General features: G+C 42.5%; 1 protein-coding gene across 1 annotated transcript; it reads right to left on the bottom strand.

Annotated features, from left to right (window-relative positions):
- Window positions 1-50417: 50417 nt before the first annotated feature.
- LOC147427402 (uncharacterized) lies at window positions 50418-55411 on the bottom strand. Its single transcript, XM_086496502.1, has 6 exons — window positions 54923-55411; window positions 54099-54250; window positions 53704-54015; window positions 53067-53288; window positions 52876-52989; window positions 50418-52795 (listed from the first exon to the last, which is right to left on the bottom strand). Exons 2-6 carry the CDS (start codon window positions 54216-54218, stop codon window positions 50900-50902), a joined length of 2664 nt encoding a protein of 887 aa, XP_086352628.1. The 5' UTR covers window positions 54219-54250; window positions 54923-55411; the 3' UTR covers window positions 50418-50899.
- Window positions 55412-72089: the final 16678 nt, after the last annotated feature.

Below are 72089 nucleotides of genomic sequence, written 5' to 3'. Positions count from 1 at the left end.
TCGAAGGGTAGTGCAGAAAGCAGGAGGAGGTGTGGTGATACACGACCCACATGGCAAAACAATATTTTCAAAGGCGTATGATTTAGAGGATGTCCACACCAATAATGAGGCGGAGTATCTCACTCTGCATTTGGGTTTAAAGCAGTGCATAGAGTTCGGCATTTCAAGGTTGGTGGTGAAGGGAGATGCATTGCTAGTAATCAAGCAACTACTAGGCCAATGGCAGGTAAAGCGCGATTCTTTGAAGCATTGGTTTTTTTCCATCAAGAAGATGTTGAAGTGTTTTGAAGAAGTCCAATTCAAACATGTGAGGAGAGAGCAGAATCAAGAGGCGGATCAGCTAGCAAGTAGCAAAGTGCAGGTGCATGTTGCAGGTCTATACGTGGCCCCAGCCACTTGTACAGGTAGAGAGACTCTTAAGGAGATTGAAGGCTTTTTGAGTACAGGGCAATGTTCAGAGGGTTTGTCCAAGCTGCAAAAGAGAAGAGTGGTGCAAAAGGCTCGCAAATTCACATTGGTAGGTGAGGATCTCATGAACTACAGGCGTGATGGATTGCTTCTAAGGGTGCTATACAAAGAAGAGATAGGAATAGTGCTGGAGCAATGCCATGAAGAGAGCGGGCTTTTGGTGGCCTTCCATTGTGAAGGACGTGCATTATTGGTGCAAGACGTGCCACGAGTGTCAGACTATAGGTGAAAGATTGTTGGGTTAAAGGCCTAAATAACCTCTTTTTGTACATTTTTATACTTTGTCCAGGTTCACACATTTTTTAAAGGTCACTTATAATAAAAGTGGGAAAACCCAAAACTCACTTATTGAGTTTTCCCCAAAAACGTGAGCTCTCTCTCTCTCCCTCTTCGTTCTGCTAGCGCTTCCTCTCCTGTTGGCTTTCGCCACCCCTCTTTGCACACACACTGCACATCTTCGTGTGCTCTATCACTTGCACACACTGCCGCGCGCTCAACAACTGGTATCAGAGCCAGATTAGGGTTTTGAGAAGCTTTGCGCAGGAGGCTGGACAGCAGGCGAAAGGCTTCTCTCGCGTCAAATTTTCGCTTTCATCGCGAAGCCCCTTGCTTCCGGTGTCACCTAATCACCCAAAACAGCCTAAAACAGGCTGAATTAGGTCAAAACAGGTAAAAACCAGAAAATTACAGGTCAAAACAGCAAAACGCAGGTGTTCTAAATCGATTCCCGTGAATACCCCTTGCTTTTCCCACTCAAAACAGGTCCATTTGATGCAAATTGATATGCCAAAACAGTAAATTTGCAGAAAATTCAGAATTGGACTGTTTTTATGTACACAAATTGAGGTTTATGTACGCCTTTTGTGGGTTTATGCAAGTACGCATTGGGGATACTTGTTAATTGCTGAAATTTTAAGCACATTGTATGCAACGTGTGGTACATTGTGATCACTGAAAATTTTCAGATTTTATGTAGACACTTTCTGCTGCATTTTTATCCGTGCAAATGGCCTCTACTTCCTCGTCGTCTGATGCCAAGAGCTTGATGGAAATCAAGCGATTTGACGGTACAGGTTTCGACCTATGGCAGGACAGGATACAGGGGATTTTGTTCCTCAAGGATTGTGAGGACGCCCTTTTGGCTGTAAAGCCTGAGGATATGCCGGATTAGGATTGGGCCAAGCTCAACAAGAGGGCAAAGGCCTATATCAAAATGGCTGTGACCGATGACATTCTGGTGGACATAAAGGGCTTGGACACTGCACATGCAATTTGGCATAAGTTGAAGGCCACTTATGAGAATGCCACCCCTGTGAATCAGGTGCATTTGATGCGCAAACTGGTGAACATGATGCTTGACGAAGCCAAGTCGGCTTTTGAGCACTTAAGTGCTTTCACCAGTGTTATGAGTCCGCTACAGGATACTGGGCTTCAACCTTTTGATGACAAGTTGAAAGCCATATTTTTGTTGATGACTTTGCTAGACTTTTGGGAAACGCTTGTGGTTTCTTTGAGTAATAGCCCCAACCTCACATATGATGGAGTACGAGACTCCATCTTAAATGAGGAAATTAGACGCAAGTCTAGTGGTGGGGAAGGTGGCAGTTCTACTTACAATGCGAGAGGCAGAAGTCAGAAGCAAAATACAAGTACCAAGACTGAAAACAGGAGCAAAAGCAAGTCTAGGGATAAGGATGTGACTTGTTATCAGTGTGGCAGAAAAGGCCATAAGAAGCCAGATTGCAGGTATTTCAAGAAAGAGCAGGAAAGAAAGAAGGAATCACTGGAGAAGAAGAAGACAGAGGATAAGAAAGGGGAAAAATCAGCAGGTACCTCCTCCAAGGCGTCATTTATTCCTTTAAGTGGGAGGTTGTTGGGTGAAAGGCCTAAATAACCCCTTTTTGTATATTTTTATACTTTGTCCAGGTTAATATGAACCTGGACACATTTTTTAAAGGTCACTTATAATAAAAGTGAGAAAACCCAAAACTCACTTATTGAGTTTTCCCCAAAAATGTGAGCTCTCTCTCTCTCCCTCTTCGTTCTGCTAGCGCTTCCTCTCCTGCTGGCTTTCGCCACCCCTCTCTGCACACACACTGCACATCTTCGCGTGCTCTATTACTTGCACACACCGCCGCGCGCTCAACAAAGACGACTGGTAGCGGAGTCACAGGGCGCCATCATTGCACAAAGCGCCTTCGAGAAGTGGGTCTTGATGCCATAGGCCTGCTCCCAAAGTCTACTAGTGGTAAGAAGTACGTGGTGGTAGCCATTGACTACCTTACCAGGTGGATCGAGGCCAAAGCAGTGAAGGAAGTAAATGCTAATGTGGTGGCTCAGTTTGTATTTGATAACATCTGTTGCTGTTTTGGTGTTCCATGGGTGTTAGTTTCTGATAGGGGTCAGGGGTTTAGAAGTAAGCTCATGAGCGTATTAGTGGAAAAGTTAAAGATTCAGCACAGGTTTTCCTCACCCTATCACCCCCAATGCAATGGTCTAGTCGAGAGTGCTAATGGTCAAATTGTCAAGATGTTAAGGAAGTATGTGTACAAGCAAGAAGCTGAGTGGGAAGCAAATCTAGAGAAGTGTGTGTGGGCATATAGAACGTCCTATAAAGTGGCTACAAATTTCACTCCATTCGAGCTTGTCTATGGTAAGGAGGCGGTGTTGCCAGTGCATGCACAACTAGGTGCTTTAAAGGATATGTGGCGTGTCAATGTCACTCAACAAGGAGTTCTACAGGATCGGATAGCCAGCTTGGAGGCTTTGCAGATGGACAGAGAGGCTGCGGCAGACTACTATGTGAAGTAGAGAGAGAAGCGGGTTGCCAAGCTCAATCAGAACTTACCAGACAAGAAGATAGAGGAAGGAGACCTGGTCATGAAGTATGAAAGCTACCTGGATTTCACATTCCAGAAGAAGTGGACGGGTCCATATAAAGTGAAGAAGGCCTTTCCGAATGGGACATATCAACTGGTAAGAGCAAATGGCAAGCTTCTCAGGAATACGGTAACTGGTGTGCGGCTCAAATTGTATTTCGAAAGGAGTCTAGTGTCTAAAGTGCAGCAAATTATAGTCAAGGGGGGTGGGCAACCCACCTAAAGCATGCAGTGTGTGAAAGAAAAAAGATGAAGCTTTGTACATAGCCTGTACATACAGTTATGGTTTTGCAAGTTCTTTTATCGTCAGTTTGGTGTGCTAGTTTTAAAGTTATGTACATATGCTTTTGGTCGAACATAAATGTTCGACGAGGGAGCTGGGCAATGATGGTGCAGCTAAAGTTGGTCGAGGCTAGCAGGTGGTCTATGCCAGGCAAAGAGTGCGGTCGAGTGCAGTGCAGAAGGCTAGGGCAGGTGCCAAGGCCCTTGGCAGCCAAAGGATAGCGGAAAAGTATGCCTGATGCGGTTTTTTAGGCCAAAAGTGCAGCGGAATGGTCCAAAGGGGATGACAGATGAAGATGTCCGGAATGCCAAGTCAAAGCTCTAGAATGTAGAGTTCAGCGTGCTCTAGAAGCCGGTCCAGACGGCTCGTCAAACGGAGCCCCGGTACTCCAGATATTGCAGTTTAAAGAAAAAGTGTGTTGCAGATCTCCGACGGGGAGGGCAGCTGGGGATAGGTGGCCCGGGCTGATGTCAGTACATACGTGTGTAGAGCTCGAGTTGTGGAGCATGCTTGTCTTCTCGGAATGCGAATCGGAGCTCTGGATAGCAAGATATGGTCACTTGAAGATTTCTCGGAGGCCAGGTCTGAGCTCACTTGACCGCATTGGGAAATGCGCCATCTGGTGTTTTCATGAGCTCGCCAAGTGTTTAGTATGCAGTATGTATCATATGGTGCTAGCAGGAAGTGACTGCACGTCGGATGGAGTCCGGAGTGGTGAGATACTGAAGTCGGAAGATGAGGTGCATTTTCTCGGATTGGGTTGCAGGTGATTTGGTCAGTTTTTATAACCGCGGTTCGAGGTCTTCCTAGCCTAGGTATGAGATGAGGACTATGCGGCTTGTAGCCGGAGATATGAAATCTCAGTGAGCCTTGATTGCTTGGGAGTTGGACCACTAGGTGGTGTTTGGCAGGTTCTGCAAGCTGGGGGAAGTAGGCTTTTGTTTAAAAGATTTTTTTGCTTTTGCAAAGGCCTTAAAAGGCTGGAATGTTCTGGTGCTGCCACGTGTCACGGCTATAACCCCACATGCGAGGCCCGGCTGGAGAGCCATGCGATATATAGCCTAGTCGGCAGTCCAATTGGAGGCATGGCAAAGGGAAAGAGCTCCGTGAGCTCATAGCGATGGTGCTGGGCGCTGCGTAGGCGGCCCAGTGGGGCTTACGGCGGTGGGTTTTGGCGAGGTGAGGCGGCGCGCCCGCGCGGGAAGGTCTGGCGCCGACAGTGATGGCGTGGCGTGTTCTCCCGGCACGCGGCAGTTCACACGGCCCTAGGGGCCCCGATATTTTGAGGAGGAGGGAGAGAGCAATAGCGATATCGCTATTGCCTCCTCCCGTCAGGTAAGAGAACAGTCCCGTGAGGCGAGCTGAGGGACAAGCCCTCATGTGTACTAAGGGGAGGCCGGCCAAATCAAGACCGAGCAAGGCAAAGAGGAAGGAAAGGGGTGAGCTAGGAAGCCGCTAGGTGGGCAAAGCTGAGCAAGGTCAAAGGGGCCCAAACCAAGGGAGGTCCGGGCAAAAGCAAGGCCAAGTAGGCCAAGACCAAAAGGAGCTAGGGAGGAGTCGGATAGAGAAAGATGGGAGTCAAAGTCAAGCATGTGGAGTAGTGCAAGGTTGAGGCCACAAAGGGTAAAAATAAAAGGTAAAAAAATAAAAAATAAAAAAGCTAGGAGGCAATAGCGACATCGCTAATGCCCCCCCCCCCCCCCCCCCCCCCCCCCCCCCAAGTGCAAAGAGTGAAGAAGAGAGAGATAGAGCAAAGCGGTGTGCTCTCTTTCCCAAAAGATGCCAATTCAAGATGCCAGGTGGACCTATTAAATTGTAAATTCCCAAATTAAAGTACCCCCTATAAAAGTAAAAACTGAATCAAATTTGGGGCTTTTTTCTTGGCCTTTTGAGATACCGTTTGAAGCCTGCAAAGTGGAGTTCTCTAGCAAGCTAGCCCCTTTGTAACTTTTGCTTGAAAATGGCCATGGTGATCGCATTGCAAGCCGATGTATGTGTTTTCTGAAGTGCAATCAAGCCACAGTTGCCTCCCGTGTCGTTGTTTCCCCTTCCCCCCTTCTCTTTCTTTTGCTTTCATGGTTCTCCTCGGTGCCGGTTGTGTGGAAGTGTGTGCCCCCCCCCCCCCCCCCGATCAATGGTGTTTTGAGTGAGAGTGAGATTGAGTGGCTGTGCGTGTGTAAGGGTGGAGACAGGCAGTGGTAGTAGGTGTATCTTGTGTGGTGGTTTGTGGAGTGTGTGAGCAGTGACAATTGAGCAGGCGGTGGTCTGCTAGTGATGAGTGTTTCTTTGAAGGTGTTTTTTGAGAGGATAGGGGTGCTGTGGATACCCTTGTGTTTGTGCCGGGTGTGTTCCCCCATTCCCCCTCTCCAACGACACGCGACACAGAGTGGCGGAATTCCACCCCAGAGAGTATTGGCCCCAAACCTTGGCGCCCCTTTCGGTATTTCTTTATATTGCATCAACTCAGTACAAGCCGGTACTCCAGACTTTGCACCTTCGCTAGGAAGCATGCCAGAGAATGAGCCCTAGCGTCATATTTAAAGGCCCTTGACCTAAAAAGCAATTACAGTAAAAAGCCTTTAAAACTCAAAAGCTTCTGGTCCAAAAGCAAAACAAAAAAGCTGCCAGCGTAAATCATGGAAATCCGTACAGCCTGCCACGTCATCAGCCAACGCAATTTTCGGAAATCTCCCTACTGTCCTTAGGGCTAGGGTTAGGGTTTCTGCAGTTTTAGGGTTTCTGGCAGCAGAATTAGGGTTTGCAGGTTTTAGGGTTAGGATTTCCAGAATTAGGGTTTCAGCAATTAGGGTTTCTGGCAGAAATTAGGGTTGGGGTTTTTGCTCTCAGGCAGCCATGTCAGCACTTTGTGACAGTTTAGGCCCCTCGGCCACATCTGTAAGTTGGCTCCATTCTTTAGGCTTTGACACGTCAGCAGTTTGTTACAACTCGTCGCCCCGAATAGGGAGCGTTAAGCCACGTAAACCAACCTGCTCTGAAACCAAAAATCTGCTCATCGCCTCACCATAGAACAGAAAGAGAAAGGGGGCAAGAGGGCAGCCTTGTCTGACCAAATGTGTGAGCATGAAGCGATCTCCTCTGCCACCTACCAACAATACCTGACTGTGTGCCCGTCTGTAGAGAGCTGACACACCTTTGATCCAAGCATCTGAGAAGCCCATCCTGCGTAGAGTGCCCTCCAAGAAGTCCCAGTCAACTCTATCATAGGCCCTCTCAAAGTCGAGAAGTATCACCGGATCCTCACCACGGAGGCGAGCGAGGACAGAAGCCTCCCAAAACGTAAAGATGTTGTCAAGGATACTACGCTCCTTGACCAAACCTGTTTGTGTCCCATGTATAATGCTCTCTAGAAGTGGCTGAATCCTCAAACTCAAAGCCTTGGCAAGAATTTTGTAGGTTGAGTTGAGGATGGTGATAGGCCGCCATTGTCGAATCTCATCCAAGGAGCCACCCTCCTTGGGAATGAGGTAAATGAGACCCTCACTCATGCTTTTAGGCATCTCTCCTGTGTGTAGGATGTACTGAAAAGCGTTGCAGAGATCTGAGCCAAGCAAGTCCCAGTACTCTTAAGAAAAAAGTGGGAGTCAATCCATCCTCACCTGGGCAGCTACCACGGGGAAGTGATCTGAGGGCCACATGGAGCTCCTCTAGCTGAAGAGGCTGCTCAAGCCCTTGGCGCATCTCCTCAGTCACAAGACATGGCATCTGTGTCCAAACATGCTCTTTGCAAGCATCTTGGCGCTCTGATTGAGGCTCTGCTGAAAGCAGGTCATGATAAAAGTCGGTAGCAATTGCTCGTGTGTCCTCAGGCTCTGAAGCAATTGACCCGTCAGGCCTCCTCAACTACTTGACCCTCGCATGCGTATGCCGGGGTTCATAGCCTCAAAGAAAGCCCCTGTCACTCTGTCACCCACCTAGGTCCACTGAGATGCTTGTCGATGGAAAGCAAACTCATGGCGCCTCTCCTCTGTGCTGGCAAGCTCCTGACGAGCTTGCTGCAACCGCTCCTCCAACCAAGGACTGTCTGGATGCTGCTCCTGCATCCTTTGCAAGGAAGCAACACCTCCTCTCTTGCTGCAGCCAGGCGGGCCATGGACTCTTGAAGAAAAGCCGATTGAGCTGAGCAAGTCCAAAGGCCACCCTGTGAGCAGGAGAGTCCTGCACGGCTAAGCCCTCTCTTCAAAGAGCCACCACTCTCTCTCTCAGCGTAGAGTCCAACAAAACCCTCTCAAGAATACGAAGCATTGTGCTCTCCCTCCTCTGTCTATCTCTCACTATGAGGATCATTGGTGCATGGTCTGAAAAGAAGTACCAGCCAGAATGCAGACTGTCCCACCTTAGTCACAGAAGTGGTCACTAGTGTAGAAGCGATCTATCCGAGATAGATTCACTCCTCCCACTCTGCGGTCCGAACGAGAGAAGGCCAAACTGTCAGGGGGTCTCACAAAGCTAGAATGCTGTCACACGTCTGAAACTTGCAGTCATACAAAACCTCTCCCAAGCTGCCAACTCAACTCCATGCACAGTAGTATGGCTACCTCCAATCCTGTGAGAGGGGTCCTCCAACATGTTGAAGTCACCCCCAATGCACCATTGCTTTGCCTGCGGCAGAGACTCAACAATGAGACCAAAACTCTGCACGTGCACTCGCCACATTGGGCGCATAGATGTTCAGGAAGCCCATGAGGCAACCTTGAACCTGCATAGTGATCCACTGAGCCCTGCCTGGCACAATAATCCCTCTGCCCACTATGGCCTGCTGCAAAGAGATCTCAATAGTCATACATACCTTTCCCTGGATGCCTCCAGGTCCAAATGCAGCTGACCAAAACAGCTCATAGCGACCACGCAAAATCTGACCACATCGTCGAATGCGGCTCTTACAAAGATGATACTCCTGTAGCATAAGAATGTCAATCTCACCACCCACAAGGCATCTCTGATGCTCCTGACACAGCCGACCCCTCTGACGCTAAAACTGGGGTCCTCCTAATCCCTCCACATTCCATGAGATGGTCCTCATGGAGTCAGTGAGAGAAAACAGCTGCTGCCACAACAGCCAACCTCGCTATCTTTGAGGCCGGTTTGGATGGGGAGTAATCCGCATCCGAACGACCTTTAGACAAGCAAGATAGGAGTGACTGTCCAACCCAGGTCCAAGCTGAGCGTGTAGCCCGAAGGGCTGGTTTCATTATTGGTGATTTACTCTTGGGAGTAGTGAGAAATGTTGTTTTGGTATTGTTTGAACCTCGGTACTACGCAACGAGATGTCTGGGGAGCGTTTTGTTGTATGGTGGAAAACCTTCGAATGACGCAGATGAGAGAGTGTTTGGTTGTATGCTTTAACCTCCAAGCGACCTAGGCTGCGATCTGGGGAGCGTTTGGTTGTACCAGTCCTGTGAACTCATGGTCTGGACCTTTTTAGGTTATTTGCGAGGGGAGTGCCGAGGTAGTCATTGAGTAGCTTCATACCACAGACTGTCTGTCTCGATGGAGTGCTCAACGGCGTTGTTCATTGTATCTTGTAACATACATATGTGAGCATTTGTGCTGCATTGTGATGTGCCAACCATTGAATATTCCTTATTGGATGAGGTACTTCTGGGAAGTCAACAACCCAAAATATCAAGAGTTCCGATCTGGAATGAGACTCCTTATTGGATGAGATTCTTTTGGGAAGCCAACGACCCAAGAAATCAAGAGCTTCGATTTGGAATGAGAAAACCAGTTGTCCCTCAGAATGTCCCTCGGAAATTTTTGAGCTAACTTGAGTTGTTTTGTAGGTATGCTGTAATCGCGAACGATTACAGCATGTCCCTCGGAATGTCCCTCGGAAATTTTTGAGCTAACTTGAGTTGTTTTGTAGGTATGCTGTAATCGCGAACGATTACTTTCTTTCAAGAAGGGGGGATGTCACAAACTGCTGATGTGTCAAGCCACTGAAGAACAGAGCCAACCTACAGATCCCGACCGAGAGGCCTAAACCCTAAATGAAGAAGCAGAAGCAGCAAAAGAAGTTTTACCAACTTACAAAGTCTTGCCAAGTGGCCTATTTTTAAAGAGGAGTTCCCGCCAACTTAGGGGATCCCATTGGACCCAAGTGACCTAAAGGGATTAAATAAAGCAAGACCACACACACACTCGCACTCTATTTGCGTAGCAAGTGATGACATGGCAAACCTGTACGGATTTTCGGATTTTGCACTGATGACGTGGCAGCCTGTATGGATTTCCACGTTTTACGCTGATTGGTGACGTGGCAGAGCTGTACGGATTTTCGCAAAGCGTGGTGACAGCTTTTGGCGCTAGTGCTTTTGGGACCAATTGCTTTCGAATTTGATTGCTTTTCAAGGCCAAGGGCCTTTAAATATGTGCAGAGGGCTCATTCTCTGGCATGCTTAAGTGTGAAGGTGCAGGGATTGGAGTACCGACATTGTACTCAGTTGAAGCAATATAAAGAAATACTGGAAGGGGCGTCAAGGTTTGGGGCCAATACTCTCTAGGGTGGAATTCCGCCACTCCGTGTCGCGTGTGCCCTCTCTCTCTCTTTTTCAGTTCAGTTGTTATTGACGTTCTGAAAGTCTGTTCAGTCTGTTCTCTTCTATTGGCACGTGGTGCCCGTCTTGTGACAACTTATCCACTCTTCACTTGCACATCATTATTTTTTGCCCTTTGAGTAGCATGATTGATCACCAAATCAATGTGCGCGGTGTCGCACGCCCTTACTGCATGTTATATTTTGATATTATGTAATATGAGTACAAAACCCACTTTTTCTTTGCAATCTTGTGCTCTTAGTGTTGTCTAGTATATGTCAAGTATTTAATGCGGAAAGAACAAGTGTTTTTAAATGCGCGTCCCCTGGTGCGTCCCTCGTCCCCTGTTTTGCCACGTCCACGTCCCCGGGACTCATCACGTCCCGAGACCCGTCTCCATGTGACTATGCATTAAAGCCTTCTTTACCTCGAACGACTTGTGCACAAAAGACTTTCTTTTCTTTTTCTTAGCGTGTCCTTCAAACGTCTCGGGCAACGTCTCCCTTCAACAAGGCAAGACCATTGTTGGCAACTTCCATAAGCTGAGTGAGGGTAGCCACTTTGTTCTTTGTACAGTAATCTCGAAGACCTTTAGGCAGCCCACAACAATACTTCTCAATCTGCTTGTCAGTGGCACAAACCTGTGGGAGGTTACTAAGAGCAACGCTTTACAGAACCTGCGATTGTCCTCCTGTAGGCACTTGCAAGTAGCTACAGTGAATGGTGCCAATCCGTCATGACATCGGCTCCAAATTTATTTGACAATCATGCAGATGCTAACATTTTCTTGAAGTATACCCATGTGGCGGGTGCTTGTCCTCACATAAATAGTATCGTCCACCATGTAAGCGCATTGCCTTTAAAGAAAGTGGCAACTTTCTTGACCTTAGAGGCCTCTGTAAAATTCCCCCTTGCATAAGCTGTATCAAACTGTTGGAGGAAAGTAAGAGCCTTTGCTTATCCTCAAAGCCGCGGAAAGTATCAAACTTCACAGTTGCACCACCTTTTTTGTATGCTTTTGGCTTTTGCAGTGCTCCCAAATTGTCGTAGGGAATTGTTGGCAACATGGGAATTGTAATAGGGATCATCGGTGCCCCTTGGCCATTGACTTTCTGAATAATTGGTGCCGTATGTGCATGCTGGTCGGAAAAACCAGCCATGCCAAAATTGCCATGTGGCACCCCAAGCTGGCCCTGGTTGCACTGAAACCCTTGTTGCATGCCATTATTACCAAAGACTATTCCTGGCATATATTATTGGTTTCCAGTCGCATAACCAGCCATGCTCTGAAACACAGATCCACCCCCGAAATACTTAGAATGTACCATGGATGGTGAAAAGACCTGTTGCATAGCCTGGAAACTGGTTCCCTGTTCATTTAATGAAACATTTGGACTCTGAAAGGTGGTTGGCAGAAGTGGTAAAACCACCTGTTCATGGACAAATGGAATTTGTCTTGGAGCCCCAACTGACTCCGCAACATGTGAGCGCTCCTTGCCCTTCCTGGACGCAACAGGCTCTACTGCAAGAGAGAATTGCCTTGTCTGCTGTGACACTCGTGGCACTTGCAGAAATTCCATAAACCTAGGATTCAGCACCAACAGAGAAAACACATTCACAGTGGCAACTAAGTGTGTCTCGAATGTATCCTCGTCGAGTTGCCTCGTCATATACCCTTGATCTTGTGGAGCATTCAAATCAACAAAAGGTACAAATAGGGGTGGCCGTGAACTCTCGCCACGCTCGAACACTAGAGCGTGGAATAGCCTATTTGTCCTGTGAAGAGGAACCCTTTTCCTGGCGTTGTTTGTCCTGTCAGCCATAGTGTAATTCTATGTTCCTCTGCTCTATGTCTTCGCCACAAACCAACCAAGGCTCACTCTTTAAGGAAAAAGTGATTCTGTTGCGGCGACGGAACCATGAAATTGGCCCGTGGGACGGTGTATATAGCTTTCACTCGAATTTCTACTTGATAAACTTTACTTGAACTTTACGACGTAGAGGAACTTCACGATTAAACCTGTGATAGGAATTAACACTTCAATCAAACCATGGCCTAGCAGCTAGAGTGCTACCAAGCAGACAGTGACACCTTGTAGGCCCCAAAGACCGGTGCCCCTTTCTATATTTCTTTATTCTTATAAAACTTGGGAGAAAACCTATGAGTTCCTACAAGCTGTCCCACTTTTACCGGGCTTGAAAATGGCATACTCTAGCCTGATTTCGGCAGCATAACCGCGGTAGGAAGCTTCACAAATAAAGTTCCCATGCAAAAGGTGACTCCCTCGGCGCATACGAGCACTTTCCCAAACCTGGTGAGAATCTGCAGCACGCTGAATTCTGTGTTTTTCGCCCCGAAAATGCACCAAATCACATCGTACAACGATCCCATCTCCGCCTGGGGGTATTAGGGATCAATTAGGTTCAAAACCCTAAACCTTAAAAAATACACAACAGATTGTATTTTACTGTTTGGGCTCCGTTTCATGTGTTGTTGGCATTCGTAGCAAGCCCTTGTTCTCCGTACCTTTAGGACTTCTTGCCCTTCGAATCGGATGAGATTTCTCGCGTGAAATCTCTCCAAATTCACCCGTACCTATGGGAGATTAGCATTTAGCTAGTCTAGTACCTGGACAAGAGGCTCTTGCCTTGGCATACGCCCATGAACCCACACAACTATACATATAGATGGAAAGCCCTTGAGTTGGGCATTACGATTGTGTATTCAGAGGGGGAGAGAGGTGCACAGGAGCAGCTACATAAGAGAAGTGATCACCTGCACCCGCTACTCACACACTTGTGTTCACTTATAGAGCAAAAATCAGCCCCCATGCTCAAATTGGGCGCCCCTCTTCATGCAAACTTGGAAAAACAGCTTGAAATGCCAAGTGTCCACTTTGCCTCTTTTGAGTAAATTCCTAGTACCCACTGACTTATACAATGTAGCAAGGGGCCTAAGTGACTTTGAACTGAGCCTAGACACCCTTTTACTCCTCGGATTTCAGTGTCGACTGGCCCGACCATCTCGTGGCAAACTCTCGGCCATCGGCCGTTTCACACTTGCCACACAATGCCCAGCCATTTGTGACTTCAAAAAAATATTAAACGAAAGAAACCAACAACTAAGGTTAGTGGTTGCCATAGCCTTGTGACATTGAGAGAGATAGATAGATTGTATTATCTTCCACGGAGGTCAAATATGACCCATGGGACCGGATACAAAACTTTACAGCAGCATGCTTATTTGTAAAGACATGAGATACAATCAGTTAAGGACTGAGGGTCCATTGGGAGGATAAAAGAAAGGAACAAAAACCTAAGGGGGAGCAGTTGGGGGAAGAGCCTCTTTTGAAGTTCGAAACTCCTGGATGATAGTTTTACCGCCTTGATACACTGCCCATTTACCTTGTTTGCGGGCTTCAGACATCTTCTTGAGCTCGTCCTTTTTAATTTTAAGTTGATTCATGGTCAGCTCCTCAGTAATCCAAAGCTTGGTTCCTTTGAGGAGGTGGGATTGAGATAAAAGCTTCACCCGCTCCTCTTTGTTCTTGAAAGTACGGACACAATGCTCGGACGCACATGTCGATGTGTATCATTGATCCAAGCGACGGTCTTTGGCTTGATGTTGACTGGCTCAACAATGTTGTTGAGTTTGGTGATTGCCTCTTCAAGGTGTCCTCAACAGTGCACCATTGCGAGGGGAGCCCACCGATGTGGACTTTGAGGGCATTATCTTCTTGAAATTTGTGTTCGCAGAGCTCCTTTGTTACACAAGTCTTCACTTGGGTGATGGTTGTTGAATGAGAGAGAGAGAGAGAGAGAGAGAGAGAGAGAGAGAGAGAGAGAGAGAAAACCATCTTGATGTGTGTTCAGGTTTGGGAAAAGTACTCACATAAAAGAACTCTAGACTTAGTGGATGAGAAGTTGGGTATTGTCTTCTTTCCTGAACAAGTTGTTCGCTTGGTGCATATCGCATTGCTATGCATGCAGGAGAATCCCAAGCAAAGACCAGCAATGTCCATGGTGACTTTATGGCTTTCTGGAATGTCCGACATACTTGAAATGCCAGTTAAGCCAACATTTCTTGATTACAATGATTCAGGTTCAACCGAGGGTGAATCTAACCATGAGTTTACTTCTACAGCATCTATTTCTTCTCACTCCATCCACGTTTCTAGGGTGCAGCTTGCTCATCTATCGGGTGGAGTGCAATCAAATGAGAGCGTGACCCCAAGGTGAGGGGGGCATTTGTGTATAACCAAGGTGATCAAATGGTGAGCCTTGGCCCCTGTGCATCTATCTTTGATTTTAGAGCTAGTTTACTTGGTGCATTTACCTTAAATGCAGTACTATATGTTCTTTAAGCTTACCAACAATGAACTCTAGTGATGCTATTTCACACAACAGAAATTTCAAGAAATTAGCTATGTAAGAGCATGACATTCCACACTCTTCTTCATTCTTTTAAGACCATGCGCTTCAGAAACAATGAACTGGCCACCACTTGCAATGGAGATAATCAAGGAGCCTGCTGTGCAAAAGGATGATGCTTTGCAAATCCTTCACTTCTTTCCACTCCTTTTGAAGTACAGATGTGTGGTGTTTAAACGTTCCATCATTGCGCACTCATCTTTTTCATGTAGCCATTAAATCAAAGAAACAATTTCAATTGCATCAACAACATAAATGGTTCACAAAGCCCTAAGGAGATATATGGAGTAAAGCTCTCATGGCGGCTGGAGGCTCTTTTCTCCTTCTCTGCTTGCCTTGGCTCTAGCCTGAAAAAGTAAGAAGTAAAAGTAAAGGTCTCAGTGTGAAGGCTTTTGATTGTTGAGGCTTAGGTCAGAGAGAGAGAGAGAGAAGAAGGAGAAGAAGAAGTCTTTGAGGTCTCTTCGGAAAAATTCTACGTCAAAATTCTCTTCTTCTCCCTCTCTGTCTCTCTCTCTCTCTCTCTCTCTCTCTCTCTCTAAGGATCTCCCCTGTAAGATAATTGCGCACCTAGAGCAAAATGGGCCAATAAGCTCTTTTCTGTTGGGCACTATGCAAGGATACCAATACCTTCTCTTTTGGCTGAAATAAAGTGTTCTGTTAAAAGTAAAAAAAAATGAAAGGCTATGCATTTTAAATCTGGATTTATCGATCAGTGTAGTGGAGTGAGTAAATGATTACATATGGTAATGAAAGCACTCAAATTGAGTGATCGGGAAAGTGTTTGGAGAGGTTATCCTTACCATTGTAAATTGTCCCTCCACCATTATCAGCGTCAAAGTTGTTCTTGCTTGCGCCCCCCTCCCCGTCCCCCCCCCCCCCCCCCCCCCCCCCCCCCTCTTCTGCTTTTCCTTCGGCTGCTTGGTGCCCTACCCTGAATTTTAGGGATCTGTCCCAAAATAGTTGTTGATCTCATGGCACTAACCTTTTACTACTTAAACTTTTTATCACTCTATTAACAAATTGTGGCAAAAGACCACACATACAATGTCAATACTCACGGAGTCAACCCAAATGGGGCACATAGATGCTTTGGAGTGTCGATCACAATGGAGTGAACTTACAAAGGAAGATACACCAGAGCAATCATGAATCACCAATTAACGAGTCATTAGGCATACAATCATTCCTAACACCATTTAATCACTTGATATTTTCTCAATCATATGAGCTTGGAATGCTTCAAAACTCAAGGAGATGTGTTGTCAAATCGAACTTGATCCATTTGAGGGTAACACAAATTGCAATCCTTCATTCTATAGTCCATCAAAAGATGCACAAAAATAGTTGAACAGTTGCTTCTTATGCTTTAGATAAGCCTCCTATCAAAAGATTAACATTAACCTTGACTATATCACACACAACATAAACAGGATCCTTCACCAAAGTGATAGTGAGTCTTCTAGCAAGAGAAGAGAAACACAATGCATTTGACAAAACTTCATTTGGATTACTAGATTATAAGATATGATGATTACAAAATGGCATTGCCCACTTTACTACTTCGCCATACAAAAGGTTATCTCACTTTTGATAATAATTGTATTTATACCTAGGGATACTAGAAAAGATATCTAGGCTCAGTTCCCATGGGTAATATATAATTAAGCGGGTGAGCTCCATCTATCTTTACAATCATGCTATACAAATAAGATTACAAATGAGGAATTCATCGTAAATTTGGCTAGAAGGGGTATCAATGGTTGACGTCTGCAAACATTTCTTCTTCCTAGACGATGCATGTCCTCGTCATCGCCTTAGTCACGGAAAAAATCCCTCATCGAGGTCTCAAGAGTTGTGTTGAACTTTGATGCCCTAGCCTCTATCTCTGCCTTGTAGGCTATTTGCCATAGCGGATTTTCTCTCAAAGTGTTATGGTAGGCAATACACCTAGCTGGCAATTCCCATGTGAGTGGGTTCGAAATTGATGAATTAATCTTGATAAATTGTGCCACAAAGCATTCTTCAAAGGTTTGGAGGTAATATGATGGGGCACAGAGATGCATGGGAATGTGCATCACAATGGAGTGAACTTACTGAGGAAGATACACCAGAGCAATCATGAATCATCAATTAATAATGAGTCATGAGGCATACAATCATTCCTCACACCAATTAATCACTCGATGTTTTCTCAACCATATGAGCTCAAAATGCTTCAAAACTCAAGGAGATGCTAAGTTTGGGATGTAAGATCAAACCTTCACAATTGCACCATTAAAACCTAACTAGTATGTGACCCGCGCATTGCCGCGGCTACATGTGGGTCAATTGAAGCAACCATTGTTCTCCTTCCCTTCACAGGGAGGGCAAATGTGGGCAAATGCCTATGATTCTCATGTGAGCTTTTATAGCTCTTTAATAAACTTGTGCATCAACCACCACTATAACTACTTTCTAGATGACAATGTATGACAACACACAAGGTCTAAGTGCCCTCCACATTCACATCAACCAAACACAAATCTATCTTTTGGATAAACACTATCTCTACCTTTTCGAGTGTAAGATTGAACAACTAATGAAGTGTAGTTACTCTCCACATTCTTGTGGATTGACCAAGGAAAAATCTCCTTCTAGTTGGTCACGCCAAGCTCCAATATACTCCTCCTAATCATTACAAGTTTGTCCCCCCCCCCCCCCCTCCTCACTATCTATGTGTGTGCGCGCGCGCATGTGTGTGTGTGTGTATTAAGTTCAAGAATTATTAGGTCAATTTGAGGTCTCTTGGGAATGAAGTAAGTAATGGGCTCCCTTCGCATGATGTCTTGTCTTAACATCCTATGTTTCTCTCTAAGGAGGCAACGCATTTGCGATTAGGCTAGAAACGTAGGCTAGAGACGTCCCCCTCATACAATTGATATGGGACCCTGATGAGTGGTAGTAGCCCTCTAAATAGACTAATAGAGAGTTGATATCCTTCTTTGGATATAGTGTTTGCATTGAATGACAAATTCTTTATATGCATTAGCATCCCCTCTCACCATTCTTACTAATCAAGACATTGTTCATGATAGCAACTCTCCCATGCTTCTCTCGTGTGGTTTTGGTCTTGCATTTGGGGCATCACAATCAACTAAGTCATCAACTGCTATTTGTTGGAACTTAGGATGCATGTACCAGCCACCATGACCCAACATGACAACATTACACCACATAGTAGTAGAAGAAACTTTGCCATTGGTATGCACAATTGATTTGGTGAGCAGTGTGTCGTTTGCTTCTCAAAGGCAATATTCATGATGGGTGTGTGAGCTGGGGGTGATTGCATGGCTAAAGCAGCTTTGTCTCTATATGTGGATAACTTTCAAAATTTACAGGTTGGATTGCACTCAATCTAGCTAGCATGTACACTTCCATCTACCAAGACTCGTCGCATGGATGTTGAGGTCTTTTGCAATTGACCATAAGCAAGTTAGTAATATAAGGCACATATTGTCTTTTTGTGTACATTTGGGCACCATTGGCACCTTAAAGTGTGAGGGCAATTAAAGCAAAAAAGTTCACTCAATCATTTCTCTTTGCAAGAGTTTTGGGCCTCATGCTAAAAGAAAGGGCATGCTGCAAAATACACACACACACACAACACACACATGCATGCATGTTCTTTTTGAGAGAGCAGAATGTATTCAATCCTTCACATGCTTGCCCTTACCCATATTTTATACGATAGCAGCCATTTGGCTTAGCTCCCACTCCCTTAAATGTGAGACAGAGCATTGAGGCACTACATGGAGGAGAGACCCTTTGTACGTGAATTATGTCCCTAGTGCGATCATTATACCTTCCATGAGTGCTCAGCTTTTGATCACATCAAACTTGCTTTACCCACATTTTAACCCATACCATGGCCTACATACCTTTCTCTCCTAGCCACCTCATGGATTCAACTTGTTAGTGCCCACCCTTATATCCATAGTCTTTAAGCATGTTACATGATGTACTCGGTCACATAGGTCAATCTGACCTTTAAGGATGATCCCTCTCTCTCTCTCTCTCTCTCTCTCTCTCTCTCTCTCTCTTTCTCAAGTCCAAGAAAAGGCACATGCATGTGGAAGATTTTGGAGAAACTTGAGAGGCAAGCGGGTTGAGAATTTTGGTAACTTGAGTCTAGTGGATATGTACATACATTGTAGGCAATTATATGAGCAAGCAAATACTGAAAAAATGCCATTTTATGGTTCACTCCCATGTATGCTGTCTTTTTTTACTATTGAGGATGTATGCGGTGGGCTTGAAAAGTTGGCCACTCGCAAAGCGGGAGATCTTCAAGATATCTGGCCGGAGATGATCAAATGGACGGGAGATTTTACCCATGAGTGGATGTGTGATATGTTCAACCTTGCACTTCAACATGGTATGCCTTATGATTGGAGTACTAATTGGGTTAAACCTTTGCATAAAGGAGGGGATGTAAAGAATGTAAGCAACTACCGGACTATAATGATTGGGTCTCTTATGGCAAAGTTGTTTGGGTGCATAATGGAGATGAAATTGAGTGGTTGGACTGAAGAGAATGACAAGCGTGCAAAGGGACAAGCGGGTTTTCGTCGATGCCATAGCACCATTGATCATCTTGTCACTCTTCGTGTTTTCATGGAGGAAAGTCGGTTGAAAGGCAAGCGATTGTATTGTTGTTTTGTGGACTTTAAGAAAGCCTTTGATATGATTCCACGTAACAATTTGTGGAGAAGGATGGAAGAACTCCAAGTGCCAAGTGAGTTTATGCTTGCGGTTTCTCGAATCTATGAGAAGGTGATTTGTCAATTGCGCATGGGAAGAGAAATTTCAGAAATTTTTGTAAGCACTATTGGGGTTAAACAAGGATGTCCATTGTCACCAACTCTCTTTGGTCTATGCATCGATCAATTGGAACAAATGGTACTTGACTTTATGCAAGAAGAAGGCATTGAAGAGGTCACTATTTGCAATGCGGTAATCATGCTTTTGTTGTATGCGGATGATGTAGTGCTTCTAGCACACACTTTAGAAGATGCACAAAAGCTTATGGTTGTCCTTGAGAACTTTTGCTTGCATAGTGGGCTGATTGTAAATGAATCCAAAACAAAGGTTATGCTTGTGAAAACCAACCATAAGGAGAAGCCATGCATTGTGTACAACAACGAGACACTTGAAGTTGTTGAGAGCTTTAAGTACCTTGGCCTTGAGGTTCCATCCAATCACAAGTGGCATAAATGTGCTATGCGTCGTTTGGAAGCGGGAAAGAGAGCATATTATGCATTTGAGAACATGTGTAATGCGGGAAACATCAAGTGTTGGGTTCTCAAGAAGTATCTTTTTGATGCATTATGCTTGTGAAAACCAACCATAAGGAGAAGCCATGCATTGTGTACAACAACGAGACACTTGAAGTTGTTGAGAGCTTTAAGTACCTTGGCCTTGAGGTTCCATCCAATCACAAGTGGCATAAATGTGCTATGCGTCGTTTGGAAGCGGGAAAGAGAGCATATTATGCATTTGAGAACATGTGTAATGCGGGAAACATCAAGTGTTGGGTTCTCAAGAAGTATCTTTTTGATGCATTGGTGACACCGGTTCTTCTTTATGGAGTTGAAGTGTGGGGCGGGAGCATCTCAAAGTCTACTTGGAAAGAGTTTGAGAATGTCCAAAAGCGTTTTCTTACAAACTTTCTCCAAGTCAAGACACAAACACCATATATGCTCCTACTTCTTGAGTCGGGATCTCTTCCAATTGAGGTTATGGGCATGGAAAGGGTTGTGGAGTACATGATAAAGATGCGTCAAAACCCCTCACATCGACTTCCTACAATTGCATGGGAAGCAAGCAAAAAAGTTCAAAAGACGTATAAAAGCAAGATCTTGAGCACGGGATGGATGCAAGACATAAAGAAGTGGTTTGGGAGATGGGATGCATTACACTTGCTACATGATGCTTCAATTGACTCTCAAGTGAATGAAGCTTTTCTACAACGCCAATGTATTACGGCTTGGGAGAAATCCGGTGGGTCACGCTTCATACATTACACCACCTATATTGCCCCCAACTACAAAACCATGTTCTTCGCTGAGAGAGGAAACCGTACTCGTACTTACATGCTTGAGCCTATTCCCTTGTCCGCGATACGCACTATCGCAGCAATTCGGCTTAGCTCCCATTTCCTTCGATGCGAGATAGGGCGTTGGGGCGATGGAGAAGAGTCAAATCGATTGTGCACATTATGCTCACTGCAAGTTCGAGAGTCTGAGTACCACACACTACTAGAGTGCTCAGCTTTTGATCACATCCGAACTTGCTTCTCTCACATTTTCAGCCATAATTTAGACCTACACACTTTCCTCTCCCAGCCAAAGTGTGGGCTCTCCATTGCGACTCTCATCACTACAATTTTGGAGCATCGAGAGTCACTCATCAGCCATACACATACTACATCACATGTAACTTTGGTCCCATAGGTCATAATTGACCTCCGAGGACGATAATAAAATCTATCTATCTATCTCTCTCTCTCTCTCTCTCTGTCTCTCTCTCTCTCTCTAACCTTTGAGGTCACTGTGATTGTTTCTATGATATTAAAAGTTATGTCCCCCTCTCCTTGTATAAGTATGTGAGCATGCAAGCCCTTGAATTCAAGAATCAACATTCATCCGCTAAAAATTTTAGGTCTCTTGTGATCTTCTTCTTCTTCTTCTTCTTCTTCTCTCTCTCTCTCTCTCTCTCTCTCTCTCTCTCTCTCTTCTAACTTGCTATGCAACATGACAACTCGTTGCAAACAATGTTTAGATTGGATAAGGTTTGTGTAAACTTAATAGCTAAGAGTTGAGATTAGTCGGTCTCAAGATTAACGTGTCTCAAACCACGTCAGAAGGATGAAAAACATCTGTCTCTCTCTCTCTCTCTCTCTCTCTCTCTCTCTCTCACTCACACACACACACACACACACACACACACACACACACAGGCTGCACATCTAGTTTGTAGCATTAAAATGAATCATGTGAGATGCTAAGAGCCTGGTCGTGTGTACCAACGAGCCTGCTTTTTGCCCAGTCACGAGCCGGCTCTTCTATCTCTACCTATCTAATCGTGGTAGTTAAGAGCCTCAAAACGGGCATAGCCTTTCACATGGTTGACTTTTGAGACCCTCTCAGTTAGCAGGAACCTGCTCAAGATTTGTCTCATTACTTAGTCAAATCAAGAATTTATCTTCAAAGACACCGATTTTCTTGACTTGCAAACAAAGTTGGAAGGCTATCTAGCCATTCCAAAGTGACCAGACTCTAAATGTAAGCAAAATTACATGAAGGCATTCCTACAATGGGAGGCACATGCATGGAGGCAGCCCTACAATAAGAGACCGTAGTCATCATTTCTAGGGTGAGGCAAAGGACCCACATTAATTAGGTATGCGACACCAAGCAGGATCCAAATGAGCAAAGGATTGCCCACTCCAAGACCAAGGCCAATACCCTCGACTGGCAATGATCATCCTCCAATGCAATCACATCAATGTTCTGGAAAAATCATTTTTTCAAACATACAAAATTGCTTTCCTTTAATTTTCCAAGAGGAAATTTAGAAAATTAAGTTTATTTTGCAGGTTTTTACACTATTATTCTCTATTTTGGGGTGGAATTTTTTCTTTTCCCCTTCCCTCAACCCAAATTTTTGAAATTGAAAACGGCATGATATTAAGCTGAGACACATTTTTTCCCGAACACTAAATCGAAGACCTGCCTTGCACGGTCGCTACCGTGAGCACTACAGCAGCTGCAGACAATCGAGTTTTTTTTTTCTTTGGGGGGAGGGGAGGGTATTCTCTGTCAAGCGCCAAGGCCAATCAATGGCACTCTCTCTCTTTCGAACAAAAATAGACACACACTCCTTAGCAAGACTAAATGGGATTGTCTCTCTCTCTCTCTCTCTCTCTCTGACCTGCGACACACACGATGGTGCCATAGAAAATGAAACCTAACCTCTCTCTCTCTCTCTCATACCTGCAATGTGTTGTATCTCTCTCTCTCTCTCTCTCTCTCTCTCTCTCTCAATCTCACACACATATTCGAGGTGGACCAACTTATCGACACATGACACAACTCATTGCTCGTTATTTTCTCAAGCTACTAAGTAGAGCCACCCTTTACAAAAACAAAAGTGAAGGCTGGAGTGAAACTCCATGGATTTGTTAAAGAGTTGAAATAATATAGATATATCTATATAGTACTAAGTATTGTTACTTTTTGATAGAGATGAGAAGTCAAAACTAATTCTTTTCATTTTCTACCATGGTGGTAGTTACTACTTTCTCTTCATGTTTACATTTCAAACCAAATGACTTTTGACTTACCTTTTATTTTTACATTTCAAACAAAATGTTTCTTAAGGTTCTTGAAACGAAGGAGAGAGCGACACATGGATGCTCTCTCCTTCTTTGAAAATTTTAAGTTCAATTATATATAGTATAGATTTTGAGGGTAACACAAATCAGAATCCTTCAGTTTATAGGTCATCAAAAGATACACAAAAACAGTTTAATAGCTTCTTCTTAAACTAGGATCACTCTCCTATCAAAAGATTAGCATCTGACCTTGAATAAATCACCAAAGCAGCAAATTAAGGTTTGCACAACATAAACATGATCCTTCACCAAAGTGAGAGTGAGTCTCCTAGCAAGAGAAGAGAAACACAATGGGTAATATATAATTACATCAAAATTAAGCGGATGAGTTCCATCCATATTTACAGCCCATGTAATCAAAATAAGATAGCTAGAAGGGGTATCGATGACCGGCATCTGTAAACATTTTCCCCTCCTAGACGATACATGTTCTCGTCATTGCCTTAGTCGTGGAAAAAAAGCTTATCGAGGATCTCAAGAGCTCTGTTGAACTTTGATGCCTTGGCCTGTATCTCTACATTGTAGATTATCTGCCATAGTGGATTTTCTCTTAAAGTGTTCTGGTAGGCAATATGTTCTGGTGGGGCATAGAGACACATCGTAGTGTTAATCACAATGGAGTGTACTTACGGAAGAAGATACACTAGAGGAATCATGAATCTTAAACTACCAATGATCGGTTAGGCTACAATGATTTCTCACAGGAATTAATCACTTGATGTTTTCTCAGTCATACGAGCTCGGAATGCTTTAAAACTCAAGGAGATGCTAAGTTCGGGATGTTATGTCAAACTTGAACCATTGAAACCTAATTTTGAGGATAACACAAATTGCAATCCTTCATTCTATGGGTTATCAAAAGATGCACAAAAACAGTTCAACAGCTCCTTCTTAGGCTTAGGATAAACCTCCTATAAAACGATTAACATTTAACCTTGAATGTATCACCAAAACATCAGATTAAAGTTTACAAAGCATAAATATGAAACTTCAGCAAAGTGACAGTGAATGTCCTAGCAAGAGAAGAGAAACACAATGCACTTGATAGAGCTTGATTTGGATTACCAGATTACAAGATATGGTGATTATAAAATAGCTATGCTCACTTTATCGATTCACCGCACAAAGAGCACCCTACAAAAGGTTATCCCACTTCTGCTAATAATTGGATTTTATACCTAGGGATACTAAAAGAAGGTATCTATGTTTTTTTTCCATGGGTAATATATAATTAGCTATGGGAATTAAGCGGGTGAGCTTCATCTATATTTACAATGCATCTAGGCTTGGTTCCCATGGGTAATATAGAGTTACATCAAATTGAGTAGGCGAGATCCATATACATTTACAATGCATCTATGCTTAGTTCCCATGGGGTAATATAGATTTATATCATCAAAATTGTGTGGGTGAGCTTCATTTATATTTACAATGTATGTAATTAAAATCCATCAGAATTAATTACAATAGTTCCCATGGGTAATATATAATTACATAAAAATTAAGCGGGGTAGCTCCATCTATATTTACAATCTATGTAATCAAAACAAAATGAGGACTTCAACTAAACTTTGGTTAGAAGGGTATCAATCACGAGCATCTACAAACATTTCCCCCTCCTATATGATGCACATCCTTGTGATCGCTTTAGTCACAAAAAAAATGTTCATCAGGGGTCTCAAGAGCTCTTTTGAACTTTGATTCCCCCGCCTTTATCTCTACCTTGTAGGTTATCTACCGTATTGGATTTTCTCTTGAAGTGTTATGGTAGGAAATACGTGTAGCTTGTAATTCTCATGTGAGTGGGTTGAAAATCAATGATGACTCGATCTCAATATATCCCATCACAAAGCATTCTTCGGATTACCAAATTACAAGATATGATGATTACAAAATAGATTTGTTGAGTTCACTACACCATATGCAAAGAGTTTACCATAAAAAAGGTTATCCCACTTCTGCTAATAATTGAATTTTACACCTAGGGATACTAAATAAAGATATCTAAGCTTTGTTCCCATGGGTAATAGTTACATCAAAATTACATCTAGGTTCTTTCCATGGGTAAAATATAATTACATCAAAATTAAGTGGGTGAGCTCCATCTATATTTACAATCCGTGTAATCAAAATAAGACTAAAAACGAAGATTTCAATGAAAAAGTGGCTAGAATGGGTATCTATTTTCTCCTCCTAGATGATGCACATCCTTGTCATCGCCTTAGTTGCAGAGAAAATGCTTATTGAGGGTCTTAAGAGCTCTATTTAACTTTGATGCCATGGCCTCTATCTCTGCCTTGTTGGTTATCTTCTGTAGTGGACTTCTCTGAAAGTGTTTTGGTAGGGCATTGTGCCTAGCTTGCACTTCCCAAGATTGACGAGTCAATCTCAATATATCCCATCACAAAGCATGCTTCAAAGATTTGGAGGTAATGTGATGGGGCACGGAGACACTTTGGAGTGTCAATCACAATGTGAACTTGTGAAGGACCATACAATAGAGCAATCATGAATCATCAATTTACAATCAATCGTCACGCATACAATCATTCCTCACACCAATTAATCACTCGATGTTTTATCAATCATATGAGATTGAAATTATTTAAAACTCAAGGAGATGCTAAGTTTGGACTGTCAGATCAAAGCTAGACCATCAAAACCTAATTTTGAGGGTAATAAAGATCACAATCCTTCATTCTATAGGTCATCAAAAGATGCACAAAAATAGTTTAACGACTTCTTCTTAAGCTTAAGATTAGCCTCCTATAGAAACTAAATATGATACTTTACCAAAGTGATAGTGAATCTACTAGTAAGAGAAGAAAATACAATGCACTTGATGGAACCTGATTTGAATTACGAGATTACAAGATATGATAATTATAACATAGCTCTTCTCACTACACTACTTCACCATACAAAGAGTTCACCGTACAAAAGGTTATCCCACTTCTATTATTAAATGAATTTTAAACCTAGGAATACTAAAAAAAGATATCTAGGCTTAGTTCCCATGGACACCTAAGAGTTCACCATACAAAAGGTTATCCCACTTACTCATTTGAGGTCGTTTAACATTTTGTACTTGTTTGTAGGCTTGGTTCATCTTTTGGACTACCTCTTTAGCTAGTTGTTTAACATTAGCTATTGATTGGGCTGAGTTAGTCTTTCTAGTGGTAGTTTCACTAGTGTGGAACCTTCATCATTTGTTGAGGCATCTGTATTCTTTGAAATCTTGTCGTAGACTTTGCAATTTTCCACAAGGTACAAAGATTCCTTTGTGACTCCTTCTAAGGATGAAAAACCCTTCAATTGGAGATCCTGTTTTAGCATGTCATTCTTTAAATCTTTAATGAAAAGCACTACCAATCGGTCCTGTTGTGGTACCTCCCACGATGTGCATCTCTCAAGGTATTCTTTAAATCTTAGTGAAGCTTCATTGTTTGGCCAATTCAGCATACGGGCATCCACCTATCCAAACACCACATTTCTAATATATTTGTACTCTATTATTTTTCCAAGCTAGTGTAGCTATACTGTGTGTAAATCCAAATTCCAGAGTGACAAATCTATCTTGTAAGTTGTAATTCTATCATGATATTTGTAAAGGCCCATGTGAGCCGACCATTGGCCATTTAGAAAGACCAATATGACGTATGGGACAAATAAAACTTGTACAAATAGAGGCTCCTCTGTCTAAGAGGGTACAATGTTTGCAATGCAACATATAAGTGTGTGTGTGTTGGGGGGGGGGGGGGGGGGGGGGAGGGCTGATACAACAAAATTGCAACAAATTTGTTTATGGGATAAGGGTGACTAAGGGAGGAGCCGGGTGGTTTTTTGTGTTCAAAACTCCTCAATCATGGATTTACCACCACAATAGACGACGTACTTACCTGCGGCCTGTGCATCTCTTACTTCTTTATCTTGGGTTGGACAGAACCCATTTTTTCCACACTTTTGAGAGCCACCATTTATTCCTCAGATACCTGATCTCCAAGCCACAAGGCGCTCAAACAATAGATCCGGTTCTTGACTTTGATCCCCTTAGTCTGCACCACATGTCGACCTCGTTGAGGCCTCAAATTGAGAGCCCAAAATCTAGAAAAAACCATATGCACCCACCCTTCCGACATCGGATCCCAGCTTCAGCTTGACATAACCTGGCCACCGTCACTCTGTTTGATGAGCCATTTCAACCGGCTTCTACAGCATCTCAAAGACCACATTCTAGGGCACCAACTTAGCACTTTGAGCACCTTTACATGTCATCCTGTTTGGTCCCCCCTTTGAAGCCTTCTTCACCTAAAAAGCCACATCACGCATACACCTCCATCATGGCTTGCTTTCCCAGGGCCTTCGTACCTGCTTCAACACTTTCCATGCACCTATTCGCACCCATAGCCGTGCAAAATAGGCATTTATTGAAGAGTGCAGTATGATTGTTCTATCCATGATCCATATATATCAATTGCTACAGATTCAGGTGTTTAGCGGTGCTACAAAGTACATTACTTCATTATTGTGACTTATTTAGCTCTCTTGAGGCTGCCTCTCATGGGAATTTGGTCACTTGTGTCAACAATCATGCCTCTTATCCAATCATGAGAGTTGGAAAGATTGTGCTAGTTGCTGCAAATGGTAGTTCTCTCACACTTGTTGATGTACTTTATTTACAAGGGATAAAAAAGAATCTTTTGTTTATATTTTTACTTACAAGACTTGGTCTTGTTATCAACTTTGTGAATGACAGATGTACAGTTCATGATCTCAATTTCAATGAAAAACTTATCGTATCTGACATTTTGTTTTGTGGGTTATATAAGCTCACTCTGTAGTATGACAAGTGTGGAAAATTTTTGCAAATGAACTTCTCAATTCAAATGTTGTTTTAGATGCAAAACTTTGACATGCACATTTTAAGCATCTGGATTTTTCAATTTGATGCGTTTACAAAAATCTAATATGGTTACTTCTTTGACACCTCTTGAAGCACCTTCTAAGCATGTTTGTGAAGGCTATATTTTTGGGTAAGATGTAGTGTTCAAAGTTTCCAAATGATGGTTTAATAAGGGCTACATGTAGGTTATAGCTTGTGCATAGTGATGATGTTTTTGGACCTATGCAAACTCCATCCTTAGGTAATTACATGTACCTCATGAATTTCATTGATGATTACTCTCGAATGCATTGGTGTATCCACTTAAAGATAAGTCCAAAGTGTTTATGTGCTTTAAGAAAATTTTGGTTATGGCTAAAAATGTCTCTAAATGTACTATGGACACTCTCTCTTCAGATAAAGGGGGGAGAAGGGGGGGGGGGGGGATTATATGTTTCATGAGTTTAATGCATTTCTAGCTAGTCATGGGATAAAACACCAATGGAAAATGCCTTATATGCCTCAACAAAATGATGTTGCTAGAAGGAAGAATAGATTTCTTATTGAGATGGCACGATGCATGGTCAAGAGTCAAGCTTTACCACATTTGCTTTGGCTTGAGGATGTCATGCGTGCTACTTATGTACTTAGCAAGTGTCTTGAAATTCTTGCAAGAATCCATCTATTGATCACATGCTCATCTTTATTTTCTTAGCTTATGCTTTGGTACCACAAAAGCAACGCAAAAACTTGGGTGCCATCCTTTGGAAACTTAGAATGCTGCATTTTACCCAAAATACAGCCTTCACATACATGTTTGATAGGTGCTTCAAGAGGCGAAAAAGAAGCATCCATATCATATTTCTGCAAACGCAACAAACTGGCAAAATTTAGATGACCAAAACGTGCATGCCAAAGTTTTGCATCTGAAATAGCCCTTGAATCTGCAACTGCATTTGCAAAATTTTGTCCACACTTGTCATACAAAGTGATCTTATACAGCCCACGGCACAAAAGCCCAGATGTAACAATTTCATCACCAAAACTGAGATCATGAAATGTACATCTATCATCCACAAATTTGACTACAAGTCCAGGTCTAGCAAGTGCAGATACATACAAAAGATTCTTCTTGATCCCAGGTACATAAAGTGCATTGACAAGTGTGAAAGAATTTCCATATGCAACAGTAAGCACAATCTTTCCAACTCCTTGAATCGGATAAGAGGCATTGTTGGCACACGTGTCTGAATTCCCATGAGGGACAGACTCGAGAGAGGTGAACAATTCATGATGTGAGGTAATGTGCTTTGTAGCACCACTGTCAAAATATCACACATGTGAATCTGCAGCAACTGACAAGCATGCATCATGGACAACAGGATTGTAAGTGCACTTTGCACTAAAAGCCCATTCTGTATCAACATTAGCATCACAGTCTCCTTTTAGAGAAGACTCAACAATGGCTGCATTTGTAGTGAACTAGCATTTGCAATGGAACCAACCTCTTTATTCTTAGCCTCCTTGGCCTTCAACTTAGGACACTGCTTGATCGAATGATCATTAGCTCTACAACAATGGCAACGGATCTTCTTTTTGCCCTTATCAACAAAATTTCCAGACAGATTGCTGCCAGTAGAAGCATTAGGAACAAAAGTTTTGCCACTCGCAGCAGAACCATAAGAAGTGGCTGCATTGTTGTTACCACCTTTCTTTAAGAAGCAATAAAATCCTGTTCAACTGCACGCTGCCTAGTCCTATTTTTTCTGGAAAGTGACTCTTGCAACAGCAATGTGCAAATGCATCAAACTTGACAACTTCAGGATTTTTTTGGGTCATTAGTCTCCAAGTACTAGCAAAAGTCTAGTATGAATCTGGTAAGGCATCAAGAACAGTCTGCACAAGGGAACTGTCTGAAATGACTTCACCTGCAGAAATAAGTTTCTCATTGATATCCTTGACACCAGCAAAGAAAGTGTCCATATCATCTTCGTCATGCATAATCTTTGATTCTAGCTCTTTACGGAGCAGAGCAATTTTAGCCTCATTCCGGCTTGCATAAAGACCTGCTGAATATTCCAAGCCTGTTTTGCAAATTTTTTTGAACGAATGTGAGGAACAATGGTACGCTTCACAAACAACACAATCAATGCATGAGCCTGCACATCCTTTACATCCCAAAGAGATTGTTTTGTCGTAGGAAAAACAACTTTAATAGGAGCAATTCTTGCAGCAAGACCTGCAACATCCTCAACATCACGTGTCCTCAGAACCAGGACATACATCAATGCCCTACACAATATTCCATATGCCCTTTCACACAAGAACATGTTGCATCATGTAAGCCCACATAGGGTAATTGTCCCCATCCAATCTGTCCTCAACAACAAACATCTTGAACACATCTGTGTTGTTGTCAGCCATAGTAAATGTTGCACCTGATGTCAAAACTGCCCGTAAAGAGGAGAAACGAAGCACAAGAACATGTTGCATCATGTAAGCCCACATAGGGTAATTGTCCCCATCCAATTTGTCCTCAACAACAAACATCTTGAACACATCTGTGTTGTTGTCAGCCATAGTAAATGCTGCACCTGATGTGAAAACTGCCCGTAAAGAGGAGAAACGAAGCAAAACAACACGCGCTATATAGCACAAACCGTAGAAGACTGTAAGGCACCTATTACAAAAAAATGACACTGACAAAAATTCTGCACAAAATGACGAGATTGCCTGTGCAGGCCTGCCTGTAGTGGAAACAGAGGTTGAAATGAGCCCGAATAAAAAATCTGAGTAGACTGAGCTCTACGAGATCTTCCAAAATACTAGTCAACCTGCGAAAGCTCGCCAAACCTCACTGAAATCAGAGAAAGTGAGCAGGCATGTGCTGGAGTTTGTTGGCGACTAAGCCCGAGAGGACGCAACCTGCTCTGATACCAATTGTTGGAATTAGGATTGCAGAGAAACGCGCACAGCTTGGAGAAGATGAAGGAAGCTTAAGGCACATGATAGAGAGTGTGTTTCTTAGTGTACAATGGAAAGATAGATAGCCCTAGAGTGATGGGCGTATATACAACGCTCGGGGGAAAAAACCTCTTGAAGAGGGAAAAAATGCCCCGGCGGTCCTAGTGTGTTCACACACATCACTACCACATGTATATGGTAACAGTACCATTAAAAGGCATCTTTTCCAATGAGAGTGGTTCCAAGCTCTTTGCATTCTTTTGTGCCTCAAACAAGTCTTCATTTTGTAGTTTTTCTTCTCCTTGTCTTGAACTACTGACAACTGCAAGACTTACATGATGATATAGCTTCGTGGTGATGCTCTTGCATATCCTTTGGTAGAGTGCAACTCAAGTAGGGTTTTAGTCGGTACCCATTCACCTTCTTAGGATGCTCCTTACCATCTAAATCCATGAGCTGATAGTAACTTGAATTAAAATATTTTTTGATCACATACAGACCTTGTCATCTGGTGGTGAATTTGGCATCAAACCTATTGTCAAGTCAATTGTCATACCTTAACACCAGTCCATCTTCTTTGATACCCTTGTCCTTGACCTTCTTATCAAGCTTCTCCTTTGCTTGCATAGCTTTCCTCTTGTAGCACTCATAAGCTACTTCTCTTTTCCACTCAAGCTCACCTAAGGAAAGAAGTCAATCCATCCATGCTTCTTGATTATCATGTGTTTCTTTGCCATGAAGTTGCAGGGTATGTTTGGCCAAGCCTGCATGAGGATGTTCAAAATTAATGCAGAAGCTGTCACAATTGTCAGCTTACTGGAAACAGAAGGTTGGTGCATCAGCCAAGGCAAGTTGTACTCGCAAATGGACCCTTTGAAAAGTGAGGCATTGATGCTATGGGTCCACTACCTAGAACTAAAAATGGTAGGCTCTACATTCTGGTGGCAGTAGACTATATGACTAGGTGGATAGAAGCACAAAGTGTGGCAAAGGTAAATGAGAGGACGGTGAGTAAGTTGGAATCATTGATTGCAGAGGAGGAGACACGCCTCTAAATTAAAAGTCCAAAACAGAGGACCACAAGACAGCCTTGGAATGGGAGACAAGAATCTTACACTCTATAGGAGTCCAAGGGCTTTCCACAAATGTGCTCAGGGAGGAATGGATGCAACCTACACTCCCATATCCTGTCCTAAAGTATGAAGTGATGGTGATCAGGAGGAGAGTCAAAGCAAAAGCAGCGGAGCCAATATATGATGGAGATGTCAAAAATACAGAGACTGCAAAGAAAATAGTGGACTCCCAACCAAGGTGGAGAAAAGCGTGGCTCCTCAAGTACCCCGGGTTTTTTAAGTACTTGGTGGAAGCCTCAAAAATTTTCAGGGATGACATTCTATTCTGCTCAATCCCTCATGTACGCACCACTTTAGAATCTTGAAGAGAAATCCCAAATGGTTTAGTTACCCATCTCTGCCACCACCCAAGGAAGGAGAGAGAATAAGTGTCTCTTATATGGTGAAAACCATGAAGGACACCATTAAAACTATCATTGGATCCCCTGACTTGACGTGTGTGATGCTGAGGAAAATATGCAAAACCCTCCTGGCTTGCATTGAAGTGTTCGCACAGTCCAAAGCTACGGACTCAGCCCTCCTATCAATGGGCAACATTGTCACCACAATGACATTTGATTTGTCAAACAACCATCTCTGGAGGTGTTACATCTGTTATATCAAAGGGTAATGTTCTTAGCTTACCACATGCAAGCTTTTGAGGAAGCCTTCTACACCGCTTCTTTACGTATGATAGAAAAATATTCGGCTCAACAGTCACCTTGGGCAATATAAGGTACGGATCATACTTGAGGCTGCTAAAGCCCCAAGGGTTCCACTGACACAAAGACAACTTTTATCACAAGAAGCAGAAGATCAAGACCTGTTATGTCAGGGACGACATGAACGCGGAAGGGGGGAGTGTTGACGGCCAAACACAGAAGGAGCTTTCGCAACTTTTTTGTATCATTATTTTGAAGCGAAATGACATTTTTGTAATATTTCAAGCGGAATGACATTTTTATAATATTTGAGCGGCCAATATTCTTTGTGGAAACAAGCCAAGGAGGAATTGTATATAAGCCAATTTTTGTAACCCTAAGCTCACTTTTCAAATTATTCAAATATGAAGTTTACTGCGCATTGTGTCTGAGAGAGAGAGAGAGAGAGAGAGAGAGAGAGAGAGAGAGAGAGAGAGAGAGAGAGAGAGAGAGAGAGAGAGAGAGAGAGAGAGAGAGAGAGGGGGGGGGGGGGGGGGGGGGGGGGGGAGTTTTCTTCTCTTCCCTATGCACTCTGAGTACTTAAATTGAACATTCCCATATACAACACTTCCTACTTCCCATGAAGAGGCATGTCCATTTTCCATTACAAGTCCTGACCACTTAATGAAAACCTACAAATACCAAACTATAAATAAAAGACCTACTAAAATTTAGTTCAACACTTGGTTACATACCGATGTTCAAAAGGTTTTTCAAAGCAAAAACTTTTGACTCAAATTCCACACATTCCTTGACCCTTCAAAATCAGGTATTGGTAGGTATCCCCACATGGATTACATGGATTGCAATACCTGGAACCAGATCCAAGTTATGATGCAGTTCTCTCTCATTGACCTTGAAGACATGCTTGCCTATAGCTTGATATGAGTTTTCTATTTGAAAATTAAAAGTGTTCTCTTTTTGCATCAATATGTTGACAAGCCGCTAGTAGTGGGCTTTTGCATCATTATTTGGGTATTCATTTTAAGCAGTATAATGAGGGGATTGCATTATGTCAAGAAAAGTATATACAAACTTTGCTAAGAAAATTTGGCCTTGATGATTACCAGTGAATCCACTCTTGTGGGGAGAGGTTTGAAGTTAAGAGGCTATATAATGCTAGAGATCTTGTAGAGATCTCTCTCTCTCTCTCTCTCTCTCTCTCTCTCTCTCTCTCTCTCTCTCTCTCTCTCTCTCTCTCTCTCTCTCTCTCTATCTCCCTCACCCTCATGCTTCTCCCACTCCAGCTCCAGCTGAGAGAAATGGAAAACTCCATTACCTCTATGTGCAACATCATTTCTCTCTCTACATTCATGATCAACAATTTGAATTCAACGGAGATTGAGTTGCACTCCCTCTCTTTCTTCCCTCCACAACATAATCCTTTTCTCCTATCTCTGAGTACTCTCCACTTCTTTCCCCAATAGCCACCTTCACCTACTTGTAGCAGTCACCATTACACATTCTCTCTACTTGCTTAACTAACACAAATGTCATTCAATCCCCTACCACTGCAAGAAATTACTAACAAGTCAAAACGATATCGATTAAACGCTAATTTAGAGCAGGAGTACGTTGTGCGACTTGGCACATCTAATCCCAATGCTAGAGATCAACTACGGAACCTTGGGGGCAAGGAAATCAACTTATGGGTTGATGGCTATATTTACCCTAGCGATCCAATGACCAATGCATCACCGCCTCTTCGTAATGTCACTGAGCTATTACGTTTTATTGGAGATGGGAGAAACGGATTGTTTGGCTATTGCTGGAGATTACACTGTCAGCTTTTCTCAATGAAAGGGAAGTAAGAAAACATCTCTGTGCTGCCTATTCATCAGTGCAAGAAAGTACGTGAAAGGCATTCAGCAAGTCAAAGGAAGCCAACGAGAAGACGAAGCAGCTAAATAACGAGATGTCAAAGCTTATTAAAAAACCAGAGCATAAAAAAATGGAGCAAGAGCGTCATCTAGACAATTATGTTCAGCTACAACACACTGCGCGTAATATGCGCTGGCGAATTGATCATCTCATACACATTCCATTGGGCTACCACATTCGCAAGCACAAGAGACATGCAATGTCTATGATGTCTTCAAGCGGTGGAGCTCGAAAGACACGTATTCGTCAAACTCGGTAGGAATACAAATGCAAGCTTCTAATTTCTTACATTTTTTGTAGGTTGCTGTAATATTATTTCAATATGCAGGAACTTGGCTCGGACAATGATGGGAATCGATTCCGATGCTCAAACGACTGGACATACTCTGCTGCAGCATATCATCAAACCAAAGGAGTTGATGGAGCTATTGGATGATCCATCCAATGCTGGCATTGCTAATGTTTTGCGCCATAAGTATTTCAGTGAGCTAAAGAGCATTGTGTCACCTCAGGAGATGGTGGAGGTGTGTGACAGCACATGAATAAGTTTCAAGGCCTACAAAGCTTTCTATAGAGTTGTCATACTAAGTCACAGATCAAAAGGCTTGTTTAGGTTGTTGCCAACACCTTATAGTGTTAGCGTTGCAAAAAAGGTGCACCAATGATGATGTTGCAAGCTTGTTGGGTGGATTTCAATATGTGGAGGATGCCCTGCCATTAGAAGAGAACAAATCCTTCCGTTACAACGAGTTCAATAATATCTTTGTTGACTTGTTGAAGCTCCAAGAGTCAATGATCATATTTTATGGGTTGACACAGGAAGAGTATGATGGCAAAGTTATATTTGTGATGAAGCTTGATGAGTGCCAGATTGTCAAAGGTCAACGAATCAAAATGGTAAGCATTACGCTTATGAACAGAGCCTTGGTGGGTGTCGACGTTGAGCTAGATGTCTATGAGAAGGGAAACACCTGTTTAGGTGTTCAATCTGGGAAGAATATTTGGTGGCTGGCAGCTTTTCATCTCCCACACGAGACACATGAGTCCCTCAAATGGTATTTTAACCACACCCCAATTGTTGATGTCATTCAGCAACAACAAGAAGGACAACGATTGCAGGTTTCAAGTCTGGGTACGTTCCAAGTGGAGTGGCATTTGGCAGAGACTTGAAAACTCTCAAGTGTATGTTAGGGTGCAAGCAAGGTGCAATGACCCTCTTTCAATGCATTTATTGCTGCCATAGTAAAGTCTCATTAGGAACTGAGGGCAAGGGTTCAAAGGCCAACAAGTCAAAGGGCGGTAAGGATAAGGGTGGCAAAGTTGCAGTCAACTCTGCGAAAGGTGTGACCACTACATAAATAGTGGGTTAAGCACTACAACAATAGTTTGCAAGGTATCCTCATTTGTAACCAGAGTGTACCCCCTAATTGAGACATGGACGATCCAAATTGGGATCCTATTCTACCGATTCCTCTGATAAATGTGCATGTGTGCACTCTTCATGCCCGTCTACGAATGCTTGACAAGTTTCTTATGCTCCATATTAATTATGCTTGGAATTTGGAGCCTGCAGAAACAAGGGAAGAGTGTATCAGAGAACTCGAATCTATTCTATCAAGTATTGGCCTACAAGGGGGTGCAATAGAGTTATCAAAGGACAAGAAGGAATCTATTTTATCAAGTGTTGGCCTACATGGGGGTCTTGATAAAATATGTATGGGTGTTAGTAAAGCTAGGCATATGCTTTCAGACTATTCTGACTCCCAAAGTCCCAATGAGTTTCAATTATGGAAAAAGGTGTGTGACATTACCACCTACAGAGGTAACGAAGCAGCCCAGGAATTAAGAGTGCTCTTGTGTGGCAGTCTATAGATGATATTTTTGGTTTTCTTGAAAAGGCAAAGCTAACCTCTGCTGACATGTCCACCTTAAAGTTTGTAATCAATAGTTTCACAACACAAATAGTGGATTCTTGGGGGGAGACACACATAGCACATTACATGGTGGCTTGAGCACTTTGTCTTTGCAGTAAAAAAACATCAGTATCTGAACTAAAGTTTTATTATTTTTGCAGCACATTCTTTTTGCTCATAGCTCATTTTTTCTTGACACATTTGGTTCATTGGGCATTTCGAGTAGCCAAGGAATGGAGCACTCACACTATCAAGCAAAAGCAGTGTATTTTAAAAATACACGGCATGGAGGTGGGAGGAAAAAGAGGAATGCCCTACACGAAATGCTCAATTGGTTCTACAAAGTCTTAGCAGGGAGAGAAAGGAAGAAGACTAGAGTGCAAAGACGTTTGAAATGTAGAATAGAGGAAGTGGTTAGCGTGAGGCGATCATAATCATATCGTGCTTCTAGTGCAAAAGATTGATTCCAACGATGGTTGGAGACAAAGCGATGAAATGGTAGACGTTGGGTGGAAAACCAATAAATTTCTGACACTAACCCCTTCTATAGTAAACAAACATTGTAATGTCACATGATTTGTTGACGTCCCAATCAGTGGTTCCATGAGTCAAATTTTGACAATTTTGGAGTTTTTTTTAATTTTTATTATACTTATTATTGAGTTTTTAAGTTTTTTTTTAAAAAAATAGTACTATATAAGTCAAAACTTACAACTTGAAGTTCATTTCTTGTTTGCGAATTCTAAAAGATCCTCTAGAGCACAAATGCGCACGCACTCATATCTTGCACCACATGGACGATTCACACAAGTAGACTGACACTACCCACAACAATACCACCACAGCCACTCACACCACAAAATATCCGTAGCCAGAACCCCATGCGAAATCTACGACTTCAAATCCACATCCCCAACCACAAGTGTATAACCCATCACCCCAACCTGCTCCAGACACCTAAGAGCCTCCCAAACATCAAATCCCACCATGCGACATATTTTTGGAGATCTCGGAGAATTAAACCATGCCAATCGCACACCTCTGTCAGATCCCCCACCAATTTCAACTCTACACAAATCCATGCAAGAAACAAGAACAACAGAAGAAGAATATCAAGGTCTGCTCCAAAATCCGGCTCCCTCTCCTACTGTCACAGCAACTGGTGCTCAGGCCACCCCAAAAACCACGTCGCAAAAGTTTCCACTGTGAATCAAACAAAGAGTAAACAAGGTAATACTAGGCGACCTGGTTTCTAAAGCACGAGAGGCCAAGAGGAGGAAAATAATGAGGGAGATTGAAAAGAAAGAGGCAGTTGAGAAGGAAGCACAAAGAGTACAAGAAGAGCAAAGAAGATAGAGAGAGCGAGAGGAATGGCAGAGAGCCGAGGCTGAGAGAGCTCATTTGGAAAACTTACAAGCACAAGCAGAGGCAGAGAGAAAGGCGGCAGAGGATAGAGCTCAAGCCACCCAACAAGCAAAGGCTGGGAGCTCAAGCCTTCAAAAATACCTCGAAGAGCCAAGCAATGTGCAAAGAGAAAAAAGGACAAGGTGAAGAGCAACAAGCCCAAGAGGAGAGGAGGAAAAAGTATAAAGATAATCCTCCTCAATGGGCCTGGCAGGCGTCTCCTCCACCACCACCAACAACATAGAAAAAGTGGAGATGGAAGCCACGCACAGTTGCTCTACGTGAGATAAAAAAAAATCAAAAGAGCACTGAGCCAATCATACCCAAAACAACCTTTTCTCGGATGGTGAGAGAGATGATGGACGAATATAGTGACTATGTTACATGTATACAACGCACATCTTTACTGACCCTACGAGATGTTGCGGAAGACATTTTGGTGCCATTGTTTTAGGATGGCGTCTCTTGTATGGTGCATGCTAAGCGTGTAACATTGAAAAATATAGATTTAGCTTTAGCAATCAATTCACCAAATGAAGGATTCCTTCATCAGAAATAGTTTATCCCATGTACTCTCTCTTGATGAGATTTGTAATCTTTCCCTATAATATCAAATGTCGAATTTCTACCATTCTGTGCAATTGTTCAACTTTATTTTGTACATTGTTTTTTATAACTATTTGAATTGTTGGGTATGTTATATTTAAGCTAACCACCACGGCACACAGCTCGTTCGGCAGTGTCGACATGCACAGAACCTCAAATATGCAGCCACCAAGCAGTCGGGGGCACGTCTCGGTGATTCTTTTGCGAAACGGGGCGACATGGGGGATGTACAAGGTCAATCAAACCACAAATGACCATTGGGCGCCCGATGAGGTCGAACAGGACAAAAAAAAACCTGTGCGCCACAACACGCAGGGAGAAGATCTATTAGTACATATCTGCTCCTTGCACACCGTGGCACACAGGGGCTTTTGTTGCCCCGTCCGACCCCGTCGGATGCCACCGTGGTCATTTGTGGTCCGATTGACCCTGTATTGCCCCCCCCCCCTCCCCGACCTCCTCGCCCCGTTTCGCAAAAGAATCACCGAGACGTGCCCCCCGGCCGCCGTGTGGCTGCATGTTCGAGGTTCTGAGCATGTTTTGCAGAAATGAAATTTATTGGACAATATGAATCAGGGAAAAAAAACAAGTACTGAATGTTGACAGAAATCGTTGACAAAAATAATTATTATGTATTGATTTGTATATTACATTATGGTCGATTAGTTTTTCTACGAATTACATATGTGGGTATGGGGCGAATGGGTGACTTGACACCAAGGGATTTTACACTTTCCTCTGGGTTTGTCAACCCTTGACCTAGGCTCAAGGCGCATAGGGAGAGGACCAAGCCTAGGTGCTTGAATATAAAGGCATACAATGCTACTGCTTGGTCCACCAATATACATTAGTGAGCATTTAGGATGAGAGAATCTTCAGCGAGTACGGTGCTTAATGCTTTGCACTTTAGCAACTCCGTAGAACCATTCTTGGAGAACTCTGTGTGAACAACTCTAAGAATCGATGGCCCTAGGTGTCTCAAGTAGTGCCAAAGCGAGCTATCCCCACCCATGGACACGTTGCACAAACCTCAAGTACACCTTGCGAACTTATCAACATGAGTTTAAATGTATATTCCGAGAGCATTTTGTTTGTGAAAGCAATCATTCAAAAATAATTAGTAATTCTATCCATTTTTGGATCCAATGCTCAGCAAGAGTGAATGAGATCGTTGTATTTATATACCATAAGACATATGTAAACCATTTGTCAGCATGTAATTCCAACCAATATAATTTTTATTGATCCTGCACAAGGAGGATACGAGATGCAAGGTGTCCAGTCAAACATGAATAGCATCCTATATGGTTTTAGTGCTTATCATTCAAAAACCACCTTTTGAGTAGAGTTCATTGACTCTACTCAAAAGAGACCATCAATCCCCCAAATAGTTCAATATTAACTACCAGATTAAATTCATAAACAAGCAAGAGTATTTCTAGATGAAGCTGTATGCCAAGGATATAGTGTGCCCAATATTCTCAGTAGGCATTGTGGCCTACCTTATTAGTTGCCGACAATGTCATTCCACCAGTTAGCCAATGTGTGTGTTTTACGATAATGGGGATCTAGATCCTTGAGAATATATACTACCCCGTAGCAGACAAAGGCGATCGTACTAGGATGACTGCACAGATGGGTGCCAAGTTTAGGCAAATAGAGAACGAGAAGGCCTCTCTGCCTCAACCAGTAATATGGCAAAATAGTGTGTGTGTGTGTGTGTGTGTGTGTGTGTGTGTGTGTGTGTGTGTGTGTGTGAGAGAGAGAGAGAGAGAGAGAGAGAGAGAGAGAGAGAGAGAGTGAATACGATGCCATGAGCGCATCTCATGATATGGCAATCAAGGTCAGCAGGGCAAGGGCGATTGCAACAAAAGATAATAACCTATCGCATTATGCTAAAAATAGGAGATGTGTCTTCGATGGAGCGACCTGTCCCTTGGAAAAGATATTTTAGCTAATTTTAGGCTATTGTGCTATGCCTCAATTACTAATGTGTTATGGGTGTTGAAGTTCCAAGGGTGTTCCGGTGATATATACGACAAAATGGCATGATTAAACGGTGCATTCCTATAACCCTTATGAGTTTCAAATGCCAGCAAGGCCCGGTCCACAATAGTTCCTCATTAGCCTGTGCAAGTAGCGGCTTGTTTTAATGTGGTAATCACTAGATTATGCAAGCCTTTCTTTTTTAATAACAAATCTAAGCTATGTCTAGCTGCTATATAACATCCATCAATTGTTATACAGTTACTACCGTTTTTGGTAGCTAGTGTTAAAAAAAAAACCAAAGGACCTTGAAGGACATATCCTTATGGGATATGTTAGTCTTTTAACTACAGTAATTGGTATATATACGTTAAAAAAATTGTACATCATCTAGATGCATATGACATACACATCCTTGAGGTGACGAAGAGATGCATTAAAAGTACAAGCTATATGGTACAAAGAAGTAGCTATCTGCATGATTAAATTAATGTGGGTCTACACAATAGTAATATGTGTGTGTGTGTGTGTGTGTGTGTGTGTGTGTGTGTGTGTGTGTGTGTGAGAGAGAGAGAGAGAGAGAGAGAGAGAGAGAGAGAGAGAGAAAGTGAAATGCAAAACTTGAGGAAGCCCAACGGGTATTAGCGATATTGCTAGTGCTCCCCAACCCAAGTGAAAGATCGGCTGGAGGAATTGTTAAGCTGAAGGGAACCACCCTCAAAAAGTCACCAAGTCGGGCCGCCAAATGGACAATGGGATGTTGGGGTTGTGATTGCTCACACCGAGGAGTTGACACATGCTATTCCCCACCCAATCATGCCATATATATGCCCTCGGCCATGCTAAACACAGGACCCCTATACTGCATGTGCGTCTTGGCCTTGGCCTACCCACTCATACCTTAGTCATGATACAAACCAAACAGAACTTCTCGGCATGGTACTCACTATTAGGAGGCTTTAGGCACATTATGGATTCCCGTAAACTAGTGATGTGCTGACATACTGTTTGATTTGTTGAACATTGTCTTGAATTCTGACTTCTACAACAAATAGAGCAAGTGCAAATATGACCTTTTTCATGGTGTCCAAACTTGTTATGATGCATCTGGTTAAAAGTATCTTTAAACTATAGCATTTTGGATATGGTGTACACAACACTAGATGTACCGCTCTTTGAGCTTCCGAACAAAGTATGGCTTTAATGCTTCAAAGCATATAAGATACACTTCACTGTAGGATGATGCCTCTTGAATATTTGTTATGGCTCAACCTGTGGCATCAAAGCAACAAAAATGTCAATTTCTACAAGGTGTTAAGATGTCACTCATGCAAAGGATACATTACCAAAATTGGTGGAGCAAGCATTAAATTTGGTACTATATGGTGAGGTATAAGTACTATAGATTGGCTTTGGTACTATACAATAAGGATTTGGCAATATACAAAAGGCTTTTGTACTATACAATAAGGAGTGGGTACTACACAGAGACTTTGGTAGTTCAATGTGTCTTTGGATCTATACAAAGACTTTAGTACTCTACAAAAAGGCTTTGGTACTGTTATGTTAGCATTTTATATTGTATAAAAAGGCTTTGGTACTATATAGTAAATCTTTGGTATTGCACATGCAGGCTTTGGTACTGTACAATAATGCTTTGGTACTCTACAAAAAGGATTTGGCATTGTACAGTGAGGTTTTGGTAATCTACAGAAGGGAATTGGTATTATACAATAAGGCTTTGGTACTCAACAAAAAGGCTTTGGCACTATACAGTGAGGTTTTTCTACTCTACAAGAAGGCTTTGGTACTAGACAGTGGGGGTTTAATACTCTACAAAAAGGTTTTGCTACTCTACAAGAAGGCTTTGGTACTAGACAGTGGGGGCTTTGGTACTAGACAGTGGGGGTTTAATACTCTACAAAAAGGATTTGGAAGTGCACAAAAAGGCTTTGGTACTGTTATGTTAGCATGTTCTACTGTACAAAAAGGCTTTGGTATTGTGTAATAAGGCTTTGTGTAATAAGGCTCTGATATTGCACATGCAATCTTTGGTATTGTTATGTGAGTATTTGGTACTTTACATAAATGGCTTTGGTACTATACAAAAATGCTTTGGTACTCTACAAAAAGGATTTGGTACTCTAAAAAAAGGCTTTAGCCCTCTAAAGAAGGGCTTTGGCATTGTACAATGAGGTTTTGGTACTCTACATACATGCATTGGTACTTTACAATAAGGCTTTGGTCTCTACAGAAAGGCTTTGGTACTCTATCGAAAGGCTTTGGTAGTGTTCAATGAGGTTTTGGTACTCTACAAAAAGTCTTTGGTAGTGTTCAATGAGGATTTGGTACTCCACAATGGTTTATTTTTTGTAAGTATGTATAGATGATGATTTACCATTTCTATGCAACAAATCACCAAATTTGGTACTACACAATGACTCTGAAATTATTGGAAAAGGGCTTGACAAGCACTATATAGTGAGGCTTTGGTACTACACATTGAATTATTGAGAGTATACAAAAAGGAATTAATAGTGGACAAAGGCTTTCGTGCCGTAAAGAAAGAATTTGGTATCATTGCTATGCAACCACAAATACCATATTTGGGCTCTATTATACCATACTAAAATACAATAGGTTTGGTACTACATAGGACTAGCTTGGTACAATATAGCATCATAGTTGCAACTTTGTATTGTATACACAAAGCATAAAAGCAATGAATTTGTATAGTTTCCCATAGGATGAACACCAAAGAAATTTCAATTGCAAAGAATTGTCATTACTTGAGATTCATCAAGAACATGCACCAGATGTTTCACAATGCTTTTACCCTCCTGGTCTCTTCTTGCATATGTCTTTCTTGTTAGATAAAACTCTAGTCTCTGATGTCCAAAATTCATACACCAAGTCTCTTGATTTATTGGTGATAATGTTGCCTTGAGGTAATTGTCTCTCACAAGCACTCAAAGGTAGCACTTCATCGTCATCTTTTTTCTTCGATCGATAACTTGCAATAGCTATGTTCTTTCCATGAATACCTAACACATTGGCAATTTTGCTTTGGTTGACAGATGCACCTAGGGAATTTTTCAAAAGCATTCTCAAAGAGGTCCTCTTCACAAAAATCTCGCTTGCTAGGTGAGGGACCTTAACTTGGCTTAATGTGTTGCATACACTCAAGAGAGCTACGGGCTTCGACATTGTTGCAAGTTGAATTTTGCAACTCAAAGAACGTCTGATGGTTCAAGAGTTGCTGAAATATTTCCGTTTGTTTGTTCATTGGAACCCCTATTGTTTGCTTGCCCCAACCTCGTGCCACAACCAAGCATATGTTCTTCGTTGACCTGGCTTTTGGTAATGTCATTGCAAGATAAGATCCCTTTATTTATTTCTTTCTTTCTTTCTTTCTGTTTATGGGCAGCCCAATCATTTCAGATGAATGCTTGATTGGAATGGAATCTCTTTGTGTATAACTAGTGTTGACCTCGCCTTCCAGCACCTAGGGCTATGGTGAGAACCACACTGTAGGCAAGGAAGCGTGAGAGAAATAGACCTAGCCCCCCACATCATTTCATTGTGATTAATTTTGCAACGTCTAAAGTCCCTACACCTCTCATTTTCTTACTCATTTTTTTTTTCCATTCCCTTTTTTTGCACCATTCAAACACCAAACCAAATTGATGTCAAGGACAACACTTTTTGTACCACCAAACCATGCTTTCATCCAAGTAAACTATGTACTTAAATATTCATTTGAGAGTGAGAGTGAGAGAGAGAGAGAGAGAGAGAGAGAGAGAGAGAGAGAGAGAGAGAGAGAGAGAGATGTCAAGCCCTCTTTGGGCTTCTTAATACGCTTGATTGCAGGAGTATGAGGTGGGTTTAGCTTGTTGCTCTGTACTAAAGAAGAAGCGACCTTGGGTTTCCATCATGGCCTTTTTTTTTTTTAACCCAAAATAAATAAGAATTTTCTTCCTCACACTCAAAAGAACTATTTTCTTATTAGTGGAATCTTCAAACAATGATAATATTTTGTTAGTAGTGAGAAGATCCAAATAGAAAAAAATTAGAGCCCAAAAATATTTAGTTAATCAAAAACTTTTTCTTTTTGCAAAACTCACAATGGTGAGTAAATTATATTGACAACCACAAAAAATTACATATTCTTGCCATGCTCGTGCCGAGCCATGACATCTCTAGGAGGTCACTGATTCATTGGCTAATAGGAAAGCCACCCCACGAACAACGTAGTGTCCTTATCTTTGGGAGTCAGTTAAAGTGGTGTCAATTGACATGTTCCATTCATCAGAGTTCTTATGTTTTCCAAAGGCTAGGATCGCCCCCTGCTTTCTTGTATTATCTCTGTGAACTTGGTTGTTTCCATGGTTTTGTCAAATAAACAACCGTTCCTAGCCTTCCAGACCTTTTGAAGTAGCGGAATCTAACAATCTGCATTGCAATAAGCAGCTCTTGGCTTTTAATAACCTTGTCTCCCAAGAATAGATCGTTCTTATAGAAGCCTATCTTCCAGGCCCTTTGCACCCATTTGCGTATCTTACCCGCAAGGCGCAGGGCATTCCTTGAATAGGTGGGAGAGGTCTTCACTGGCCATTCTACATTGAGAGCATCTATTCAGGCCAATTCCCCTTGCTAGAGCCTTTATCGATGTCGGCAAGGCCCCCCATAGTACCTTCCAGAGAAAAACCTTCATATTGAGTGGCCAATGTGGGCACCAGATGTTCTTGGCGACTTCCTCCCACCTTGACTCTGGCCACTTCACGCCCCACCATTTGTTCAATGGAAAGAACCAATCCATCAAATCCATAAGTGTGTGGTATACTTCTTTGGTTTGAGGCTTAAAGAAGTGTCTATGCTTAGGCCATCACCATGCTTTCCACTCAAACTCAGACTCACAGCTAGGTAGGCACCAATTGTCCATCCGTTACATGGTTCTGTTGATCAAAAGCCTTTGAGTCCCATCCAGGTTGTACTCGAGAAACATTTGGTCTGTTCTTTTCCACCAGTTACTACTATAATCCCACAGTTGGTCCAAACATCGGATACCTTTGTTGTTGATCTTTCTAGTAGCTTCCCTCCAAAATGGGTTCAGAGAGATGCTTCCCACCTTAATCAATCACGGGGACCAATGAGATGCAGAGTTGTGAAAATACCTTGTAAGTTCTCCCCACCCCCAAAGTTTTCACCGCTCTTTTGCATTTGCTAACAAGCTCCCCTGTCACACCCCCGAGTTTCAGGCTAGCCCACCGAGGGGTAAACAGAGTTTATTGACCACCTTGTAAGACCAATCTCCGATAATTAGAAACTTATTTGAAGTTTTACTTATGAATAAAGTTGAAGAGCACATGATTCACCATTTGTACGATTTACATAATTATTTGTACGATTCCTCCCATATGAGGGATACATCCAGCCTCAATATTCCTACCCTTCAAAAGTCAGAAGCAGGTTTTGAACTCAATCCCGCAAGAGCCTCAACTCACAAAGATCTCAGCTAACCAATCTAGCAGCTTGCGATGTTGTGATCAGTGCCGCGATTCATGCAGTATTAAAAAAACATCCCCGCCCGCCCCCCGCCCTCATCTCTCTCTCTCTCTCTCTCTCTCTCTCTCTCTCTCTCTCTCTCTCTCTCTCTCTCAGAAAAATTTGCCTGAGAGCGGGAAACTTTGCCTGAGAGTGTGCCAACGTCCAATTGCCATCTCAACTTCCTTCTGATTTGCGCTGGTATCCTTTCAGATTCGGTGTTTTTTTCCCATTTTTTACAGCTAGGTACCCCCTACTTCTGAAAGGGAGTGTGATAAACGTGCCATCAAAATCATGGGTAATTCAACAAATGCTACCACAACTATTAATAATCGTTGAATGATAGCAAAAGCATTAAAACACTCCTTACAAAATAATGGTTTCAAGCATTTAGATATCACAATGTTTCCTGTAGATGGTATTGGATGTAATGAACCAATTCAAGAATATCCTGGACAAGACAAGGAGAGAACAAGGTAGAAACATGCAACAAAAATTGTTTTCGACACATATTTACTCACTATCTATACTATATATTAAGGAGACTGGTTTTCCAGTGCCACGTGTCAATGTTTGCTGCATCCGGTGAGTTTCGATTTATATGAGTGAGGGGGAGAGAGAGGCCGCCGAAGGCGGCCGGCCGTACTTTGCACCTTATGAAGACAAGCAACCATATTTTGGGCCTTTTCAAAGACAAACATTCTGTAGAATTTAATTTTCCTACATTTATTTTGGAGAAAAATGAAAAAACAAAATACTTTTAGAAAATTCTACTAAAAATTTGCTAGTCGATAGCTATCACACAAAGCCTTAGGACTAGGTAACACTCGGCTTTTAATCTTGGGGATCCGGATCTACGGTCCGAAAGTCCATGCACGACAATCGAGGCAACCACAATTGTAAGTGTCATGTCAAGATTAAACGGGGACACAAATTAAACCCCCAAAACCTGTGCAGCATATGTTGTTCACAATATAAAATTATAAACATGGGTTGGAATACACGAAGTGTGTGCGAGTGAAGTGGTTAGCCCACATAATTTGTAGCTTGATCTACGGGGTTGTAAATCCAAAACCCGGGTTGTGGGGGAACCTCCGTACAACTTTGTTTTTGGCACTATGTGAATTTACCCTGCCTCGAGATTCTACCCGCTCATCATGGCCATCAATCCTTTCACCATCCCTCATTTAAGGTGGGTGTTACATAGCTATCACACAAAGCTAGTACACCTTCACAACATTTGGTAAACATTTTCTTCAAAGTTGTCAAAGTTCTACTTTGCTAGGGCCTAAGGACTAAGTAACACTCGACATTTAATGTAAGGGGGCGAGGGGATCTATGTTTTGAAAGTCTACGTACGAAGATCGAGATAATCGCAACCACAAGTGTCACGTCAAAATTAAACCATACACAAATCAAACCCCAAAAACCAGGACAATGTATGTTGGTTCACACTACGAAATTATAAACATGGATTGAGATATACCGTGTGCGTGCGGGTGAAGTGGTTAGCCCAAATAGTTTGTAGCTAGGTTCGTGGGGTTGTAGGATCGAACCCCATTCGTGGAGTTTTTGGCACTACCCCTCATTTAATGTGGTGTGTTATTTAGCTATCTCACAAAGCTAGTACACCTTCAGAACAGATAAACATTTTCTTCAGTGTGTCAAAAATCATATACCCAAAGGAGATCTCCATAGAAAAGAGAAAAGAGGATTATGCGCCATGACATAAAGCTAAAGCCAAGCATAGATCTAGGATACCATGATTTATAACGCGTGCACACATCTCTAGATTGCTTTGAGCGCATGCAAAAAGGTCTCTTTGCAATGAGTTCTTCTGAAGTTGGGTATGGAGAAAACCATTTGACATTCTACAACTTGTTGGAGACCCTAGATAGAATTTGTCCAAAGTAGTGGAGCATGGGTTTTTTTATTTTTTCATTTTATATCTACACTCACTTTTTTGCGTTTGACAAAAAAAAAGGATTTTTTCCAAAGGAGCTAGCTTGATTGGTTGAGTCTTTGTTCTTCGGGACTTGGTTCATGGGGTTCAAAGGTGGACAGGTGACTTGTTAGTGTTTCCGGATGTCCTCTTGTATCACCTCGAGCAGGAATGCTCAATCTGCTACAAAAAGACACTTGATAGAATTTTAACAAACGTTCGTAAAAAAAATAGTAAAAAATAACCATTTTATGGTCAACAAGATACTGATAGCAATATGTGGCCAGTATGCCATGGGTAGAAAAGATGTACAAAGCAACAAACAGTTCTATATACACAATTCCTTGAAGCATACTCCACAAGACAATTTCTGCATAAGAAAATATAGACAAGATCGAAATTTTAGCATGTATAATGCTTTATTCCATTACTCATTTAAAAAATAATTTCATAATGAAGAAAACAAAGTTTTCAACAATTTTATATTCCTTGCGAATAAGGTTCGAGTAAAACAACAAACACATTACTTCAAGTGATAGCTTACCATAATCCACAAGGACAACCACAATGAAATAAGCATTACTCTCAAGGGACCAAACAAGCCAATTGAGCTATTTCAACCTTTCTGCTAGCTAGCCGAGGGTTCATTAACTTGTATACACCAAGAATGTACCTTCTAAAAAAAGGGCACACAATAAGAATAAAGAGGAGTTTGGGGTCTAGGAGAGCCACTTTATCTGGCACTTTAAGGAATCAAAACTTTTGCACATAGAAAGAAATCAAAGGATGGTAGTCGATTCAATCGGACAAAAACAACTAATTTTTTTGAATTCAAATTTTCTCTTCCAAATGAACTTCATAAAAACTAGCAAGAAAAGGTATATTATGTGCATATCTATAGAAAGAGCTCTACCTATAGATCTCAAGTGCTCACTAAATTCAAAAAAAGGGTCTAAGTTCATGAAATCATTCGCTTTGTTCTTGGGGCAAAACAATACACATTTGGACATCTCTTATACACCTAAATCTCGCGCACACATTGTTGCATGCACCTACTTTTCAAAATCTTAATCACCTCCATAATCTCATGGAAAATAAAGTGAACTCCTAGAGCCCATCCTCCTCTTAATGAAGATATGACTCTCAACATGAGTATGAAAAATGAAATTCTATCGTGCATTCTCTTCTTGAACAACACAATAGAAGTTTTTTGGGCAGTGCCATTGTGCTCACGTGCACCTTTTTATGTCTAAACTTTGTTTGTTGCACCATTTTTTGGGATTGGTAGTACAATAGTGACCTTGTCTTGTGGATCCCAATTGAAACCCATCCAAAGATGATGGTACTCATAAGGTAGATATGATAGCGTTGTGCAAGCAAATAGTTTGATCTCTACTTGGCTAAGAACTACCCATTTTTGTATCTTGAGTCAATTTTCTAGTCAGAATAGCTCTCATTTGAAGATGGCTATTGAAGTACACCTTTCTCACTCTGTTGACTATGGTATTCATATGGTAATGATGTGCTTATTGGCTTTATTAACTTCCATGGGTTTGGCTTTGGTGACACTCAAAGATCAACTTTTGGTTATTGATTTCTATACATCTTTGGAATTAGCTCTAGGAAATCTCACAAGAGCAACAACTACTACCTCTTCTTCTATGGAGCAAACTATCGACCATCCCTTGCGTTGCTACTATTCAGTAAGTGTTTGTGTTGGACTATCCTACTCAAACTCGCGAAGTGCTATGCTTTGGCACATTTTCATATCATTTTGAGGATAAAACCGCTTTGAATTCTCAGCCACTTTGTTTGGTACTATATCAAGGATGTTTGTATCAACGTGAAGTAATGTTCTACCAAAGACACTCTGCTAGATCGACTCATTAACTACTTTTGCTAGCAATGGACCACCCATCTAGCATTGAAGAGTAAGTTTGGAAGTGTAGTTGTGCTGTTCTAGTGGGAGCATCCATGTGCTTTTTTTTGGCCCATTTTCTTCCAATTGTTAATTCCTAGGACTATTTTATATACCATTTATGTCATGTAGGCACCCATTGCTTGATGGATCTAAAGCCAACACTACAGTTTGGACAATGATAAAGGACCTCTCCCCTCTCGTTTTAATCAAATATAAATTTCAAATAATGTGAATTCCCACATAAAACAATAGAAACAGACACCCAATTATCTTCTCTTCTATTTGTTTACATGATGCACAATTAAAAGCATACCTGTGAGACAAGAAAAGTAAGGTATTCATATCTCTGAAGGCCTTGGAACACAAGAGACGTTAGACATGAACAAGATTATAACTGCATGCTACCAGACAGAGAGAGAGAGAGAGAGAGAGAGAGAGAGAGAGAGAGAGAGTCAGCAGTGTCTCAGAAGAGCCAAGCTTCAATGTAGTTTTTCTAAGATTTCAACCACACGAGAAAGAAGGGGCCTTTTTTTCACATTTTCATGGCAAACCCACTAAATCGAGTTAACAAATGATATATTTTGAACCTTTTCCTTTTTCTAATACTGGCTCAGAGAAATCTCTTTGGTGAGCACTCTTTGCAACCTTGTTCTGAGCAAGGTGAATCCTTAAGAATAAGTCTATTTCAAGCAGAAGCTGGAAAGATGTGTACTGAAAAAGAAGGTACAAAGAGCTCCTTAAGCAGACGTGTAAAAAGTGAAGCACACATGCATAACTGCTAGACTCTAGTCAACATAAAAGCCTCAACCCCCCAAAAGAAAACAGTATATTATTCTATGCTTGTGGGTGCTGGCCTCCCTTCCAAGAAGTCACTACACTAGCACTCCAGCTCCAGCACCCTCAGACTCCATGTTTTACACAAGCCAAGTACAATCTTCAAATACCTGTCATGCAGATCCTAAGCAGAAATCTCTCAATCCGAACCGAAATTCCCCTACTTTTCAAGTCTGCGCGAATGCCCATTGGACCGAGGGGACTCCTCCATGCTTGTATCCCCCCTCAGTGATCCTAGCTGACCCTTGCTGTTTGCCCATACATGCGACTCTGCCTTGTTTGCTCCTGGGGATGCTTTGCCCTCTACTGCCGACAACGAATGCCTTCGCTTCACTGCAGAATCTGCCTTCTGGGTGGGAGAGTCAGTTTTCTGCTTGGAGAGCTCCCGTCGCTGCTTTGGAGAATCGAGCTTCTGCTTGGGGGAATTTACTTTCGACTTCGATGCATCAAATCTTGGCTTCGGTGGGTCTAGTTTCTGCTTGGGAGAGTCCAGTTTCTGAGTTGGGCTTCGGATCTTGGCTTTCGAGGACTTGGTGGTGGTCATGTAGTTGGGAAGAGATGGTGATATGGTATCCGTAAGCTGTCCCGGCCTAGGAGGTGGACTTGCTGCAAGCTTATTCAGAACAGGCTCCATGGCCTTTTCAACATTGACCACACCATTGGCATCATCCCTTCCATTTTCCTCTGTCAGATCATTACATTGGAGGGCCTCATCAATTTTAAGAACATTCCCCACATCAGGCTCATCAAAATCCATATCGATTTCACCATTACCACCATTGAAGTCTACACACCCACCCCCTTCATCGTCGACCGTAGCCATTCCTCGCTCCCCTCCTGATGGGCGATCATCCTCAATGGCAGTCATTCTAGTCTCCTCTGCCGAATCCGACACATCATCTGTGGCAGTGGGAATGATTAATGGGGTGCGCAAAGTTGCATGTTGATGTGGAGAACGAGCCAATGGTTCAAGGAAGAGCGTTGGTGACATGGAAGATTGTGAAAGACAGATCGATTTGGATGGAGCGTTTGACATTGGTGTTGAAATAGGTACCTTTTCACACTGATCTTGCGTAATCCCACTAGTCCTTGATGTGATTGATGAGGCTGTAGAAGCAGCAAGTCGTGGTTCATGGTAGCTTTCTGGCATGCTTGGTAATGGCAAGTATTCATTTGGCAATGAGGTTGACGGCATTGAAGCCGCATTTGGTGAGCCTGAGAAATCGGCAAAAGGTGGTGCTGCAGCAGAAAAAGGTAATGTCACATTACTGCTTGAGATTTCCCCCTCAAGCAGTTGAGAGGCAGATGTTAATGAAGTTGAGTGGGACATTTTTGAAATCTCAGAGGATGTAGCTACTGAGCTGGCTGCTTGCTGGCATTCAGATAAGCTACTTTCACGTGCAGCTGAAGGCTTTGCTCGTTTCGTACGTGGAGGTGGTGGGGGAGGTGGGGGTGGAATAGGTAGCAGAGATCTTTGAACCACCTTCGTGCAAACCTGTGGTGATGGGGGTGGAATATTCAAAGGAGGTGCCTGAACCAAAGCCGGTGGTGAAGGTTTTCTCATCAATTTCACACCCACTGGTGGAGGTGGAGGAGGGGGTGGGGGAGGTGATGGTAGAAGCTTTTTCCCCACGTCTGGAGTTGACGCTTCGACTACAAAATCCTCTTCTTTGTCCACCACCTGCTGCAAATTCTTTGATCCAACACAGAAAACTGTTTCTTTCTCCTCAGGTGCAAAGCCTATACTCACGGCGTCATTGTCAGCATCATTTGGGACTATACGGATGTCTTTATTCTCAATAATGCATGTGAAATGATTGTTCTCTGCAACTTCTTTCGGAGGTGAGAGGTCTCTTTCGTAGGCCTCTGTATGCAGATCACCATCCAGTTTACTTTTGCCGGTCTCAAATTTGTTGTGTTGATCTTTTGGCAGATTATAAGGAATCCCCACTGGTTGTACAGCCATCCACCGTTCCAACCAAACCCAACCCCAATGGCTCTTGTCTGGCTGATAACCAAGAACTGAAGAATTTTGCTTGGATGAGCCTCTGTTGAGCTGCAATACAGACGGCCCACATTATAAATAAAACATAGCTACTTCTTTTCAATGGGATTGCTCTTTGACATGATACTAACTTGTTCAGAAAATGCATACACCAGGGCACGCTGCCGTTTCATCACTGCATCTTGCTTGCTCTGCGCCTTTGCCTGCAACTGCTCTAAAGTAGCTGTGCTGCTCACCCATCCATCCTGTGGGAACCAACAGCAAAGAGCTGATAAGAGTCCGTCTCCTATCAGATAAACAAGAAAGGTATAAAGAGACATACTGCTGGTTTTTTCTTCTGTTGTCTTGACTGTTGAATATGCCTTTGAATCAGCTGACCAAGCTCAGAAGACCGAACGCGACGACCCCGAGCTAAAGCCTGAACTTTTACCAGGGCCTGAATACATCGAAGGGCTGCAGCTGCCTGCTTTCTCACTAATCGCCCTCGAAATAACGCTTGAAGCCTCACCAATGCTTGTAATGCCTGAGAAACGCGCTTTGCAGCCTGCAACGGGGTCAAACTTTCAAGCCTCTTCGACAAAACAAAAGGCAAGCACTGCTAGTGACACACATATATGACCAACATCAATATTCAAAGAACCCAAAGGAGGTCAGCTTGGAACTTGCTTCTTGTCCATGTTGAGTAGCCAATTTGTCTTTTTTGAGGAGGATTTATGTGTGTGTGTGTGTGTGTGTGGACACAGTTCAAACGGTGCTGCTTTCCATGTAGTCTGTGCATGCACACAACCCCCTCAAAAAAAACAAATTGGCTACCCAACGACCTTCCAACCAAATAATCAATTTACTATAGAGACACATCCAAGCTCCAAAGTTATACAGGAATTAAACAAACCTCTTGGAACACTAAAGCACACTCAAAATTTCCAGTTCATACAGAGATTGGTAAAAACTGAACCCACCAGGTAACGTCGAATTGCAGCCTGTATCTTGACTGCAGCCTGTTCTTCTTGGTCAAAATCCTTCACATAACTGAATGGACGGCGGCCAGTAAGAGGTTTTTCCTGTATGCTATTCAGGCCCTTGGAGGGATGATGAGAATCCGGAGCACGCGATCCTGAAGAGGGCAGCACATCCTTGACATGCAAGTTCTCAGCTTGCACAGCCTTGATTTCAGGAGCATCCAGAAAAGCAGCAGCAGCAGATAAAGAGTCACGATTTCGAGAAGATGATTTGCCTAAGCTCCAAAGACATTTTCCCTTGCTTCCCTTTCTCTGTTTCAAGGAACCAAATTAGAAGACCTTGTTAGAAACAAACCTTCAGCAGAAAAAGAAGAGGGAGTCATCGTTAGACCTACCAGGTGATCTTTCTCAGGTTTGTTAGGGGAGCTATCCTTCTCAGCTTTCTCTTTGGATGGTGATTTGAAAGCCTTGACACCAGACACCAAGGCTTTGAACAGTTTTTTAGACTTTCCCATCGTGACAAGCTGAGGGTTTCAAGCTCATATGCCTACATAATACAGAAAATTTGCTCATGTAGCCTTCGTGCAAAGTTCTGCCGCCAACATGGCAAATTAATTTCCAAGCAGCAAAATCAGCTCTAATAGCAGGAGAGGATCGAACAACAGATGCAAAAATGTGACTGAGAAAGGTGTTAGGAGCAGAATGTACACAACAGCTCTTGAAAATGCGCTTGTTCACTCAAAAACAGACACTAATTATCGAAGTTATAACTATAGAACCAATTCTAGCAACGATATGCAGTGCAGAGCAAGTATACGAAAGTTACCAAGACCGCAAAGACATCATTTTCTGCTAAACTTCTGAACCCAGATAAATCTTGCTTCTATAAGCAGTTAAGAATTCCGTGCGTTGCATAGGTGCAACCTGTGTCGAGCAAGCTAGATCTCCTGGTAGAGAGATCTAGCTTCAAAGTGCGAATTGTGTTGAGATTGTCATGCAATATAGCTCACTTTCCCAGTAGCTCCACAATGAGTGAGCCACCCTACTACAAGTTAACCCATGGAAAGGCTGAGTTATGCTTTCCATGGCTAGTCTACTACAGTACCTCCATCATACCTTCATGATGAAGCGCTGAAATAGAAGAACTGCCATGCAGATGCATGCCCAAGGAAACACCCACTCTCTCTCTCTCTCTCTCTCTCTCTCTCTCTGGGGTTACCTCGAGGAGTTGAGTCCAGCGGAAGCTTCTGCCGCAGAAATGCTCTCATGGAGCTACAATGCTACATTGTTTTCGCGAAGCCTGACCGCCATATCCAGGAGGAGCTACGGTATTTTAGGTGCGAAGGTGAGACAAATTGGGTGCGAAAAACGAAGACAGCAGTGGGTAGCAAATGCGGAAGGGACAAGCCGTCTACCCTAAGCAGCCAAAAGATGGGGCGAATAAGCAGATACAGAGAGAAGCGTGGTGAAAGCGAAGGTGGGTGTGTGCGTGAGAGCGCTCATGTGTGTGTGTGTGTGTGTGTGTGTGAGTGAGAGAGAGAGAGAGAGAGAGAGAGAACCAGTCCAATGTGTGAGCCCATTGAAAGCAAAACTAACAAGACGTGAGAGAGATGGTTGCGGGGGCGAAAGGGACCGACCCTCCACTTCTACTAGGCTCCTGCTGTTGCTGCCCCAGCTAGGCAGGCTATGGCCTATTGTTGTGGAAACAAGGGTGAGAGCATGGACCATGGACCATGGTACTAGCGAGCTTGGCAGTGAGATTGCATGTTGCGTGATGGCAACTTTCCAACACCGCATCATTTTGTTTCAATCGCTTTTCCGTTGGCATAACCTTTACGCCACTTCAACACTCTTTCCCAGCTTTTCTTTGCTATTCTTGCACAGGGTGGCGAGTAATTGGCATGTTGAACAAGGCCATCACAAAGGAGATGTCTGCACTACCTACACTAGAAAATACTATAAAATCACTAAACTAAATCAAGTGTTCACATACAATTGAAAGTACTCCTTTAGCAGTAACTCCCGTTGGACAGGCAAATGCTAACAAGAGGCACCTCCGTCCACCATATTTTTCCTTTGAATAGCATGTTGAATACAATTGAAAGAGGGAGAGAAAGTATAAGGGAAATCCTGTTACACAGCTACAGGGATCAATGTCCCACAAACTTATTATATGGGATGACCAACAAGACCATGAATGACAAGAATTAAGCACCAATAGGGGGTCAGACGCCTGAACTGCCATCCTTTGGAAGGTTGAGTAGATTTTCTTGAAGACCTTCAATCATAAGTTGTCTTTTCGGAGAGTATAGCTCCAAAAGTTTTTTACTCCACACCTGCCACCTATGTTGAGATTGAAGGTCGGAAACTGAGTGCTCATTGCAACCTTTTATTTGGAACTTCCAGAATGTTAGAGTGCATATGTACTCAAGGGCCTCCAAAAACTTTGGCATTTCTATACATCCAAATATTACATGGGATGTGGCCTCTCGTTATACTCCACAAGGGGATATCCGCCCAATGCATTCCCAAAGGAGGACTTCTCTCTGATGAAGGCCTTATGGTGTAGAGCGACCATAGAATAATGCACCACCTATAACGATTGAGGATTGGATGGCAGAAGAAGAAGAGGTGAATAATAGTTTCCTCCTCTTAGTGACACCTTGAATAAATTACATTGCCTCCACCTGTACTTGTTGCTTCACTAGCTATCCAAAGTGCTTGATGAAGGAGCAAGCAAAAGAGGATAGTATGTCTACTTGAACTAGCAAAGGCCCGAATTGCTTTCAACATGTATCTCCATTGTTTGTCACTCCACTACATGTGCCATCCTCTGAGCTTGCTCTTGTTGATCACTTTACACCAGTTTTGATTGCCTTGTGGTCTAAAACTAATTGCTGGGCATTGATAGTAAGAATAACTTGCTCAAACCGTACTACGTAATGTATCAAAAACTCTTTATAAGCTGAGCGGATCATCGGCCAATGAAAAACCCTTCTTCACATTTCACTAAAAAGAAAAATCTAATATCAAGGAAGAAACTTTAGGTCTAAAGCTAGTTGGAGACATAGTAGATCCATAGTGCTAAAGCATGCCCATGTTGTCATGAAAATTTTATTAAACTTTTAAAAGTATTTCTTATCTTAATTTAGCCACTTAAGTTTGGGAAAAATAAAAGAGAATAAAGTGGAATTGATTAAAGTGTATATAGACTTAGTTAGGTGAAAGGCTTGGGACCAAAGGAGAGAAGTTTATAAAAGAGCAAGGGTAATTGTTGTTCACTTATCTCGATCAAAAGTACAAGTCAAGAAAGGATGAATCTATCATGGGCAACCTTCATAAAAGGTACAAGACAAAAGAGATTGCCTAAAGCACTTATAGGAGTCTTAAGATAGAACCTAGATGTGTTACTTTCAAGTAATTGAAATTACTCATCGGACTTTGGGTATGAAGTCTAAGAAGCCTTAGGATAAAGTTAAAATTCACCAGATTAAGTCCAAATTTAACAAGTTTTGGGATCAGCTTTATGGTACCTCCAAAGCACTATGCTAAGGTTTTGCACAGGACGTGAAGTTCTAAAAGACATAGAGTGAGTTTAACCTTTACCAGAGTCCATCCTAATTTAATAGGTTCTAAATTAGCAGGTAGGCTCTATCCCAAGTCAGCTTCATAAAGCCTCCAAACGATTGTGCAAAGGTCTTGCACCCAAGCCAATGAATTTAAAGGTAAGCACGGTTTTTAATTTGTTAGGGAAATTTAAAGGCCTAAGGTTAGGTCAATCCCACCATAATTGGTAAGGTTTCTTCTTTACCAAGTTTGACTAAGCTCACATGTTTAAAGTAGCTTGCACTTGCTTTGTGGAAGTTGGTGTGTGTGTGTGTGTGTGTGTGTGTGTGTGTGTGTACCCTTGCCAAATTCAAGTTAAAAAGAAAAGGGGATGAGTTGTGCAAGAATAGTAAGGTGAGAAGTGTGCAATGTTGGATTATGGCCTTTCGCCTAGACCTCTCAAATACGAAGGGCCATGCCCATAGAATTTGAGAGGTCTAAGCCAAACGCCATAATCCCAACAATCCTCTCGTTGGACTTTGGACTGAAGTAAGCTGAATCGAGACTCAATGCCACGTAGGCTAATAGTCACACAAATTAGGATAGTCACACATACTAAAATAGGTCTCAATTGATATGGTGTCACACATACTAAATGTCAACCAAGCCAAGGGTAGGACAAGCACACATGTATAGTATAAGGGTCTATATGTAGGTAGGACCAAGGGCCTATATATAGTACGGTTGGATGGAGAAGAGTATGTGATTGTCCCCAGTCTCTCACACTGGTATTAGAGCTCAAGGGAAAAGGGAAGCAAGAGAGAGGCATGGAAGGCTTTGCATGGATCTTATCTCTCTCTCTCTCTCTCTCTCTCTCTCTCTCTCTCTCTCTCTCTCTCTCTCTCTCTCTCCGATTTGGGTGATCTATAGCCTCAATCGAAGAGCACAAAGTCCTCTACACATTGATGTAAAGACAGAAATTTTCAGAGTTATGGAAGACGTTTCTGTAGCAGCATTTCCGAAGTGAACAGGTTCAACAAAATTGATTCTCATCTCCTATTTTACCTACAATGTCTTCCGGCACTCGCAAGGGTTCTTCTTCTTCAACAAGATCCACAACCATTGTGGAAAGTGATCCAAAATCTCCTAAGTGTGGAGATAGCAACACAACCACCCAACCAACGACATCGGAAACCATGATCATGGCGTACTTAGTATCATTGCAAGAGACCGTAAACAAACAAGGCGAAGACTTACGAGCACTTGCAATGGAGAATGGCACACTAAGGGTACTTGTGGTTGAGAATGAAAATCTCAAGAGGACACTTGAGATGCAAACAACACGTTTGATGCAACTTGAAGAGGAAGTCAAGGAATGTAAACGCTCTCTTGTGGACTTAAATGCTTTGAAGGAGCGGATGAGCAAAGTAGAGCATGACCATGTATTGAAAGAGGAGAAATTTGACACTATGAGCCGGGATGTATGCGACATGAAAAATGTATGCACAAACAAGTCTTGGGCTGATGTATGTGGTAGCAATGTGGTTTCTAATTCCTCACTCATGCAAGCTATGGTTCAAACAAAGAATGTTGAGAATGTGGATGTGGAGGAGTTGAAAGAACGGGAGCGACGTTCCAAGAACATTGTTATTCGTGGAATCCCCGAAGAGAAGTTAGAGACACCTCCTTCTCTTGCCATTGTTATTGAAGATTTCTTCAAAACCCACTTTGGCATGTCCGGAGTTATGGTCTATGGAGCACATAGAGTGGGGAAGCAAGGAGCTCCTCGCTCGGGAGAACGGCCAATTGTATGCACCATGCCGGATGAGACCAAGCAAAAGATTATCCTTGATAATAGTTGGATCTATTTGAGGGATACAAAATGTTTTGTATGTGAAGATCGCACTATTAAGCAACAAAATATGCGTCGCAAGGCATATGAGGAAAAGAATAATAAAAACAAGGAGATCTCTCATGAAGAAAATGTGCCCAAGGAGGAGGCAAGTCTCTCAAGCAAATAGGGATGCGTGACCTATGAGACCGAGTTACAATTGAAAATATGCTTTTGGAATTGTAATGGATACCCATGGAATGCAGGGGTTGGCATTGATGAACTAACAAGCAAAGCCGATGTTGTACTTCTTGTTGAAACTTGGGAGCATGATACACAAAGGATTGACGGCTTGGAGGATTACAATGTACATTCATTGATGTGGTCAAAGAATCTCAAGCAACGAAGAGGACAAGGAGGGTTAGCATGTATGGTTAAGAAAGGATTGGAAGATTTTGTATCAATTGTGAAAGATGACAAGTACAAACGTTATGTATGGCTGAAAATTATGACACCAAAAAGAGCACCCATTTTTGTAGCCGGTTGCTACATTCCTCATCATGATTCTCCCTTTTATGCTTGCATGGATAGAGATCAACCATTTTCTGATTTGGAAGAGGACATTGCTTATTTCAAAGGTGAAGGTGATGTTATTGTATTTGGGGATATGAATGCTCACACAAAAACATTGCAACATGATACTCAACAATTTGATATGCCATACATTTCAAGGGAGTTGGAGGAAGTTCACTTGTATGATCGTACTTCAATGGATGAGAAAGAGCCGGATCACTATGGAAAGTTACTTTTACACATGTGTAATAGCACGGGTATGCTCATTGCCAATGGTGTATCTTTGTGGAGTGGAACCAATGGATTTACATGTAGAAGACATAATGGGGATAGTGTGATTGACTATATGCTACTCTCTGAAGCCATCATGTATCGCATAAAGAGTTTTATGTTTGGTCAATGGACCCCGGAATCCGACCATCGCACCTTATGTATTGACCTTTCATGTGGAGAAGCAACTAAGCATGATAATCTCAGCCAAAGGAAAGAGAAGTTATCACTATGTATGGATTTCAAACGGGCACCAATGTACATTAAAATGGTTGAGCAAAAATTATGGATGACAAAGCTTCAATGTGATGCACCATTGGAAACTAAATGGGAAGCTTTCAAAAAAGCTATTTGTTCTTGTGCGGAAGAATGCTTTGCCATAAAGCATCTCCATGGTATCAACAAAGATAGATCACGCAAAAGGTGGTTTGATAAAGAATGTCAAGATGCTCGAAAGTCCTTGATAAAGCTTGATGCAACTATGGACAAAGACAACTATCAAAGTCATTTGCATACATACAAGGCATTGATTCAAAAGAAGAGAAGAAGATGGGAAGTAAAGCAACAAGAATTTCAAGTCCAAGAAAAGGCACATGCATGTGGAAGATTTTGGAGAAACTTGAGAGGCAAGCGGATTGAGAATTTTGGTAACTTGAGTCTAGTGGATATGTACACACATTGTAGGCAATTATATGAGCAAGAAAATACTGAAAAAATGCCATTTTATGGTTCACTCCCATGTATGCCGTCTTTTTTTACTATTGAGGATGTATGCGGTGGGCTTGAAAAGTTGGCCACTCGCAAAGCGGGAGATCTTCAAGGTATCAAGCCGGAGATGATCAAATGGACGGGAGATTTTACCCATGAGTGGATGTGTGATATGTTCAACCTTGCACTTCAACATGGTATGCCTTATGATTGGAGTACTAATTGGGTTAAGCCTTTGCATAAAGGAGGGGATGTAAAGAATGTAAGCAACTACCGGACTATAATGATTGGGTCTCTTATGGCAAAGTTGTTTGGGTGCATAATGGAAATGAAATTGAGTGATTGGGCTGAAGAGAATGACAAGCGTGCAAAGGGACAAGCGGGTTTTCGTCGATGCCATAGCACCATTGATCATCTTGTCACTCTTCGTGTTCTCATGGAGGAAAGTCGGTTGAAAGGCAAGCGATTGTATTGTTGTTTTGTGGACTTTAAGAAAGCCTTTGATATGATTCCACGTAACAATTTGTGGAGAAGGATGGAAGAACTCCAAGTGCCAAGTGAGTTTATGCTTGCGGTTTCTCGAATCTATGAGAAGGTGATTTGTCAATTGCGCATGGGAAGAGAAATTTCAGAAATTTTTGTAAGCACTATTGGGGTTAAACAAGGATGTCCATTGTCACCAACTCTCTTTGGTCTATGCATCGATCAATTGGAACAAATGGTACTTGACTTTATGCAAGAAGAAGGCATTGAAGAGGTCACTATTTGCAATGCGGTAATCATGCTTTTGTTGTATGCGGATGATGTAGTGCTTCTAGCACACACTTTAGAAGATGCACAAAAGCTTATGGTTGTCCTTGAGAACTTTTGCTTGCATAGTGGGCTGATTGTAAATGAATCCAAAACAAAGGTTATGCTTGTGAAAACCAACCATAAGGAGAAGCCATGCATTGTGTACAACAATGAGACACTTGAAGTTGTTGAGAGCTTTAAGTACCTTGGCCTTGAGGTTCCATCCAATCACAAGTGGCATAAATGTGCTATGCGTCGTTTGGAAGCGGGAAAGAGAGCATATTATGCATTTGAGAACATGTGTAATGCGGGAAACATCAAGTGTTGGGTTCTCAAGAAGTATCTTTTTGATGCATTGGTGACACCGGTTCTTCTTTATGGAGTTGAAGTGTGGGGCGGGAGCATCTCAAAGTCTACTTGGAAAGAGTTTGAGAATGTCCAAAAGCGTTTTCTTACAAACTTTCTCCAAGTCAAGACACAAACACCATATATGCTCCTACTTCTTGAGTCGGGATCTCTTCCAATTGAGGTTATGGGCATGGAAAGGGTTGTGGAGTACATGATAAAGATGCGTCAAAACCCCTCACATCGACTTCCTACAATTGCATGGGAAGCAAGCAAAAAAGTTCAAAAGACGTATAAAAGCAAGATCTTGAGCACGGGATGGATGCAAGACATAAAGAAGTGGTTTGGGAGATGGGATGCATTACACTTGCTACATGATGCTTCAATTGACTCTCAAGTGAATGAAGCTTTTCTACAACGCCAATGTATTACGGCTTGGGAGAAATCCGGTGGGTCACGCTTCATACATTACACCACCTATATTGCCCCCAACTACAAAACCATGTTCTTCGCTGAGAGAGGAAACCGTACTCACACTTACATGCTTGAGCCTATTCCCTTGTCCGCAATACGCACTATCGCAGCAATTCGGCTTAGCTCCCATTTCCTTCGATGCGAGATAGGGCGTTGGGGCAATGGAGAAGAGTCAAATCGATTGTGCACATTATGCTCACTGCAAGTTCGAGAGTCTGAGTACCACACACTACTAGAGTGCTCAGCTTTTGATCACATCCGAACTTGCTTCTCTCACATTTTCAGCCATAACTTAGACCTACACACTTTCCTCTCCTAGCCAAAGTGTGGGCTCTCCATTGCGACTCTCATCACTACAATTTTGGAGCATCGAGAGTCACTCATCACCCATACACATACTACATCACATGTAACTTTGGTCCCATAGGTCATATTTGACCTCCGAGGACGATAATAAAATCTATCTATCTATCTATCTCTCTCTCTCTCTCTCTCTCTCTCTCTCTCTCTCTCTCTCTCTCTCTCTCTCTCTCTCGTCTTTAATCTGCCATGGCATGCTCAAACATGATTGCGAGAACCGACCCGCAGGAGGGATTGGCTTCTAAGGGGAGAGGCATACAGGAACGGGCCCCAGCCCGCACATGGCCAACCCATGGACTAGCAGCGAATTGCATGTGGATACTGCCAAAGAGTGTACGCCGGTCTGTAGGGGGTTTTTCTTGTCATAATAATCAATATCTAATTCTCCTAAATGATTTTCTCATGTTAAACTGATCATTTAATATGGGGAAGCGCTAGGGGAGAAAAAGCTAGAAAATTGGTTAAGCTAGCAGACCAGCCACAGTAGGGATCCAAAGGAGGAAAAATAGGGATCCAAAGGGGGGGCCATCTGCAAAAGAGCCATGTGCAACAATGGGCTAAAAAGACCTTAAGGTTCAGCCCATTAAGACTTCCAAAATGCTAAGGTTCCAAAATTCAAAGGTTGTGTCCAAAGGTCAACCATGGGGGGGAATTGGCATGAAGCTTTCATCTTCATTGCACTAGCTAGTCTTGAAGGAACACAAAGAATTGTATTGTACAATGTCTCTCTTGATGGGAGAAACCATAATACAAAGCCTTTTGGAGGAGGGACCGGCTCCATGCAAATCCGGTCCTCAACTGTTGTCAATAGCTTAATTTCTCTCTCTTTTGAAAGTATTGTTCATGCTATCTAACTAGGTGTTATGCTTTTTGTTGCTCTCTCCACCCAAGCACTCTTGTAATTTCTCATTAGGAATCTATTCTAATGAAATGCCCACTATGTTCATGCTAATTTCCGCTACACACAAGTTTTTAGGCCATTAAATGTTACATTGGTATCAGAGCTCAAGGTTTCTCTTTTCTTGCTCAAGAAGGGAGGTCCTCAAGCTAGCTATAAATGGTTGGTATTATTAATTGCCTGTGAGTAAATAGAATAGGGATTTTTCAGCCTTGCAGTGCGCCTGTCTTCGTGCAGTTAACGGGGCATCACCGTCGAGAGCTATGGTCTTATTAGTGGAGTCCTACGGGGCTTGCCTACGGCTTAACCATAATTGAGCTATTAGAAGCTTGACAGGAGCCGGTGCTGTTTTGGTGTTGAAAGACCCTCTCTTCTATTCCTTGCAATTAATGGTATTCGAGCCACGGGTACAGTAGCTTGAGTGCTTTTTCTAAAGGGGTAAAGAGGAGTAGCAACTAGGGCTTGAAGTGCCAAAGTATACCTAAAAAGTTTACACCTAAAAGTTGTTAGAATGGCTGACAATAGTAAAGAGAGTGAAATTAATGTTGATAACTTTGATTTTGCTAATGAGCAAGCTACTAATGATGCTCCGATGCTTGTTAACTATCTTGTTTCTAGGCTTCAACAAGCCATGGGCAATCCATCTCTCCAAAGTGAAGTGCAACAGCAGCTCCGTGCTCATGGGATTCTCCAAGCTCACCACCATGACGAGAGAACACCTAGGAAGCCTCCTTGTGAGACTTCCAAAAGAGGTCTCTCTCCGATTCGGGAAGAAGAAGAGAATCCATACAAAGGGCTCAAGAATTTACTTCTTGATGATGCATCTCCTTCCCAAAGGAGAACTCAAGAGCCTCCACCGAAGGAACGAGAAAGAAGTGAGTCTCCCGCCACCTCGCCGGAGATGGCTCCACGAAGACGGCGGGCTAAACGCTCTCCATCACCACCAAAGGGGAGAAGGCCATCGCACCCTTCTCCACACCATAATTCAAAGAGGGATGATAAAAAGCAAGAGAAGAAAAAGGCAAGAAAGAGGACACCCTCTTCTCCATCTTCTTCATCCTCTTCCTCTTATGAAAGTGATGGTGAAGATGATGAAGATCAAGACAAGAAAAAGGCGAGAAAGAGGTCACCCTCTTCTCCACCTTCTTCAAATTCTTCACCTTCTGAAGAAAGTGATGGTGCAACCTTTGAACCATCAAAAAGAAGAGTCCATAGGAAATCCTATGCCGCATGGAAGAGGTCGTCCAAGCTGAAGAAGTTCAAAGAGGGAGGGAAGAGCATCTCTTTCCTTACCTATGATGGCACCTTTGGTGCTACGGACAAAGTCTTGGCCTTTATCCAACAGTTTGATGCGGCATTCGGAGATGAGGCTTCACGGAGTCCTCTAAGCTACGCCATGTGCTATGCACTTTCAAAAGTCCGCAAGACAATGGTGGTCCAGCCTACGAGCCAACGGTGAAGCTCCGTGAACATGGAAAGCTTTAAGAGCTTCTATTATGAAGCAGTTTTTGGCCACCGATGCCAAAGACAAAGTACTCACCGAATGGCGAAGCTTAAAGCTCTCTCTCTCTATGAATCCATCCACAAATATGTAGAGTAAATCTAGTTTATTTACTTTAAAAACACTTAATAAAAGAACCAATGATAATTAAGTCCTCTAGAAGACTATTGGACAGTCTCCCAAGGGGTCCAATGAGCATTCAACAGCCCAATGGCTTGCCTGATTCCTATTGGCCAGGAGGCAAAGGGGTCCAATGAGAGTTTAGTTGAATTATTAAATTACCTAAAGCTCTCACAAAAGGGGAAAGGGGGACACATGTCAGAAGGCTATCACTTATGCTGCTTAATAGTCATTGGCTAGCCTGGGGAGGTCCAATGGGAGGATAGGAAGAGCAAATAGCAAGAGGGCTCACCCTAGAGAGAGATGGGGCTGATTTTTGCAAGGCATTATCACACACACACTCACACAATCTCATGTGTGAAGAAAAGAAGACTATCTCTTCCCAAGCTTTAATGGAGAGCTCATCACCTACTCCAAGCTTGTGAGATAGAATCCTACATCGACACACTCTTGGCATGTGGATGCAAATCCAACCAAGAGCCAAGCGTCAATGCATGCTCATCTCCTCTACCAAGCTAATTACTAAGATAAGCTATGCTAATATGAGTGATTATGTGAGGAGATGTACATCTTTCTCGTAAGATACTCCTTCTTCCTCTCAATCTACTCTCATACCCTGCTAGCTCTCACCATCTTCAAAGGTGTGTGAGGTCTTGTGTGAGACCGGGGATAATTCATGTTGTGTTTGCTAAGTGTTTTGCTTAGTGCATGAAGCTTTCATCTTCATTGCACTAGCTAGTTTTGAAGGAACACAAAGAATTGTATTGTACAATGTCTCTCTTGATGGGAGAAAACATAATACAAAGCCTTTTGGAGGGGGGACCGGCTCCATGCAAATCCGGTCCTCAAATGTTGTCAATAGCTTAATTTCTCTCTCTTTTGAAAGTATTGTTCATGCTATCTAACTAGGTGTTATGCTTTTTGTTGCTCTCTCCACCCAAGCACTCTTGTAATTCTCATTAGGAATCTATTCTAATGAAATTCCCACTACGTTCATGCTAATTTCCGCTACACACAAGTTTTTAGGCCATTAAATGTTACATTGGTATCAGAGCACAAGGTTTTTCTTTTCTTGCTCAAGAAGGGAGGTCCTCAAGCTAGCTATAAATGGTTGGTATTATTAATTGCCTGTGAGTAAGTAGAATAGGGATTTTTCAGCCTTGCAGTGCGCCTGTCTTCGTGCAGTTAACGGGGCATCACCGTCGAGAGCTATGGTCTTATTAGTGGAGTCCTACGGGGCTTGCCTACGGCTTAACCATAATTGAGCTATTAGAAGCTTGACAGGAGCCGGTGCTGTTTTGGTGTTGAAAGACCCTCTCTTCTATTCCTTGCAATTAATGGTATTCGAGCCACGGGTACAGTAGCTTGAGTGCTTTTTCTAAAGGGGTAAAGAGGAGTAGCAACTAGGGCTTGAAGTGCCAAAGTATACCTAAAAAGTTTACACCTAAAAGTTGTTAGAATGGCTGACAATAGTAAAGTGAGTGAAATTCATGTTGATAACTTTGATTTTGCTAATGAGCAAGCTACTAATGATGCTCCGATGCTTGTTAACTATCTTGTTTCTAGGCTTCAACAAGCCATGGGCAATCCATCTCTCCAAACTGAAGTGCAACAACAGCTCCGTGCTCATGGGATTCTCCAAGCTCACCACCATGACGAGAGAACACCTAGGAAGCCTCCTTGTGAGACTTCCAAAAGAGGTCTCTCTCCGATTCGGGAAGAAGAAGAGAATCCATACAAAGGGCTCAAGAATTTACTTCTTGATGATGCATCTCCTTCCCAAAGGAGAACTCAAGAGCCTCCACCGAAGTAACGAGAAAGAAGTGAGTCTCCCGCCACCTCGGCGGAGATGGCTCCACGAAGACGGCGGGCTAAACGCTCTCCATCACCACCAAAGCGGAGAAGACCATCACACTCTTCTCCACACCATAATTAAAAGAGGGATGATTAAAAGCAAGAGAAGAAAAAGGAGAGAAAGAGGACACCCTCTTCTCCATCTTCTTCATCCTCTTCCTCTTATGAAAGTGATGGTGAAGACGACGAAGATCAAGACAAGAAAAAGGCGAGAAAGAGGTCACCCTCTTCTCCACCTTCTGAAGAAAGTGATGGTGCAACCTTTGAACCATCAAAAAGAAGAGGCCATAGGAAATCCTTTGCCTCATGGAAGAGGTCGTCCAAGCTGAAGAAATTCAAAGAGGGAGGGAAGAGCATCTCTTTCCTTACCTATGATGGTACGTTTGGTGCTACGGACAAAGTCTTGGACTTTATCCAACAGTTTGATGCGGCGTTTGGAGATGAGGGCTTCACGGAGTCCTCTAAGCTACGCCATGTAGCTATGCACTTTCAAAAGTCCGCCAGACAATGGTGGTCTAGCCTACGAGCCAACGGTGAAGCTCCACGAACATTGAAAGCTTTAAGAGCTTCCATTATGAAGCAGTTTTTGGCCACCGATGCCAAAGACAAAGTACTCACCGAATGGCGAATCTTAAAGCTCTCTCCCTATGAATCCATCCACAAATATGTAGACAAGTTTTGGGACCTACAACTCAAAGCCACTGTCTTCAAAAAGTTGGATTTTTGAGAGCAAAAGCAACAATTTTGTGCGGGCTTAAGCGAAGAAATGGCGGAGTATGTCAACTCCCAAAGGCCACGTACCATATTGGCGGTGATACACCATACTATGGTGGCCTCTCGAATCAATTTCCAAACGGGGGCTAAAAGAAATAATAAGCCCACGGAAAACAAGGGGTCCAACGAGCCTAAGGGGAAGGACAATGTCCAAAAGTCTCCTAAGGGCAACTCCAACAAAGCTAAAGAGAAGGGAGTTTACAAAGGTAAAAACAAACTCTTTCCTGAAGAGCTTGAGTGTTATCGCAAGGATAACCGATGTTTCAAGTGCGGCGAACAAGTGCATGCGTACTGCACTTGTCCCCAAAAGAATAACCGCCAAGATCCTCCTAGAGCTACGTTGGTTGAAATCCAAGAGGAGGAGACTCACCAAACTCACCACAAAGGATCTCCTCTATGCCATGCTTGGGGAAAGGTAAGAGAACATGATGATTTTATTCTCTTTGACTCTGGTTCTACCCACAATTTTATATCTATAGAGTTGGACACCAAGCTAGGCATACAAGCCTATGAAATGGGAGATGTTCTACTTGTAGACAGTGCTTTCAAGGGGCAAGAAGCTTCAATCACTCTCTTAATCGGGAAATTGAGGCTTCATGTCCAAAGCTATGTGGACAAAGAGGACTTCTTTATCTCTCCTCTCAAGCATGAGGATGTATTCCTAGGGGCACCATGGTTTGATCGCCTGGCTGCCAATGTTAAATTCCCTGAAAGGAGATTCTAAGGAAAAAGACATGTATACAGATGCTAAGGTAATGGGTAAGACTATCCCCATTGTACATACACCAGCTTTCAACAAGTCAATAAAGAGCTCTATTTACGTGTACATGATTTTTGTTAAAGATTCTCAAAATGAACCTAATGCTTTAACAAAAGAAAATAAAAGCAACCAAGGAATTAGAGTTATCCAATTTTCTCAAGGGGTTTCAAGATGTTTTTATTGACGACATCCCTTGTGAGCTACCTCCTAAACGAGGTAATGATGACCATGCAATTGAACTCCTTCCAGGAAGTTCGCCGCCTAACAAACCTCCTTATAGAGTTTCTCAAGCTCAACAAGAGGAGATTATGCGGCAAGTGCATGAGTTAGTTGAGAAGGGCATGGTTAGGCCTAGCTCATCTCCATTTTGCTCACCTGTGCTATTAGTGCAAAAGAAAGACGGCACATATCGTATGTGTGTCGACTATAGAGCACTAAATAGGATCACTATCAAGAATAGGTTTCCCGTTCCACAGGTAGAAGACCTATTTGATAAGCTACAAGGATCGACCTACTTCAGTAGGATTGACCTAAAAAGTGGCTATCGTCAAATAAGGATAGTTGATCAAGACATTGTAAAGACCGGTCGCATTTTGCACCACATTTGGACTTTATGAATACATTGTCATACCTTTTGGCTTGACCAATGCACCAGCCACATTCAACCACTTGATGGAGAAGTTGTTCAGGCCTCATCGAACCTTCACTGGAGTGTTCTTTGATGATATTATCATCTACTCTAATTCATTAGACGAACACAAGCAACACCTCCAGGTAATATTTCAAGTTTTAACATAGAATAAACTTTATGTTAATCGAAAGAAAAGTGAATTTTTCTTGCAAGAGATTCAGTATTTAGGTCACATTATCTCTCAAGATGGCATCCAAATGGATCCATCGAAGTTAGAGGTAATAAAAGGATTGCCTAAACCAAAGAATCTTCATCGACTAAGAAGCTTTATAGGTATGTGTGCATACTATAGACGCTTCATAGAAAATTTCTCACAAATTGCGGGACCATTACATGACCTAACAAAGAAAAGCGCTAGGTATACATGGTCTGCTAAGGAGAACAATGCTTTCGAAAAGCTTAAAGAAAAGCTTATCTCTCAACCTGTGCTTACACTACCGGATCTCTCAAAAGCACTTGAGGTCCAATGTGATGCTTGTGGTGATTGCCTTGGAGTTGTTTTGATCCAAGAAGGGCACGCCATAGGCTATGAAAGTCGAAGGCTCGACCCTGTTAGCAAGCTCTAGGCATATATGAAAAGGAACTCCTAGCAGTTCTACATGCCTTAGACTCATGGAAGCACTATTTATTGGGGACTCCTTTCATTCTACGAACGGATCACCAAAGTCTTAAGTACTTCATGACGCAGACCAAGCTCTCCGAGAAACAAATGAGGTGGGCAAATTTCCTTTCGCAATTTCATTTTTATATTGCTCACATTGCTGGCAAGCATAATCAAGTAGCTGATGCACTCTCAAGACGGTCGAGAGTGAATGCGGTTTCCATAGCAACTCACAATGATCTATCTTCAATGATAGATGAGTATGCTATTGATCCCAATTTTAGAGATGTGATTTCAGCCCTTGCATTAGGGAAGAAAGAAGAACCATTTACTTTACAAGATGGTTATCTTCTCTATGGCAATAGACTATGCGTTACTAACTCACTACGTGAGAAATTAATGTATGAATCTCATGCTCCACCTTATGCGGGGCATAGAGGGATTCAGTCTACCTTACAGGGAATTGAAACATATTTCTATTGGCCTACCATGAAAGTGAACATACAAGAGTATGTTTCTAAATGTGTGGTATGCCAAAAGACAAAATTTGATAGAGGAAAGCAACTTGGATTGCTTCAACCCTTTCCAATCCCTAATTCACCATAGGAGAGCATATCCATGGATTTTATCTTTGGATTGCCTAAGTCTATCCATGAGAATACAGGGACATGGACGATAGTAGACAGGTTCAGTAAACAAGCTCATTTAATACCTGTCAAAAAGACTATCAAAGCCCATCAAATGGCAACCCTCTTCATTTCACAAATTTTCAAGTACCATGGCTTGCCAATGTCCATAGTGTCGGATAGAGATCCTAGAATGACCAGTAATTTCTCGAAGGGTCTCTTTGAGAATTTAGGGACAAGGCTAAACTTCTCTTCGGCCTATCATCCACAAATGGATGGCCAAAGTGAAATAGCTAACCTAACAATTCTCGATCTACTAAAAGCCTATGTAACGGAAGTAGATCAAAGATCCCAATGGGAGAAGTACTTACCCTTAGTGGAGTATGCCCCGAGTATGCTTACAATAACACTGTACATACTTCCACGGGAAATGCACCTTTCGAGGTAATTAAGGGAAGATAAAAAATTCCCTTGCTACTTAAGGTACATGGGAAGATCTTTGCTGCAGATGAGTATAGCCGGGACCTACAAGAATCTTTTCAAAAGATTAAGGATGCTATCTCTATCTCACAGCAAAGGCAAAAGGCTGCTGCTGGACAAGCATAGAAGAGCCCAAGCCTTTAAAGAAAATGATTGGGTCTTATTAAAGTTTCCCAAGGCTCGATTAAGGCACACGATGTCGGGGGGTAATTTGTGCGGTTAGTGAGCCGGGTCAGCACAGGGCTGCTTGCTGTGGGAAACAGTTAGAGAGAGATGCACAACACAAGAGAATATAGTACAATAGACGCTTATGGAAACCTTAAACTGAAATATTAAATAACTCAAAAGCTGAATACAAAAGACTTGACTGTCGCAATAGGCCCATTGTGCTCTTAAAGCCGTCGAGATCTTGAGCGGAAGCACAAACACCAAAGCCTCATTTGCTTCAATCTCCTTCCCTTGCTCTTCCCGACCACCTTCATGTGCACTCACTTTGCCGTCGCTTGATTCGGTCTTCTTTTAACTCAAACAATCCTCTGAAACTGCTAAAAACTTCTTAAAGCCAACTTCTCTATGATATAGCTCTCGTTTCTAAAAAAACTTCACCAAGGTATGATTGTCTCCATCTTCAAACACATCCCCAATTACAAAAAACTTTGGTTGTGGACTGTCAAACCGCTGTCGTATCCACTGAAAACATTGAAGCTAGGCCACTTCAATGGCTCGGCAACCTCTTGCAACTCGTACTCGGCAGCAACACCCTCATCAAAATCTTGTTCGATGATTGATCTCCCTACACTCTCTCTTTGTGCTCAGGCCATATGTCTCTAGTTACTTGACAACGTCCTCAAAAATTGCCAGCTCGTCTCCTCCTACAAGCCTTGTACTCTTCCCCACGCACTGCCTCTTGGTCACTCTCTAGAGACTCCCTCAATAGCCTTTGATGTCAACTCCTTGATAAGTTTGACAAGCGAACAAAGGTAAACATAACTGGAGGTTGTCAAGTTTTCATCAGATTCTGTCAGTCATTATAGAGATAATAAACAGTGTTATCACGATCTTTCAGCCGGCCAAACTTCACTCCTCGCCAGCCCAGGCCTCCAGCTATAGCGTCATCAACTCCTCTCGTTTTTCCTGCTCGTATTCGACTTCTGTACAGCAACCTCCTCACGGTGCTCTGCG

This window comes from Adiantum capillus-veneris, chromosome 23, assembly GCF_014529385.1.
Source record: "Adiantum capillus-veneris isolate H3 chromosome 23, ASM1452938v2, whole genome shotgun sequence".
NCBI classification, from domain to species: Eukaryota; Viridiplantae; Streptophyta; class Polypodiopsida; order Polypodiales; family Pteridaceae; genus Adiantum; species Adiantum capillus-veneris.
The sequence above is the reverse complement of the archived record's forward strand: the minus strand, read 5'-3'. Positions and strand labels throughout refer to the sequence as shown.

Excerpts from the sequence above, each read along its gene's own strand:
- LOC147427402 (XM_086496502.1), bottom strand. The coding sequence starts at position 54,218 with ATGGGAAAGTCTAAAAAACTGTTCAAAGCCTTGGTGTCTGGTGTCAAG. Across the intron at positions 54,016-54,098 it reads AACCTGAGAAAGATCACCTG|AGAAAGGGAAGCAAGGGAAA; the intron begins GTAGGTCTAACG and ends TCCTTGAAACAG. Across the intron at positions 52,796-52,875 it reads TGTATGCATTTTCTGAACAA|CTCAACAGAGGCTCATCCAA; the intron begins GTTAGTATCATG and ends TCTGTATTGCAG.